Below are 72,089 nucleotides of genomic sequence, written 5' to 3'. Positions count from 1 at the left end.
TAGACGCCTGTCCGGGAGCACTTTACCCACCCTGATTGTGGTGGCGACTAATTGGGTTACATGATTGCTGAGAGCAGGCTTGCTCTCTTTCATATCCAAGGCCTGATACTAAAGTTTCTCTACGCTCATCAACTTTTCTCCATTGTGTGTCATGTTGATGTTGGCCATGTTGGGCCTTGGAATAAAGCATTGAAAACTCAATTGACGTCTGGACACTTGCTCTTTATTCACACTCACAGCTATCACCCCTAGACCAAGTCAAGAAGGTAACTTAAATAGGCCGATCCCAAACTAAACAGCGGCTCCTTCGGGGGTATATATATATATATATATATATATATATATATATATATACACACATACACCCCCACACACACACACACAGGGGTGGATTCAGAGTAATTTTTTTGCGGGTAATTTATCAGGAAAATGTCTGGTGTTGGCGCTTCAATCATCCTTGCACCATAGTTGGTATGGGGTCAGGATGATTGAAGTGCATTATTTCTATTATTACATTGTAATATAGAATGAAATGGTTCAACTCACCATAATGCAGAATCAGTGGGAGTCCTGGGCGTATCACTTGCCACAGTCGCCTGCCATCAGATGTGGATTGTCACTTGCCACGTCACCTGCCACATGTTGCGGATTGTCACTTGCCATGTTATCTGCCACACATTCTGGATTGTCACTTGCCTGCCACCAGATGCAGATTGTCACTTGCCACGTCACCTGCCACAAGTTGTGGATTGTTACTTGCCACATCGCCTGCCACAAGTTGCGGATTGTCACTTGCCACAATTTGCGAATTGTCACTTGCCACGTCACCTGCCACGAGTTGTGGATTGTCACTTGCCACGTCACCTGCCACACCTCGCGGATTTTCACTTGCCACGTCACCTGCCACACCTTGCGGATTGTCACTTGCCACGTCACCTGCCACACCTTGCGGATTGTCACTTGCCACGCCACCTGCTACACCTTGTGGATTGTCACTTGCCACACCTTACGGATTGTCACTTGCCTGCTAAAGTGGTGTTTTGCTTGTCTCTTGCTTTGTCCCACCCAGAGTCAGGCAGCAGAGAGATGATGTAATCTCTCTGCTGCCCCTGCTGCCTACACAATAAGGGCGGAAGCTACTGCAGGGATGCAGGGTGGGCACGGGGCGGTGAGAGATGATGTCATCTCTCTGTTTCCCTGCCCTCTGGCTCGCTGATTGGTCAGCCGCCTGCTCACACACCAAGCCACCAAGCTGACAGCCCGCTCTCTTACCCGCCGCAGAGCCGCCCTCCCGCTTGCACACAGAGCCACCCGGCAGCCCGGCCCACCCACGCTCTCACCTGCCCGCCCACTCGCTCACACACCAAACCGCCCGGCCTACCCGCTTTCTCACCCGCCTGCCCGCGGAGCTGCCCATTTGCAACTAATTTCTCATGGGGGCATTTGCCGTTACCCCCCCTGGATCCACCCCTGCACAAACACACCCACACATGCACTCTTATAAATAAATGTGAACAAACATTTTAACCACATACAGACTGGAAGATTTTCCCCCTTAATGACCAGGCAATTTTTTTGCTATACGGCACTGAGTCGCTTTAACTGACAATTGCGCGGTTGTGTGACGCTGTACCCAAACAAAATTGATGCCCTTTTTTCCCACAAATAGAGCTTTCTTTTGGTGGTATTTGATCACCTCTGCAGTTTTTTTTTGTTTTTTTTTTGCGCTATAAACAAAAAACTGTTAATTTTGAAAAAAAATATTTGTTTTCACTTTTTGCTATAATAAATATGACTGTGTGTACACTGTGCGTAAAGGAGAACTTTCATATAAGGGGATCTTTGGTCACCAGAGTCCCCAACATTCCCCCTTATATCAGGGTTCCCAGAGTCCCCACTTACATCAAAGTCCCCCTTTATATACACTGTAATGGGGAGCTCTGACACAAAGGGAATCTCTGCAGACTGTGATGTAAGGGGAGCATCTGATGTGAGGGGGTCGCTGGTTACCACAGAGTCAACTGAGATCTTACTTACATCAGAGTTCTTCTTTACTCCAGTCTACAGAGTTCCCCTTTTAAAACAAGTGTGCCAGACAATAAGTATTTCTAGAATGGTTGCACTGTGCGAGAGGACAATCTCCCTGCCTGCTGCAGTTCCGCACACACACACTGCCACTGCCAGAGTCTGTGCCCCCACTTCCCCCTTACCAGTGGGATCTCTGAGTCCAAAGTCCTGGCAGGTATCCCTCACCACAGTTTGGATTGGGCTGCAGGTTCTTTATTATCTGATCCCCCATAGAGGAGAGCGGAGATCTGACTGGTCGGTTCCTGCACAGTGTGCAGAGACAGACCTATCATGTGTCGGTTTAGCGGGGATCAACGGAGCGATCCCCGCTGAGCAAGCGGATGTTTAAAAACGGATCCTCACGGGATCCGCATGTGTGAATCCGCAAAACAGGAGCAGGACATAATTAACTGCATCCTACCTGTATGCACTCACAACTCAGCAGCGTTCCTCTTTAGATGATACTAAGCTTTGCAGCTAGTTAAAGCGGGGGTTCACCCTAAAAAAAAAAAATTCTTTATCTACCATCCAAACCAGCATACTAGCGTCAGCTACAGTATGCCTTTTTTTTTTTTTGTTGTGCTGTACTTACCGTTTAATCGTCCACTTTCGTTTCAGACTCTGTCGGGGAAATAGGCATTCCTATGAAGAGGGGAACATGATTGACGTCCGGCTATGGCGCGTCACGCGTTCCGAAAATAGCCGAAATAGGACTCGGATATATACGTCGTATATGCGTCGTATAGTGCCGTGAAGAGCCAAGTCCTACTCCGGCTATTTTCGTAATGCGTGACGCGCCATAGCCAGACATTAATTATGTTCCCCTCTTCATAGGAACGCCTACTCCCCGCGGGAGTCTGAAACGAAAGTGACGGATTAAACAGTAAGTACAGCACAAAAAAAGGCATACTGTAGCCGACGCTAGTATGCTGGTTTGGATGGTACATAGTTGTTTTTTAGGGTGAACCTCCGCTTTAAATGGAAGAAGCAGTTTGTATATTTATACATTTTACCGACTTATGAAAATTTCAGAGTGCAAATATATCCATGTGTTGTACTATTAATACCAGCATTTGTTGAGAATGGACTTTGTAACTCTGCAGAGCATTTTCCACTATCAGTAGGAAAGGTTTGCAATAAGGCTAAATAAATAGTAAACATCATACATAGCACAGCATTGTTGCACACAGCTGTTTACCGCAGAGTATCTCATTCCCCTCAAATGCACCTCATACCTATTCCCACACTGACACTCTCTATGACTACAGTTTGCCTAAGCTCTTTCACTTTTCCTTAGCATTGTCTCATTTCCCCATAGAGAGATCCTCCTAAATAAAGGTTAGATAATGAGCGCACAATCCTTCATACGTTTTATTTCCATGGAAATCATAAATATTACAAATGTTATTGAATCACAAGCATTTGTCTGAAAACATAATGGATAGTTTGAAGGGAATATGAAAAGAAGGATTTTGTCTCTGTAAATTGTAAAAGTTGGACTGACATGATCTGGAACTATCACCATGACAACCTTTTCAGGTAAGGCTCATTAGGCCTAATCCTCTAATTACTAACTACCTCGTCAATGGGGGTTGTAATTACTTCAGGGACACAGTTAACCTCTCATTAGAAATGCCTGGACGCTCTTATCCGCACACAAACACTGACAAGACTCACAATTTAGTCCTTCTTCAGCCAAGGCCCTCTCCTGCCTTTGCTCTCCAGGGCCTAGTCTGTTCGGCCATTAGCCCGAGAGACTGTCATAACAGTTTATCAGCGCTGCTTGTCATCAAAGTCAACGCCAGCTCTCCATGAAATAAAGTTAAAGAAAGTAAATGGGGAGAGTCATCTAGTGCTTTTGTGCAGTGAGATGTGTGGTGAACCTTACAATAAAATGATTTCATTTTAATGTGTTCCTTGAATTTGTCTTTGAACTCTGCTGGATGTTAGTATAGATTATTAAAACATCTGATATTCAATTAACCAGTATGTCAGTGTTCCAAATCAATGAAACACAATCCAATGCTTTTTTTTTAAATGTAGTCTTTATTTAGTTGAAATGGTGGGTACCAAATGGAAGTCTCCAGAAAACAAAAAGGTCCACAAAATAATACGAGGATAATAAGCTGAATACAATTTGCCATATAACACAAATAGGAGGAACTGAGTGCAGGGCAGCATAACAGAAAGAGGATCAAAGGTGAAGAAAAGGGTAAGGATGGAAGAATAAGAGATAAAAGAAAATGGTTGGCATTGTTAAAACCTATTCTGAAAATGGTTTCCTTTTATTTAATCCCATCAGACACAAATTTTCAATAATATGGTGAGATACAATGTTTCCTTGAATAGTAATTTAATATGTTCATAAAGTTTCGGTTTTACATTGAACCAGGGTGCCTGGTTTAGAAAAAGTTTAAAGGGTAGCCCCACATTTGTGACAAAAAATATAGCAAAAAATGAAAAAATAGCATATACAATTGCTACATACACTCTGCCCCTGATTCACGTAGATGCGCGTAACTTTGTGCGGGCGTATCCTATTTACGTTACACCTCCGCAACTTTTACGGGCAAGTGCCGTATTCTCAAAAGAAAGTTGCGGCGGTGTAGCGTAAATAGGCCGGCGTAAGCCCGCCTAAATCAATTTGTGAAGAGGTGGGCGTGTGTTATGTAAATTAACCATGACCCGACGTGATTGACGTTTTTAATGCGCGGAATATCCCAGTGTGCATTGCTCCAAAGTACGCCGCAAGGACGTATTGGTTTCGACGTGAACGTAAATGACGTCCAGCCCCATTCATGGACGACTTACGCAAGGAACGTAAGTTTTTCAAAATTCGACGTGGGAACGACGTCCATACTTAACATTGGTACGCCGCATGTACGCCACCATATAGCAGGGGTAACTTTACGCCGGGAAAAGCCTAACGTAAACGGCGTATCTGTACTGCATCGGCCGGGCGTACGTTTGTGAATTCGCGTATCTAGCTGATTTACATATTCTTAGGCGTAAATCAGCGTACACGCCCCTAGCGGCCAGCGTTAATATGCAGTTAAGATCCGACGGCGTAAGAGACTTACGCCAGTCGGATCTAATAGAAATCTATGCGTAACTGATTCTAAGAATCAGGCGCATAGATACAACCGCTCAGACTCAGAAATATGACGGCGTATCTGGAGATACGCCGTCGTGTCTCCTTTGAGAATCTGGGCCTCTGTATACATGTTGTAATTTAATGTTATTATAAATGACTTTTTTTAGTGGTATTTAACCAGTTATTTTGTTGTTTGAATTTTTTCCTATAATATATACTATGGGCCAGATTCACAAAGAGATACGACGGTGTATCTACAGATACACCATCGTATCTCTGATGTAAACTGGTCCTATCTATGCGCCTGATTCATAGAATCAGTTACGCATAGATAGGGCTAGATCCGACAGTGTTACAATGTGTTACACTGTCGGATCTTTTTTTCAATTTAAAAATGGCGCCGGGGGCGTTCCCGCTGATTTACGATAAATAATATGTAAATCAGCGAGATACGCAAATTCACGAACGTACGCGGACCCGTCGCAGTGTTCTTACGTCGTTTCCGTAGCGGTTTTCCGTCGTATACTTACCCCTTCTTTTATCAGGCGCAGCCAATGTTAAGTATAGCCGGCATTCCCGCGTCGAATTTGAATTTTCCTACGTCGTTTGCATACGCCGATTCACGAACACGCGCGTCGCAAGTCCCGCTCACGTCGCAACCACTGACGTCCTAGTGACGTCAGTGGGAGCAATGCACGCCGGGAAATTCCCCGGACGACGCATGCGCATTTAAATCGGCGCGGGAACGCGCCTGATTTAAATATGACACTCCCCTAGCCGCGGAATTTGAATTCCGCTGGGGGGTTTAGGATCCGCCGTCGCAAGTTTGGAGGTAAGTGGTTTGTGAATTAGCCACTTGCCTCCTAAACTTGCGGGAGCGGATCTTAATTCACGTAGATCGAGCGGATCTATAGATCCGCTGAGCTACGTGAATCTGGCCCACATGTGTATATATATATATATATATATACAAACACACTAACCAGGATTGATAGACCCCTTTCACACTGAGGCAGTTTCTAGGTGTTTAGCGCTAGAAAAGCACCTGAAACTGCCTACCATTCATTGCATTGGGTGCTTTGACATCTGGACGGTGTGCTTGCAGGACATTAGAAAAAAGTCCTGCAAGCAGCATCTTTGCGGTGGTTTGGGAGATCTGTATACAGAGCTCCCAAAACACCTCTGCCCATTGCACTGAATGGGAAGAGCTTCTGAACCGCCTGAAAAATTATTCGTAAGCGCCGCAACACGGGAGATTTTAACCCCGTCTTTGGGGTTTAAAGCGCCCTGCTAGCACCCGAAGTGCAGTGCAAAAAGTACAGCTTAAGCAGCGCTTTACAGCTAACGGCCATATCGACTTTCTCAAAATAAATCGTAACATGTTCCATTTACAGGGCCTCCACAGAGTAGATCTGGAAGTTGTTTCCCTGTACTGATGCATATAAATTTATATATAACTATAGTACTTTAGTATTTGATCTGGTTCACACCTATGCAGTTTACTTTGGATCCATTTCTGCAGTGCTTTTTGCGATGCGTTTTGCATTTTTGCACACAAGTTTTTACTTTTTTCGATGTGTTTTGTGTATTTTAATGCTTTTTTGGCCATATTGTTATTGGGCAGATTTAAAAAATGCAAAACTCATCAAATACGTATCAAAAATGCGTCAACGCACAAAAACATGCTTTTCTGTAGTGTCTCATTTGAAGTCTCTTAAATCAAAAACACAATTTTAAAAAGTTTGACCCTTTCCAAAAATTCAGCAGCTGAAAAAAGCATAGATGTGAACATGTCCTTAAAGGTGAGAGGGGCGGGGTGGATACATGACATGAACACTTTACAGTCACTGTAAGTTTATTGTGGATTTTCATTTACACTTGTTTTTGTGAATGTGGATGTGATTCTTAAAGCGGGGGTTCACCTGAAAAATATATATTTTTTAAAAACCAGCAGCTACAAATACAGAACCTGCTGACTTTTAAAATATTAACACTTACCTGTCCAAGTTCAAGTCGTGATGTCGGCAGCCGAAGCCGAGCGGTAGCTCGGCTCTCAGCTTCCCCCGCCGCCATCCTCGGTAAGGAAATCGGGAAGTGAGGCACTGCGGCTTCACTGCCCAGTTCCCTACTGCGCATGCGCGAGTCGCGCTGTGCAGTTCCCACTGGTCCCCGCTGTGTTCTGGGAGCCGAGTTTTTCCCAGAACACACCGGGGGGTGACGCGGAGGGGCCGGACTCCCACGGGAGTCTATACCCGGAAGTGGTGCAAATATCTGTTTTATACAGGTATCTGCACCCCCTCCCCCCTGAAAGATGTCAAATGTGACACCGGAGGGAAGGAGGGTTCCGAAAAGCAGAGGTTCACTTTTAGGTGAACCTCTGCTTTAATATTGTTGTTATAAATAAATGTATAGATGTATGGGGAAATGTCTTCTGGGTTTAATATTTGACTTGTAAGCAGTGTTAGTTAACCATTTAAGCCCCGGACCTTTTTGTTGCTAAAGGACCAGGCCCCTTTTTGCGATTCGGCACTGCATCGCTTTATCTGACAATTCCGCGGTCGTGCGACGTGGCTTCCAAGCAAAATGTATGTCCTTTTTTCCCACAAATAGAGCTTTCTTTTGGTGGTATTTGATCACCTCTGTTTAGGCCGATATGTATTCTTCTACATATGTTTGGTAATAAAAATCGCAATAAGCATTTATTGATTGTTTTGCGCAAAAGTTATAGCGTCTACAAATAGGGGATAGTTTTATGGCATTTTTATTAATATTTTTTTTTACTAGTAATGGCGGTGATCAGCGATTTTTATCGTGACTACAACATTATGGCAGACACATTGGACACTTTTGACACCATTTTGGTACCATTGTCATTTTTACAGGGACAGTGCTATAAAAATGCACTGATTACTGTGAAAATGACACTGGCAGTGAAGGAATTAACCTGTAGGGGGCGCTGAATGGGTTAAGTGTGCCCTAGTGAATGATTCTTACTGTGTGGGGGCGTGGCTTGGCGTGTGACGTCACTGATCGTCGTTCCCTATGACAGAAAACAGACGATCAGTGACACTCTCACTAGGAAGAATGGGGAAAGGTTTGTTTACACTTACTTCTCCCCGTTCTTCAGCTCTGTGACCCAATTGCGGGACACCGACAGTGATCGGGTCCGCGGGTACCGAGGGCGAGGTCACGGAGCTTAGGACCGGGTCGCGAGCGTGCTGCCGCCGCTGAGCACGCGACCCACAGCTAGGCTCTTAAAGGGGACGTTCTCTTTTACTCCGATGGCATTCCGTCGGAATTCCGATGTGATTTTGGCCGGTCAAAGGTCCGACTGTGTGTACGGGGCAAAATTCAACCATGGACAGTCAGAGGAAGCCTTTTATTTGTTGATTAGAATGGTGGAGATGCAATCAGGTTGACTTGATTTCGTTTTGGCACTAGATGGTAAGTTGCCCATACTGCTGCCCTAACACAGCGTCATATACTGTGTGTAGCCAATGCTCCAACAGTTTATTACGGCACACGCAGCGGACACTGTAAAGGAAATAATAGTGTAAAAACATGTCCACACAACAAAAATAGGATGAGAAATGTATCTATAGTGAAGTTAGCTCGCACCTCTATATAATGCACAATTAAAATAACATAAAACTTTACAGTTGTGCAGCACTACAATAATAACATGCAATACAGGTGGTTCTCAAAAAAATAGCATATTGTGATAAAGTTCATTATTTTCTGTAATGTACTGATAAACATTAGACTTTCATATATTTTAGATTCATTACACACAACTGAAGTAGTTCAAGCCTTTTTATTGTTTTAATATTGATGATTTTGGCATAAAGCTCATGAAAACCCAAAATTCCTATCTAAAAAAATTAGCATATTTCATCTGATAAATAAAAGAAAAGTGTTTTTAATAAAAAAAAAGTCAACCTTCAAATAATTATGTTTAGTTATGCACTCAATACTTGGTCGGGAATCCTTTTGCAGAAATGACTGCTTCAATGCGGCGTGGCATGGAGGCAATCAGCCTGTGGCACTGCTGAGGTGTTATGGAGGCCCAGGATGCTTCGGTAGCGGCCTTAAGCTCATCCAGAGTGTTGGGTCTTGCGTCTCTCAACTTTCTCTTCCCAATATCCCACAGATTCTCTATGGGGTTCAGGTCAGGAGAGTTGGCAGGCCAATTGATGTAATACCATGGTCAGTAAACCATTTACCAGTGGTTTTGGCACTGTGAGCAGGTGCCAGGTCGTGCTGAGAAATGAAATCTTCATCTCCATAAAGCTTTTCAGCAGATGGAAGCATGAAGTGCTCCAAAATCTCCTGATAGCTAGCTGCATTCACCCTGCCCTTGATAAAACACAGTGGACCAACACCAGCAGCTGACATGGCACCCCAGACCATCACTGACTGTGGGTACTTGACACTGGACTTCAGGCATTTTGGCATTTCCCTCTCCCCAGTCTTCCTCCAGACTCTGGCACCTTGATTACCGAATGACATGCAAAATTTGCTTTCATCCGAAAAAAGTACTTTGGACCACTGAGCAACAGTCCAGTGTTGCTTCACTGTAGCCCAGGTCAGGCGCTTCTGCCGCTGTTTCTGGTTCAAAAGTGGCTTGACCTGGGGAATGCGGCACCTGTAGCCCATTTCCTGCACACGCCTGTACACGGTGGCTCTGGATGTTTCTACTCCAGACTCAGTCCACTGCTTCCGCAGGTCCCCCAAGGTCTGGAATCGGTCCTTCTCCACAATCTTCCTAAGGGTCCGGTCACCTCTTCTCGTTGTGCAGCGTTTTCTGCCACACTTTTTCCTTCCCACAGACTTCCCACTGAGGTGCCTTGATACAGCACTCTGAGAACAGCCTATTCGTTCAGAAATTTCTTTCTGTGTCTTACCCTCTTGCTTGAGGGTGTCAATGATGGCCTTCTGGACAGCAGTCAGGTCGGCAGTCTTACCCATGATTGCGGTTTGGAGTAATGAACCAGGCTGGGAGTTTTTAAAAGCCTCAGGAATCTTTTGCAGGTGTTTAGAGTTAATTAGTTGATTCAGATGATTAGGTTAAGAGCTCGTTTAGAGAACCTTTTCATGATATGCTAATTTTTTGAGATAGGAATTTTGGGTTTTCATGAGCTTTATGCCAAAATCATCAATATTAAAACAATAAAAAGGCTTGAACTACTTCAGTTGTGTGTAATGAATCTAAAATATATGAAAGTCTAATGTTTATCAATACATTACAGAAAATAATGAACTTTATCACAATATGCTAATTTTTTGAGAACCACCTGTATTACTCAAAACGCTGTGTAAGAAATAAACTTGCAAAAGCCTTCATCAGCTCCCATCACAACTCAGCAAGGAATGCAATAATGCCCCTCAAAGCAATAAAACAAAATCTAATGCTCTCTGTTTATACACTCCTAAAATAGAAAGCGCTTTAATATACTCACATCAGTGTGGGTAAAATCCAGCATATAAAATAATCCAATCATCCCTCCCTCAGAAAACAGGATTATTACTATCAGCTAAGTTCTTGGCTGAAACTCTAAGCAAGACAATATGATGATGTCACTAGACTCCGCCATTTTATGCATTGTGTCCCGTGGGAGGGGACTTCTTTAGAAGGTGCTATTGGATGCTATATCCTCCATGGCGCGATGACACTTGGGTGGTCTCTGCTGCCATTTCCATGCAAATGTTCAGGTTTTCATGAAATATGCGGTATGATAAAAATAGTTTTGCTGTGGATACATTCCTTATCTTCCTCTTGAGCCATCATGACTGTAAGTCAAAAGAAAGCTAAAGTTGAAATATTGTAAAACAAGGGTAGTTTTGTATTTGAGAAATGTTTTGTTCAAAAATCATCACTGATAAAAAAATCATTCTTTGTCAAGCATCATTTGCTTAGGTGTGCGCATAGTGTGTGCTGAATGTGCCTGGGCACACCCTAATCACCTAGTGTGCATTAGCATTATCGCTTTGAGTGTCAGCAGGAAGATCAATATGCCAGGGATATATATATATATGTGTGTTTGAGTTTTGGGATGCACACAATGCTGTATCTTGGCCTTGGCCAACAAGGCCCAGGCCTAGGGCATCACTTGGCAGGGGGGCAGCACGAAAGGAGTCCCGCTGACTTTTAGTGTAGCGCCAGTCTTATGGGGCTGAGTGGGCTGGGAGACAAAAGGGTCTGGCGTCCCCATAAAGTAGCTGCACTGCATCAGGGGGGCGGCCTATACATATGTGGGGGGCCCAGGTGGTGGACCCCAACCAATGAGTTGTTGGGCGAGCAGCTGCATCTACTTTTGACTGTCCTATCATCACAGCGGACCTCTCATCTGAGTTCTCAGCTACAGAGAGACAGATGCCATGTCGAGAGGCTGAAAATGTCCAGAGGATAAAGTCAGCTGACGGGCGCGGGCCAGTAGAGTGAAGGGGGAGGAGCTCTCCACTGTGTGAGGAGACCCTATGTTGGGAGAGGTGCAGTGGAGACACATGAAGGAAGCCAGACAGGCTGTAAGGAAATGGATGAAAGAAAAACCACACCAGTTGAGTGGAAATTGCAGGACAACTATCTAGCTGCCACGGGGCTTCTAATCTAGGTAGTAGGCATAGTGCAGGTGCAAGGCAGACTGAGATGGTCATCTACATTTAGTAGGGAAGGTAGTAAGACTTTCCTGCAAACCTCCTCCACAGATGGAGGAGAGAACACGGAGCGGCTCTGCAAGGGGAGGTGGCGATGGATAGGGGGGGCGGCTCCCGGGCACCCTTAATGGATTGGCCGCCCTTGCTTAGAACCCCCAAACATTATATATATTTTTTAGCAGAGACCCCACAGAATAAAATGGCAATCGTTGCAATATTTTATGTCACACTGTATTTGCGCAGTGGTCTTTTAAACGCATTTTTTGGGAAAAAGTATACTTTGATCAATTAAAAAAAAAAATGAAACAGTAAAATTAGCCCATTTTTTTTTTTTTGTATAATGTGAAAGATGATATTACGCTGAGAATTGTGATCTTTCTAAGCAACAAATTTGTGATTCTCATTTTATCCAGAATCGTGCAGCTCTAGCACACATATGATCATTTGGTCTTTAATAGCATTGGCTTTTCACTGACTGGATTCGGTTACATTTTACCTAAAAAAGAAAGTTCCATAATTTATCTGAACATTTGAATAACAACTGTATATGTTAGCTCAGCCCTCAAGATTTCCACTCACCTACTAGCATTTGGCGAGTGGATTTAAGCTGGGGGCGAGTGATGACAGGGCTGCATGACCATTCTCCCTCCAATCTGTGCCTACACTTAGAGTCCCGATGAGATTGGCGGCCGAAGAGGAAAGGTGCATGCTCGGGAAAAGTAGTCTGGTGAGCCGCGCACAGGTGCTCTCCTTACAATTCTCATTAAGCCATGGGACCTAACAGTATGACCTCTCTGAGCCTGCCCCCCTCCCCCGGGCCCCCGACCAATGTAGCTGGAGAGCAGAAAGTAATGAGTGAGGTGGAGGATTGCAAAAATTACCACTCCGATGCAGCGCTCACTGAAAGTTGCCCTGACATGAGAGCGGCAGCCTTTTAGTTTGTGCAGTTTTCTTCTCCTTGTGCTCTATGTAAGTGTCCAACAGTTTAGTCTGAGCACTGTGAGCAGACTGGTCTCAATGTGTGCTGTGCGCTGTCAGTGTGCGCTGTGCTATGGTGTCAATGGCTGTGCAGTTGTGTGGATCTCAGCGCTGGATTGTACTCCCTCCCGCTGTGCTGCAGCTCCTCTCCTCTCTGCCAGCCTGAATAAAAGGAGGAAGTGGGGACATGCAAGCGTGGAGCCGCACACACAGGCTCCTGATGATGAGATGAATGGGAGAGAGAGAGAGGATGGATGGGAGTTGCAGAGGAGACAGCAAGAGAATGGGGAAGAGACCCAGTTCTAGTGCCCTGTCCCTCTGGTCTGCCCCCAGTGCCCTGTCCCTCTGGTCTGCCCCCAGTGCCCTGTCCCTCTGGTTTGCCCCCAGTGCCCTGTCCCTCTGGTTTGCCCCCAGTGCCCTGTCCCTCTGGTTTGCCCCCAGTGCCCTGTCCCTCTGGTTTTCCCCCAGTGCCCTGTCCCTCTGGTCTGCCCCCAGTGCCCTGTCCCATTTTGTTAAAGTTGTTTTTGGTAATATTTAATTTTGTAACTTGATTCTGCATAAAACATTGTCATTCCATGAGATAATCTACGAGGGCGTGTTTACGGGTGCAATTAGGCGCAGGGCAGTGTATGAATTAGGTGGGGCAACTGGTGGCGAGTAACTCTTGAGGCCTGGCTAGTAGCTCAGGACTTGAAATGTTGAGCCCTGTGTTAGCCCATAGCAAAAAGAATTAAGGAATATCACCGGTTAACAGAAATGTGTAACTTTAACCAATTTGAAACATTGTGCCCAGTATAGAAATATACATCAACTTCTGAAAAGTCCAAAGCAGTGGAATTACAAACAGGTGGTTGCAATGTTTTCATTTGTGAGTCCTTTTCCTGTCCATTGCTTCAAATGTTCCATTGTGACCTCCTGCAGCACAGTATAGTTATCTATTTGTTGTCAGGATTCAACTTCTTCAATGCAGCTGTGATATTCTCTTTCTGTAAAAACATTTGAAGCATGATTCTGCTGTGTTTTCAAAGCAAAGGAAAAGGTTTAGCTCTGGGTATTTAGGCCCGGAGTTGCGAGGGCAACATAAAGTAGGGGCTTGAGTTAGACTAAAATAATAGACATTGGGGACCCAGCCTAATCCATACAGGTCAGACGGAATAATCCTATAACCTTGAATGAGAAGATTGTAGCAGAACGCTTTTAAATGCTAAATAAATTATAGTGCTGACACATTTTAAAACTTAAAAAGGATTGTATTGCCATTATTCAGTCAGATTTCAAATATGTCGAAAATCATACATTTTGAATTTTTTTTCATGATTGCTACATTGCTGACGGGATATTTTTGTATGTTTTAGCAGTGTGCAAATAAGTTAGCATTTGAACAATGTGAAATATGACCAGATGACTTTTCAAAATTCAGTAATAGTAATTTCTGATCTCACAAAAAAAATATATTAAATGGATCACTGACCCTAATGCCGCAAACGATCTGATTTTCCATTAGGAAAACCATTGAATTCCTCTCAAGCTTGGCTTGCATACACACAGTCACACAAAAGTTCTCTGAACTTGCGTCCGTCAGCCCTGGTTCACACTGGGTACGATTTGGAACGATTTGAGATGCGATTTGACATGTCAAATCGCATCTCAAATCGGCAGCAATTGTCGGCAATGGCACTGTCCTAATCAGTGCGACGCCGCATCTACGATTTCAAAAAGTAGTTCCTGTACTACTTTTTGCGATTTCGGGCCGCGATTTACATTAAATTGCGGCCGAAATCTGGGCAAATCGCGGCAAAATCGCGGCCGCGAAATCGCGGTAAAATCGCGCATTTTACCGCGATTTTGAATTCGCAGCAGTGTGAACCTAGGCTCAAGAACGCGGTGACGTACAACACTACGACGAGCAGAGCAAATTAAGTTCAATGCTTATGAGCATTCGCCGAATTGTTTCCGAGCGTGCGTCAGAAGTTTGCACGCTGGAATTGCTACAGACGATCGGATTTTCCGATAGGAATTTTTTTTCGTCAGAAAATTTGAGAACCAGCTCTCAATCATTTGTTGGCGGAAATTCCGACAGCAAAAGCTCTGATGGAGCATACACAGGGTCGGAATTTACGTTCAAAAGCTCACATCGGACTTTTGCTGTCAGAATTTTCGATCATGTGTACGCAGCATTAGGCTTTCGAAAATCTATCTAAGAATTTTTGTTAAAATTTCGCACCATTAGTGGGCTGCAGCAACACCCGATTTTCGTCCGGCCATCGAATTTGAGTAACCTGGAATCAAATGGAAAAAGAAAATATGGACAGCCGCACTCCAAAAAACCTTGATGGTTGTCTTTATTTAAAAAAGTAAAAAAATGCACTACAAGTCACAGCACACTACACGGGAGTAAAACAGCTGATGCGTTTCGCACTATAAATTAGTGCTTAATCATAGCTGGGTAATCTGGCATGTTGGAAATTTTTTAAAAAACTAACGATTTTCTAATGAATGATGGAAGAATCGTGCGAGAAATGTAATAAAAAAAATGCGCATGTGCAAGAAAAGAAAATTCCTGGAAAGAAAAGAAAATTCCCAGCCACAAAAGTTATTTTCTGTAGCAATAGGAGGTGAAACTGAAGGTTTGGTTGGTCAAATTTTGAAATCAATGGTGGCACCATTTTAAAAGATTTTTTTTTTTTCGAAATTCGACCATGTATGCCTTACTGGCAAGTCACACTGACTGTAGAGCTGCATCTTTAGTTACATACAGCATTGTAGAAGACAACCATAAAATAGATCCCAAGCTCACACTCAAGGGGAAGAGTGTGTTTTCCTAAAAACACAGCTCTGGCATAAGAAAGGGTCATGCTAGTCCAAAAATTTGATATATAAAGAAATTTTATTTAAGAACCTGTTTATGTACTGTAAATCTAAAGATGTTGGAAAGAAGAACATAATAACAAGTCTCCTGTGCAGATCCTTTTCATGCAGCACAGTAAAGGTGTCCTGAAATCGCTGAAAGGGCCAACATTTGGCACAGGGTGTCAAAATACATTCATGGAATGAGGTCTTGTTGTTCTATTTGTCATCCCCAGACACAAATGAAATAATCTGAAAACACATGCAGTTACAGTATATGCAGGTAAGCACTTTACTAGTAATGTTAGTTAATCCACATTAACCACTTAACCCCCGACCATATTGCTGGTCAAAGAGCAGAGCACTTTTTGCGATTCGGCACTGCGTCGCTTTAACTGACAATTGCGCGGTCGTGCGACTTAGCTCCCAAACAAAATTGACGTCCTTTTTTTCCCACAAATAGAGCTTTCTTTTGGTGGTATTTGATCACCTCTGCGGTTTTTAGTTTTTGCGCTATATACAAAAATAGAGTGACAATTTTGAAAAAAATGAATATTTTTTACTTTTTGCTATAATAAATATCCCCCAAAAATGTATATATATATAAAAAAAAATGTCCTCAGTTTAGGCCGATACGTATTCTTCTACATATTTTTCGTAAAAAAAAATCACAATAAACATTTAATGATTGGTTTGCGCAAAAGATATATCATTTACAAAATAGGGGGTAGTTTTATGGCATTTTTATTAATAGTTTTTTTTTACTAGTAATGTCGGCGATCAACGTTTTTTTTTAGGTACTGCGGCATATGGCGGACACTTCGGACACTTTTGACACATTTTTGGGACCATTGACAGTAGGGGGCGGGGAAAGGGTTAAGTATGTTCCCTGGGTGTGTTCTAACTGTAGGGGGGGAGGACTGACATGGGGAAATGACTAATCGCTGTTCATACATTGTATAAACAGACGGTCAGGCATTTCTCCCCCTGACAGGACCGGGAGCTGTGTGTTTACACACACAGCTCCCGGTCCTCGCACGCGCCCCTAGTGGCCGCTTCGCGAGGTGATGTAGAACTACGTGCTCTCGCGCAGGGGAGCCGACCTGCCGCCGTATAACAGCGGCGGCTTGTCGGCAAGTAGTTAAAGTAGGTTTAAGTCCAGTTTCTGCCCGGGCCTATAATTAAATGATGGCTGGGTGGGACCATATGATGTCCTCCCTAAAACGCACCTCACGTGCGCCCCACAGGCCGCGCTGCGGCACGATCTGTCACCTGCTATGTTCACTGGACACAGCGGATGACAGATTAGTATACCGATTCGCTGCCGGTACCATGTGATTGCTATGACCAATCACTGCAGATCACATGACAATTGTACACAATGAATAGCTTCTATTCATTGTGTACTATTGTGCTGATCTCTGTAATTGTTCAGAGTGATCACATGGTACACTCAGGGCCAATCACCGCCCATCTTTACCATGTGATTAGCTGTGGCTAATCATAGCTAATCACAGTAGTAAATACTGAATAAATCAATTTCATTCAGTAAAAATGGTTGTTTATAACAGTGATATTCCCTGTTATAAGAAATCATAGTGTACAAAAATAAATACAAAATCTTGATCAGCTCCTACTATGGTAACAGAATGCAAAAATACATAAATAAATTGTTAAACATTTTAAAAAAAATGTATAAGAAAGAAAAATATATAAAAAATGGTTTTAAAAAATCTATTAACATTTTTTGCATACTGTCACCAGTCAGTGTTCCTGATCACTGTAACACCAGTGATATGATGATGCTGTATTGCAATGGTGACATCATGTAAAAAAAATATATATATATTTTTAAAAAATTTCCAAATTTTTTTCCAAAAATTGTGACAAAAAAATACAGCTTCAAAGAATTTGCCATGCCTATTACTAAATAGCTTGGACTGTCTACTTTCCAAAAATAAGTCATTTGGGGGGGGGGGGTATTTTGTACTGTCCTGCCCTCAATGAAATCAGTAAATTCATCAGAATTGATCGCTTTTGAGATATACTGTATATGCCATAATTTGTGGACTATAACTTTCCTACAGACTAAATAATATACACTGATTTGGGTTATTTTCACCAAAGAAATGTAGAAGCATTTGAAGAACGATTATTTATTTGCAAAATCTTATAAAAGAAACAAAGAAAAACACTTTTTTAGAAAACATTTTCAAAAAATGTTAGTTTGTTTTGCAAAAAATTAAAAACTTAACGATGATTAACTGCTTGAATACCAGACACTTTTACCCCCTTCCTGCCCAGGCCAGTTTTCAGCTTTCAGTGCTGTTGCACTCAAAATAACAATTTCATGCATGCAGTATGGAAATATTATTATTATCATAGAGGATTTATATAGCGTCAACAGTTTGCGCTGCGCTTTACAATGGGTTAGAGGAGCCCTGCTCCTGCGAGCTTACAATCTAAGAGAAGAGAGAAAATGGTCTGGTGTCACCCAAAAAGCACCTCCATTCCAATATATACAAAAAACACAAAAAGTCGCCCGGGAACTTTGAATGAGGTGAATGGGGTTAGTCAGTCACATGACAAATGCAATGCAAATGCAGTATCGAAATGTATTAAAAATTGTGTCATGTGACTGGCTAACAGCATTCACCTCATTCATAGTCCTGGGGTGACTTTTTGTGTTTTGTTGTATATATTGGAATGGAGGTGCTTTTCAGGTGACAGCAGACCATTTTGTCTCTTTTCTTATTGAACCCGGGTGGAAGACACTCATTTAGCCCAACCTTGGTCTGATGCCAGCACTAGCCATATTTAGGGCCGATTCTACGCGGTTGCACGGGGTGCAGTTCACCCAGGCGCCACAGAGGTGGGGGCGCTGAAGCGCCAGAGTGCTCCCCTCCATCCTCCTCCTCTCCTTGTTCGTGTAGAGAGGCGGCTCTCCCCGCCGCCGCTGCTGTTTTCCTAGCCTAAGCCCGTCCCCCTCCCTCCTCCTGTTAGAGGAGGAGAGTGAAGAAGCCAGAGATCGGATCGGCTGTCTCTGTGTGGAGAGAGACTAGCCGCTCATTGACGTCGCTAAGGGGGTGTCCGTGCCTGACACATGTTCTCCTCCTCTCTGTGTCTCAAAAAACTCCTGCCTGCTGTGATCTGTGCTCCACCCGGACGGCGCAGGCTGCACACTGTCCTCTCCTCTGCAGCTGCCACCTGGGTGTTTTTATGTACCGTAATGGAGGGGGGGTTTGTCCTGGGGGGGTCTGTAGTAATGAAGGGGAAGGGGGTTTGTCCTGGGGTCTGTACTAATGGGGGGTTTGTCCTGGGGTCTGTACTAATGGGGGGTTTGTCCTGGGGGGTCTGTACTAATTGGGGGTTTGTCCTGGGGTCTGTACTAATGGGGGGGTATGCACTAATGGAGGGTTTATTCTGGGTGGTCTGTACTAATGGGGGATTTGTCCTGGGGGGTCTGAACTAATGGGGGGTTTGTCCTGGTGAAGTCTGCACTGATGGGGGGTTTGTCCTGGGGGTCTGTACTAATGGGGGGTTTGTCCTGGTTGGGTCTGTACTAATGGAGGGGGTGGTTTGTCCTGGGGGTCTGTACTAATGGAGGGGGGTTGTCCTGGGGGGTCTGTACTACTGGAGGGGGGTGGTTTGTCCTAAGGGAGGTCTGTACTAATGGAGGGGTGTTTTTCCTAGGGGAGTCTGTATTAATGGGGGTTTGTCCTGGGGGGAGTCTGTACTAATGTGGGTGTTTTTCTGGAGAGGTCTGTACTAATGGAGGTTTTTTTCCTGGGGGGAGTCTGTACTAATAGGGGGGGGCTGTCCTGGGGGGTCTGTACTAATGGAGAGGTGAGGTTGATCTGGGGGGTCTGTATTAATGGAGACGGGGTTTGTCCTGGGGGGAGTCTGTATTAATGGAGGGGGATTTGTCCTGGGGGGAGTCTGTTCTAATGGGGGGTTTGTCCTGGGGGGTCTGTACTAATGGCCGGGCTATCCTGGGGGGTCTGTACTAATGGAGAAAAGGGTTTGTTCTGGGGGGTATGTACTAATGGAGGGGGGTTTGGCCTGGGGGAGTCTGTACTAATGGTGGGGTTTGTCCTAAGGGGAATCTGTACTAATGGAGAAAAGGGTTTGTTCTGGGGGGTATGTACTAATGGAGGGGGGTTTGGCCTGGGGGAGTCTGTACTAATGGTGGGGTTTGTCCTAAGGGGAATCTGTACTAATGGGGGCGTTTGTCCTGGGGGGAGTCTGTACTAATGGGGGGGTTTGTCCTGGGGGAATATGTATAATGGGGGGGTTGTCCTGAGGGGAGTCTGTACTAAGAGGGGGGTTTATCCTTGGGGGAGTCTGTACGAATGGGGGGGTTTGTCCTGGGGGGAATCTGTACTAATGGGGGGGTTTGTCCTGGGGGGAGTCTGTACTAATGGGGAGGTTTGTCCTGCGGGAATATGTACTAATGGGGGGTTTGTCCTGGGGGGAGTCTGTACTAAGAGGGGGGTTTATCCTTGGGGGAGTCTGTACTAATGGGGGGTTTGTCCTGGGGAGTCTGTACTAATGGAGGGGGATTAATTTGTCCTGGGGAGTCTGTACTAATGGAGTGGGGGTTGTTTTGGGACGTCTTTACTACTGGAGGGGGGGTCTGTACTAATGAAGGGGGTGGTTTGTCCTGGGGGGTCTGTACTAATGGAGAGGGGGGTTTGTCCTGGGGGTCTGTACAAATGGAGGGGGGGTGGTTTGTCCTGGGGGGTCTGTACTAATTGAGGGGTTGGTTCGTCCTGAGGGGGGTCTGTACTAATAGAGGAGGGTCTGTACTAATTGAGGGGGGTGGTTTGTCCTGGGGGGGTCTGTACTAATGGAGGGGGGTGGTTTGTCATGAGGGGGTCTGTACTAATGGAGAGGGGTGGTTTGTCCTGGGGGGTCTATACTGTTGGAGGGGGGTCTGTACTGAGGGAGGGTTTTATATTTAGTGGGGAGTCTGCACTGACGGAGGGGGTCTATACTTAGTAGAGGGGGTCTGTACTGAGAGGCGACTATAGGTGGTGGAAGGGGGGTGACACCATGTTTTACCGCACCAGGTGACACCAACCCTAGTGACGCCACACAGCCTAGTGCCATCCCTGGTCATTGCCAGGATACAGCGGAGTCGCCACAGGCAATTCAGAATGGCTATTAACTACTTACGTCCATAGGAACTGCAGTCTCTGACCATCTCCTGTATTATATCTGCAGTCTCTGACCATTACCTGTGTTATATCTCCAGTCTCTGACCGTCTCCTATAATATATCTCCTATAATATGTCTGCACTCTCTGACCATCTCCTGTACTATGATTGCAACTCTGACTATCTCTTGTATCATGTCTGCAGTTTCTGACCATCTCCTGTACTATATCTACTATATCTGCAGTCTCTGTGTGCATCAGAAAGGTTCCCCTCCAGGTCTCATTAGTATACGCTCTTCCAGTATTTTCTTTATTGTTAAAAGATCATGGGAGGATCCCAGGGTAACAAAGACTTCTTAGGGGAGCATCTCTGTGTTTAAGTGGTTCCCAACATTTGTAAAAGGGAGGAGTTGGTAAGATGACCATGCCCATGTGGGGCGCTAGAAATATTTCGGCAACCAGGCGTCTGTGACCCCAGGATCGGCCCTGGCCATATTACTCACAACATCTATCAGACTTTCAGCTGCTCTGTTTAACACTTTAGGAGCCACTTTTTCCATAGGCTGATTCAGGTTCCTGTTTCTGCTCCCTGCTGGTAGCATTGGTCATCCTCTGGTTTAGGAGCTATGATCTCCACAAGGGAGGTTTTCATACCTCCTGTTGTCAACCCCTGTCCAATTTGAATGGGTGGGGCCACCTACACATCGGCGCCATGTAACCATGCCCACCAAGAGACGTCTGCGGCTGCAGCGTTGGCTCGTTGATGCGTGCTTTGACAGCATGAGTGACCTGGGGTGATCAAGCATGCGCACCCCTATTTAGCGGAGAGCGTACTCTATGTTTGCGTGCCCTGTCACTCACACATGGCATTGGGGGCGGAGTTTGCTGGGCTCTTCTGGGGTTATATATTGGGGGTCAGTCATGGCTGGGATTTCTCTACTATTTCCATCTCATTCACATTTGACAGCTCACTAGCTCTAGGTGAGTTCAAATTCTTCCATTGATTGATGGTAATCAGGCATTTTTTCTTTTCCTCTCATTCAAGTACATACTCCCAGTATGGCGTGCTATACATCCTTTCACATTTTAATCGTACTTATGCATTTAGATCATCTCACTCTCCTCATCCCTGCTATCTACATTTTATACTGCTACATGTATAATGATACTGTTCTATATTGTATGTATCAGCTAATTGGCTTAGCAATTTCTCATGTTTTTCATACATGCATGACAATTTAAAAAAAAATATTGACACTGCATTTACTTGTGTCATGTGACTGGCTAATCGCATTCACCTCATTCAACGTCCCGGGATGACTTTTTGTGCTTTGTTACAATCTAAGAGGGAGGGGCTGGTGAAACAAAAGGTAGGGACTGTGAGGGATGAACTGTTGAGGGGAAGAGAAGATTTGGTTGTTAGCTAGAGGCAGGATAGGCCTCCCTGAAGAGATGAGTTTTAATGGGTTCGCCTAAAAGTGGACAGAGTGGGAGATAACTGGATAGATTGTGGTTGTGAGTTCCAGAGGATGGGAGGGGCTCTGGAGAAGCCCTGGAGATGAGCATGGGAGGAGGAGACAAGGGAGCTAGAGAGCAGAAGGTCTTGGGAGGAGCGGAGAGGACGGTATGGGTCATATTTGGAGATAAGATTGGTGTTGTAGCTTGGGGCAGAATTGTGAATGGCTTTGTATGTTTATGTTAGTGTTTTGAATTTTATTCGTTGGGCAATGGGAAGCCAGTGGAGGGATTGGCAGAGAGGTGTGGTAGAGAGGTAGGCCAATGAGGAGGGAGTTACAATAGTCAAGTCAAGAGATAACAAGGAAGTGAATAAGTTGCTTAGTGGTGTCAACAGTTAGAAAGAGGCATATTTTGGAGATGTTTCGGAGGTGAAGTCTGGATAAATTGGACAGTGATTGGATTTGGGGCTGAAAGAACAGGTTAGAGTCTAGGATTACACCTAGTATCTTGGCATGAGGGGAGGGACTGATGGTTGTATTATTGATCTTGAAAAGAAGAAGGAGAAGTCGGGGGGCACGGGTTGTAGGAAAAATTATGAGCTCAGTTTTAGAAAGATTGAGTTTGAGGAAGTGGTGTGATATCCATGTTGATATGTCAGTTAGTAAGTTAGTAATGCGAGAGGAGACTGAAGGAGTGAGATGAGGAGTAGAGAGATAGATTTGTGTGTCGTTAGCATAGAGGTGGTACTGGAAGCCATGGGAGTTTATTAACAGACCGAGGGAGGAGGTGTAAATGGAGAAGAGAAGGGGTCAGAGGACAGAACTTTGAGGTACCCCTACAGAAAGAGGAAGTGGAGAGGAGGAAACAGAGTTATAGGTCACACTGAAGGAGCGTTGTGATAGGTAGGAGGAGAGTCAGGAGGGTGCAGAGTCTTGAAGGCCAAGAGTGGAGTTTTTTGAGGAGGAGGGGTTGGCCAACAGTATCAAAGGCTGCAGAGAGGTCGAGTAGTATGAGTACGGAGTAGTGGCAATTGGTTTTAGCAGCTAGTAGTTCATTAGTGAGTTTCAGTAGGGCAGTTTCAGTGGAGTGTAGCGGGCGAAAAGTAGACTGTAAGGAGTCAAGAAGGTTGTTGTCAGTGAGGAAGGAGTTAAGACGGTTGTAGCCCTGTACACATGATCGGTTTGTCCGATGAAAATAGACCGATGGACTGTTTTCATCGGACAAACCGATTGTGTGTGAGCCCCATCGGTTTGTTTTCCATTGGTGAAAAAAAATAGAACATGTTTAAAAATGTTCCTATGGATAAAAAAAAACGATAGAAAAAAACGATTGTCTGTGTGGAAGTCCATCAGTCAAAAATCCACACATGCTCAGAATCAAGTCGACGCATGCTCGGAAGCATTGAACTTAATTTTTCTCAGCACGTCGTAGTGTTTCACGTCACCGCGTTTTGGCACGATCGGATTTTTGACTGATGGTGTGTAGGCAAGACTGATGAAAGTGAGCTTCATCGGATATCCGACGAAAAAATCCATCGGATTAAATTCCATCAGATATCCGATCGTGTGTACGAGGCTTAAGAGTTCTAAAAGTTTTGACACAAAGGGGAGCAAGGAGATGGGTCTTAAGTTGTTCAGGCTAGTTGGACCCAATGAGGGCTTTTTAAGTATGGGGGTTGTGACAGGAGTCACTTTGGGCGGGGGGGCCTGTGGAACCCAAAATCCCTTGGAGAGGTTGGGAAGACCTTGTTTCAGCTCTCCATGCACCGCCTATGTCTAAGTCACACTGGAATGTTACACACACACATATACATATATATATATATACAGTTTTTTTTTTAGCTGGAACTTGGTGGAACTGAGTTCCACCACTTCTGGCTCTCTGCCTACCACTATCATCTGTAAACACAGAAGTTATCTACAGTGGAGGTACTAGGGCTGCCTGGGTGCTTCAATACAGCAACAATAGTAAGATATGTGGACGATGGTGGAGCTTTTTTTGAGAAAAAAGCCATATATATATATATATTGTATTTTGTCTCATATTATGGTGTGCTCTGTGTTGGGTCATTTAGCGTGTGGCTGTATTCCATTGTTCTATTGTGTCTGTCTGCCTTGAGTATTATGGGATGTGTATGTAGATTAGCTGTGAGATGGTAGGTGATCAGGGTTTTTTAAGCGTCGCCTATAGAAAATATTGGGTACTGAAGTTTGTTGCCATTTCACACAAAATTAAGGTTTAATATGTTGGATCTATTTACTCGATGCAACCTCGTCTTTTATATATTACCAAAAATGTGGGTAGTTTATTGCGTTTGTTTGCCCTAAAAATCACTTTAGTGTGTTTTTTTTTACAGAAATGTTGCATTTCCTCGACCTTTGCGATAATAACATGTGACATAAAAAAAATGTTATTGTCTAGGGCAGAGCTTTTTTTCTCAGAAAATAGGTGCAGGAACTTAACCACGACCCTGTTCAGATTTCACAAACAGTAGAAGGGTCTTAAAGGGGCATTAAATACCAGGATTGCATTACATACAGAGTGCAGAGTTCAGGCGGGTTACACACAGAGTGCAGAGCTGTCACTTGTAAACACAGAAACCAGACTTCTGTGTATACAAGTGATTGTGGTGAGCAGGCACCAAGGGGTCTGAGCCAGAGGTGGTGGAACTGAGTTCCCCCAAGTTCCCCCTGAAAAAAGCCCTGGTCTAGGGTATCAGCTTTCAGGAAATATATAATGTTTGGAGGTTTTGTGTAATCTTCAGGTCTAAAATAATTTTTAAACATGTGTGCAAAAAACACAAAAACGGCTCTAGCAATGAGTGGCGGGTGGGAGAGTGGGACCTAGTCACTCCACCATGGGCCTCTGGGTTATACTTGCCCCAGGCCAAAAATTGACAATCAGCCCCTGCCAGGGGCTCTGGAGGGCCACATTGTACTCCCCCACCTTTGTGATCATGGAAAATCTTAGACTGTTTTCCCCGATCCATCACTTTTCCACCATCGGCTCTATGTGCCAATTGACTGGACTTGCCCCCCAGCCATACGGCTGCCAGCCCTCCCCTGTGTGAAAGTGACCGGTATTGAAGTGGTCAAAGGGAATAGCAGGTTCAATTTATTTTCACTCCACCCAAAACAATTTAAAAGGTTTCTTTCCTAAATGTAATTTTCTGTTTGAACTAAAATGTATGAGTACACCTTAACATTCATTCACGCTGCAATTAATTATAAGTGAAACTTGCCATTAAAATCTCAATTAGTACCTATTATAAAGAGGTATATGTTAATTACAGTTTTTTTTTTTTTTTTGCTTTTGCTAAAGCAGCACTTCCAAGCAAATCTAATTTCTCGGAACTTGTTTCACAGTATGCATCTGTCCGTAGAAGTTACATTGTAATTTTAGTGCCTAAGGTGTTATGGAAAAAAATGATTTGCCTGAGGTCACAGGCAGCCATCCTGGGATTCATAGCAGACTTCAGAGCCTCAGATGTCATGCCAAAGCCATGACAGGGTAGTTTCTACAGAATGACATAATTCCGTTATACATTTTTGGAAGAGAGGTGCCTACAAATGCACAGGCTTCCAATAGCTCTATATACATTAAAGTGGTATTAAATCCAAAAGCAAAAATGTATATATTGCAGCTTACCAATTTTTCGATGTGGTGGCTGCCTTCGTTTTGTAGATATGATGGAGGAACAACAGAGACACTCTTGGACGCCAGCATCATCAATCAGCATAGAGAATAGTATTAGATGTATCATTTGGATGGACTTGACTAATAAAACAAATTGGAATTCCAACAAACCCTTTTAAACATTTACAGTAAAAAAAAATCCTTTTGGAAAAAAGGTTTTTAGAATGTATATAAATGAATAACAGCAGACAATTGTAAGCAGCCCTATCCATTAAATGTTTTGTCCCAACCCCCCAACTGTCATTTTTGTTCGACAGCTTTGTCTGTTAAAAGAATAAAAAAACAGACTTAGTGGTTGGATCAGCAAAGAAAAAAGCCTAAAAAAGACCACCACATCTAAACATTAAACTTTTTTTTTTTCCTTTTACGCCCCGTACACACGACCGAACATGTCTGCTGAAACTGGTCCGCGGACCAGTTTCAGCAGACATGTTCGGTCGTGCGTAGGCCCGAGCGGACAGGATTCCAGCGTACATTTGCCCGCCGGGCCTTTTTCCAGCGGGCAAATATTTCCAAACTTGTTTAGAAACAGCCCGCTGGAATCCTGTCCGCTCTGACATGTTCGGTCGTCTGTACAGACCTACCGTACATGTCCGAGAGCCCGCCATCCCTCGCATGCGTCGAATGACTTTGACGCATGCGTGGAAGCATTGAACTGGCAGGGCCGCCCACGTCGCCGCGTCATCGTCGCGGCGACGGCGCGGCCACGCCCCGCATATTGTTTACGCGCGGATTTCTGTATGATGGTGAGTACAGCCATCATACAGAAATCCCCGGGCAGACATGTACGGTGAAAACGGTCCGGCGGACCGGTTTCATCGTACATGTTTGCTCGTCTGTACGCGGCCTTAGATTTACCTTCAGCTATGTAGTGCAAGGGCCTCTCTGATTGCATACAATTTTGAAAGTGTTTAGGCTTGACCTCATATTATATTGTTTTGGTAAATACAAGAAAATTGTATAATGTGTAGCTAGCTTAAGAATTGACAAGTTACAATATATAGCATACTCCATTATTCAAAATGAATTCAAACTTACACGCACTCGAAATTGAGTTAACATGCACGCACTTTGACCACGCGGTCTCTAAAAAGAGAGGCGAAAGACTAACGGGGCTGGTTGAGCGGGCTAGATCCTCTCACTCCCTTATAGGGAGTCCCTCTGCCCCGTTGGGCTTCAAAGCGGAGCAGGTAGGGTGGGCTGTGTGGGAGGACCCCCTCACACACCCGCCATTGCCACCCGGGGCATGGAGAAAGGTGGCAGATTGCCTCTGGAGGAGGCCTGCCTGCTCCCAACTCCTGCAGCCCGGCTCCTCTCTTGAGTACACGCACAAAATACACTAGGAAAAAAAAATGAATTCAAACTGAAAAGATACCAACAAAGTACTATTGTGTATTAAATATTGAGCATAAATTGTAGGCTATTGATATACAGTAACTATAGTTTAAAAATGTATTTCCCAATACTTACTATATAGAAAAGAAACAACATTGATAATTATTTTATTTAACTTTAAAGGGGTTGTAAAGGTTTGTTTTTTATTTTCTAAATAGGTTCCTTTAAGCTAGTGCATTGTTGGTTCCCTTACCTTTTCCTTCGATTTCCCTTCTAAATGTTTTTTTTCTTTGTTTAAATTTCTCACTTCCTGTTCCTCCTCAGTAAGCTTGCCCCCATCACCCGAGCTGTTCTGGCTGGGCTCAGTGTGCACGCCCCCTCCCTTGAGACTACATCCCTGCTCGGAGACGCTTCACAGGAAGTGAGAAATTCAGACAAAGAAAATAAATATTTAGAAGGAAAAGGTAAGTGAACCAACAATGCACTAGCTTAAAGGAACCTATTTAGAAAATAAAAACAAACCTTTACAACACCTTTAACCTAATGATAGCTTTCTCTGTTTATTGCAGTTTTGCCACATATATCAGCCAATAACTTTGTACTTTTTTTTTATACTACAGGGTATATTTGTTCACCCATTTTCACATAAGATTTGATTTTTTTGATTTTATTTAGCATAGTTGTTTTTACCTGTTTACATGAGATTTACCCTTCAAAAACTACATCAAACAAGATTTGCCAATGCAAACATTTCCCCAACCAAGATTCACTCAAACCCTTTCTTCAGTGGCAAAGTGCTTTATTGTTCTGTTAATCCTATCTGACATCATTCTGGAAGAGTGGTTGTCATGCAATTTTTTTTTTACATTTTAATTATGGTAGTTTAGAACCGTAACTAGTCTGGCTGTTTGGGTCTAAACAGACCCCTGATGTCTTACTTTTGAAACAGAGAAATAAACTGAGGACATCGATTCCCCAGTCCTTTCTCTGCTGCCTGCAGTAAACATATTTTTTTACTATACTTCAGTTAACAATTAAGACAGGATCACTCACTGTGTTCATTCAGCAAAGAAGGCTGGTTGGTGAAATATTTTCCAGCCCCTTTCCCGCTCCTGAGAAGAGAGAAGGGAAGCTGGCAGCTTTGCAGGCCCAGGCACACCCGACACACCCTTTTACGCACACCTATGCATACACTGTTTAATTTACGATCTCTAAGATTGTAAGCTCTAACGAGCAGGGTCCTCTGATTCCTGTTGTACCAAATTGAATTGTAACTGTAATGTCTGCCTTAATTTTGTAAAGCGCTGCACATACTGTTGGCGCTATGTAAATCCTCCCTTCTCTTTCTGTATGTGGATAATGACACTTTAATTATTTTACTGCCAGTCACAGGCTGTGTCATACTCCTCCAGCCTATGTCTTAGAATTACAGGGAGGTCCATTAAAATATTTACAAAGCTTTGGTAGTAATATCTCTTTACATTTTTTGTAATACATTACTGTAAAGCCATCTGGGCCTGGGCTTTTACCTGAGGCTGAGCTTGTTAATGCTAATTTGATCTCATTTTCCGTAATTGGCCTATCCATCCCCGCAGCTTCCGATTGGCTAATTTTTGAGAGTCTTGCTTCTTTTAAAAAGGTTGTGATCTTATTTTCTTTCTCGCCTATCTGCCAATTCTTTTGTTCTACTGAGTATAGTTTTTCGTAATATAATCTAAATGTTTCGGCGATTTCTTTTGTTGTATGGGAAACCCCTCCTTTTTCGTTTTTAATTTTGTCAATATAATTCCTTGATTTCTTTTTTTGCACCAGCCGAGCCAGATGTTTGCTTGTTTTATTTCCCCACCTATATCTTTCCCTTGCTATTGAGTTATATTCTTTTCTTGTTTCCTGGTCCATAAGATCTTTGAGTTTATTTCGCTTGTTGACTAGGGTCAGGTATACATCTCGTTGCTTTCCATCTTTTTTGTGTTTTTGTTCTAGGTTGAAAATCTCATCAATTAATTTAACTTTTTTACTAATCGCTTCCTTTTTCCTCCTTGCTCCTTCCGAGATCAAAACCCCTCTTATCACTGCCTTGTGTGCATCCCATAGGGTTGCTGCCGAGATTTCCTCTGTCTCATTTATCTTAAAATATTCTTCTAGTTCTTTTTTAACCCTTGTTATACTTTTCTCATCGATCAATAGTTCCTCGTTTAATCTCCAGTTTTGATAGGGCCTTTGGTTACCTAGGATTTTTATAGATATACTAATGGGCGCATGGTCCGAGATCGTCATGGGCCCTATTCTCGTCTCGACCACCCCCTCCAGCATTCTATGGTCGACGAATATGTGGTCGATCCGAGAATAGCTACCATGTACCTGGGAAAAAAAAGTGTAATCTTGCTGACTAGGGTTAAAAATCCTCCATGTATCCACTAACTGATTTCTATGTAAGCTTGACCTTGACCTTTGACCTTTCTTAATTGTGTATCTTGAGTTTCTGATGTCCGGTGTGATCTGTCAGCCTTTGGATCCATACAGAAATTTAGGTCTCCTCCTAGTATTATCTTTCCCCTGCTGTAGTCTTTTAATTTCCCCAGAATTCCCAATAAGTATTTCATCGGGGAAGTGTTAGGAGCGTATACGTTTGCAAGGGTATACTCTTCTTCCTCCAGTTTTCCTCTCAAAAAGAGGAATCTCCCTTCTGTGTCTGTTAGTCTATCTGTAAGCACAAACCTAGTCCCCTTTGCTATCCCAATTGCTACCCCTCTGGCCCTCTTGGAAATGGTATCTCCATAATACCAAGTAGGGAAGTCCGACGAGTATATCCTTATATTTGATCCTATTGTGAGATGGGTTTCTTGTAAGAAAGCGATATCTGCCCTATAATGTTTCAATTCCTTTAACACCTTGTGTCTCTTGGATGGGCTGTTTAGACCCTTTACATTATATGAGAGACATTTAATTACTGGCATCGTCGTTTTTTTTTTATTTTTTTCCTTTTTTCTTTCCCCCTAAGTCTATGTCTCCATTTTTTATGGTTTACGCTCTCTTCTAGTTGTCTAGGTGAGACAGGGTATCTTCCCTCCCTCCCCCCGTCCGTCCCCCCCCCTTCCCCCTCCCCTCCTCCCGCCCTCCCATTTGGTCTATTAAAGACCCCTGAACCCCAACCCTCCCTCCTCCCGTCCCACCCCCCCTCTCCTCCACCCTCCCAATTGGCCTATTAAAGACCTCTGAACCAATTACCCTTTGTTCAGTTCGCTCTGGGTGAGGTTTAGGATTTTTCTTCCACCCCCTCCTTTCTTTAAAAAGAGGGGGTGGAGGACTAGTTGCAATCATCCTCCCCCTATCACCCGGTGCCCCCCTCAACTCCCAGAACAGATGGAAAGAGGAAGAGAAAAAAAAAAAAAAAGAAAAAGGAAGGGGAGGTACGTCCTCATGGAGGACCCCAGAGAAGCGTATTGCAGCTTAAGTCGGGACCGCGTGAAAAGAGAGGGAGAGGGGAGAGGAATCTCGAAAAGGAAAGCCCCCTCCCTCTCTCTTGTTCCCCCCCCCCCTACACCCATCCCGGCAAGTCAGGGATCGGAATGTCCAATTTTCTGCAAAATTCACTTAAGTCCTCGGGGAATCTCAAGATCGCTGATCTTCCCTCTCTAGTCCCAATTAAACACGCAGGGAATCCCCAGTTGTATTTAATATTTAGATCAATCATCTGTTTTAGGAGTGGTTTTAACAACCATCTCCTCCCCAAGGTTTCTGGGGCCACGTCGGTGAAGATCCGGATTTCCACCCCTTCGAAAACTATCGGGGGTTGCCCCCTCAACTTCTTCCATATTTCTTCTTTATCTTCATAGAATCGAAACCTTATTATAACATCTCTTATTCGCTCGGATGGCGCTTTTTTTCGGATTTCCCACACAATGTACCCTTTCAATCATGATAGGATTGTCTGCTGTTCTTTTCAGTACAGGGTTAAATATCGTCTGCATTATTACCCTGAGATCCTCCCCCCTCTTCTCTGGTATTGATTTTATCCTCAGATTTTGTCTCCGGTTTCTGTTTTCCTGGTCTTCTAATTTATATAGGATATGCCTCTGTTGTGATTGAATCTGATCGATCTGAATTTTTAGTAAGTTTGATTCTTGGGCTTGTTTCTCAATTTGCTCCTCTGCTGATTCTATTCTGACGAGCATGTGACCCAGATCTGTCCGCAGGTTCTGTATTTCCCCCTTTATCGCGTTTTCCAACTTTAGCAACATCTCTGCCATTTCTCCCTTTGAGGGGGACTGTGCGTCAATCCTACTACTTTCCAGACCACTACTCATAGACACCTCCTCTCTTGATTCCAAGGAGGTTTCTCTGGAGGCTTCACTCTGGGGCTTCTTATTTTCATTCTTTTTTATTTTGTTACCTTGTTGTTGCTTTGTTGTCCCCTGAGCTCCGAGAGCCTGCGGGCTTTCTCCACTGGTCACGAAGGGCCTTATTGAGCTTGTTGCTGTTGTATTTCTTGGGGTAGTGGGGGGACCCCCCTTTGTTGATCTACTTATCATTTTACTCATGTTAGATTTTTCCTCCTGATTTTCTTCCCCAGCTTGACCCTTTGTTTCCCAAAAAAAAAAAAAAAGGAAGCCAGGACTTGGTGTTGATGTAATAACACGTGTAGCCTGCAGGGCGGGGTTGGGTGAAAGGTGTCTAAGTATAAATTTTTTTTAAACGTTTGAATTTCTTTTCTGGTTTTTTTTTAATGGACTTGGGAAGGGGTACAAATTAAGTAAGGAGGCCTCTGAAGCAATCATCACTGTTATCCCAAAAGAAGGCAAAGACATGGAAAGCTGCTTGGGCTACCGGCCAATATCCTTGCTCAATACAGATATAAAACTGTTCGCAAGGATATTGGCCGGGAGAGTTAAGCACGAAATGAACAAATTAGTACATACAGATCAGACGGGTTTCATTCAGGGGCGAGAGGGGAGAGACAACGGAGTAAGAACACTCTTGATAATTCGGAGAATGAGGGCAATGGGGTCCCCAGGTCTACTCCTGTCGATAGACGCAGAGAAAGCGTTCGACAGGGTAGACTGGGGACTTATGCTCTCTACCTTAAAGGAAATGGGGTTCGGTCAGAAGATGATGAATTGGGTTGCCGCCCTTTATCAGACCCCCATGGCTAAAATAAAAATAAACGGCAGTTTCTCGCAAACATTCCAAATGAAAAACGGAACGAGGCAGGGGTGCCCTTTGTCACCCCTGCTGTTTGTTTTATCAATGGAACCCCTGTTAGCCAAGATCCGCAACTGTCAAAAAATAAAAGGGATCAAAATAGGAGAGGAGGAACACAAACTCGCAGCTTTTGCAGACGACGTCCTCTTCTATTTAACTGAACCCAAAATATCAATCCCAAACCTATTAAACCTTTGTAATGAGTATGGAGAAATTTCAAACTTTAAATTAAATATCACCAAAACGGAGATCGTGAGTATAAACATAAGTAAGACAGAAGAAAAACTTCTGAAAGCGAACCATCGTTGCGCTTGGGTCAGCGAACTTAAATATCTTGGGATCTTGTTAGCAAAATCAATCAAAAAAACCTATGTGATCAATTTTATCCCACTGCTAAACGAAATTAAGAAAGAGACAAAAAGGGTGGAAAATAGAGCAATATCATGGATAGGACGAATCAATTACTGCAAAATGGTCATCATGCCTAAGATCCTATATAAATTCCAGATGATCCCTATAGCACTCCCAAGAACGTTGCTTTCAGCCCTTAACAAACTAATTATGAATTTTATATGGAAGAATAAGAAACATAGGATATCACTCCAAACACTAAGGCAATCAAAAAAAAAGGGAGGGCTGGCCGTCCCGGATGTTAGGGGATATTACGATGCGGTTATATTAACAAGAGTGGTGGAGTGGGCCAGAGTCAACAAAGAAAAAAGGTGGGTAAGATTAGAAAATTAACTATCACACGTAAGGTTAGATAAGATAATTTGGAATCCTCCCCAACTGTGGGTATGAAGTTGGGTGTATAGGATTTTACTGTGTTTTTTTATTTTGTTTTTTGTGGTTGAACTGGATGGACTTGTGTCTTTTTTCAACCTGACTAACTATGTAACTATGTAACTATGTAATTTAGGACACTGGACATAAACCTACACGAGATAACAAAAAATGCACTGAAAATATGGGACACAGTATATAGAAAAGTTGAGAAGGAATATAATTCACCCCTCATAGCACTGAAAAATAATGAATTTTTCGCACCTGGTATGACACAAGTGGGGGGGCATTGGATTAAAAAAGATACTGCACAATTAAGGGATATAATGAACGAGGGTCACATTAAAACACTGCAGGAGTTAAAACTTAATAAAAATTTAATGGAAATCAATGAGTGGAGGTACCAGCAGCTAAACCATTTTATTCAAGATCTCCCACACCCATTGAGGTCAGGAGATCAGTTGTCAGAATTGGAAAAAATTTGTACTACAGAAAGATCTAAAGGTACGATTTCAAAACTATATAAGATACTACTGAAGATAGGGGAGCTGAGCACACCTCCATTCATTGAAAAATGGGAAAGGGAATTGGGCACACAGAGGGATAGGGCCACAGTAGAGAGAATGTTGACTCTGACACACTCCTCCGCGGTAGACAGTCGCACGGCGGAAATGTGTTTTAAATGTATCTCCGGGTGGTATATGACACCGGATAAATTAAGAAAATTTGAAGAGGGGCAGACAGGGGACTGCTGGAGGGGCTGTAGATCACCATGAAATATGGCACACCTCTGGTGGGGATGCCCTAAAATAAAAAAGTACTGGGAAAATATACTGGGTTGCGTGGAAGAGATTACAAAGAAAAAGATAAAGATGGACCCGTGGGTCGTTCTATTCCACGGGGGAGAAGAAGGCATTAAAAGGTACAGGGAAACTCTCGTACCGCATCTCTTGAACGCTGCCAAGAGATTAATTCCCAGATGGTGGCAAGACCCAGCCCCCCCTATAATTTGGGAATGGATCGATGCGGTCGAAGAAACATATAAAATGGATGAACTGAAAGAGGGTTTAGAGGGCAACAATATCTTATTAAGCACAAAATGGGAGGATTGGAGGATTTTCAAGAAATCATGGAGTTACGCAGAAAAGTTAAGGGAAGAAACCTAACCGCTTTCTTAGAAGAAAATCAGAAAGAATTAGAGGACTTGAGAGAAGGTCTAGGGTGAGACGGGGAGGGGGGGGAGGGACGAGGGGGGGTAAAATTTGGAAGGGTCAACTTTTGATGCCTTTTTTTTTTTTTGTTCTATGCAAAGGAAGTAACATATGGGTCTATATGTGTTTAGATGTATGTGTGTATGATACAATAGCATATGTTAAAAAAAAAAAGAGAGAGAAAAAAGGAAAGGAAGTAGAACAAAAAAGAATGGGAAATAACAATATAAAGAAAAAAGAAAAAAAAAAAAAAAAGAAACCCACATAAAGAAAAGTGACACTAATGATGCGAAACCAAAATAGAGATGCAATGGGCTGGCACGCAGAACATGAGCATAAACAAGCACTCTATGAGGTAGAGTCTGAAGTGGGGCAAAGAAAAAAAAAAAAAAAGAATTACAGGGAGGTAAAGCCTCCATTAATCAAGATGTATTATGTCGTCCCCATTGTGTTCAACTAGTTAGTGAGCATGGAGTAGGAGGGAGGGAGGGTGCTGTCATTTACCACTGTGTATATACCCACATGTGTTAATCTATAGTCACATGGGCTCCTCAGGTATAATAGGCAGGACATGCTCAGCATAAAAACTCACTGTAAACTGAGCATGTGCACTAGCTGCCAATACTGTTCTGAAAAATCTCCAACTGCAGTGGGTACGTGGACTGTATTCTGCAAAACAGTTTTTTTTGCAGACTACAGAAAACAAATCCCAAGTAATGTGTGAGTATGAACAGCATACAATACAACATTTATTGGTGGTTTATAAAGATGTGGGTTAAATGACACTTTAATTTCATCTAATGTTGCCACATTGAAAAAAAAATGCTTTAAAATGATACTGTTTAAAACTGCCAATGTTTCTGTCTCTAGTCTGCTAGAAACGACAGATATTCTGAAGGACACTGTCAGAGGCTTAAGACGTTTCAAGATTTTGTCAAAGACTGCTCATCTGCAACAGGAGACTGTCAAAGACTGTGCACATATCAAAGGAGACTAACAAAGACCTTATACAATCTAAAGGAAACTACTATGGGCTGACATGATTATAGAAGATTATCAGAGATTGCTACAGATGACCAAAGACTGCCAAAATACAAAAACAATGAAAACAAAGAATGCAGACATCCTACATAAGACAGAGCCTTAAAACAATGTGATCAATGATAAAGAAAAATGATATAAATGTCAGGAAAAGGACAAATAACAGAACATATCTTGGGAGTTTGGATGTTCATGTGGTTTGTAGTATGGGAAATCACACTGTCCTATACATAGCATCTCATCATGATGCTGAAGTTGAAAGCTTAAAGCTTGAAAGCCTAAAGGTTGGGTGAACCTGAAGCTCCGATGACCAAGCACATCGGGCCAAATCCTCAAAAGGGATACGCAGGCGGAACTGCTGTTCAGCCTGCGTATCCCTGTGCCTATCTTTGGAACTGATCCTCAGAAGCAGTTTTCCAAAGATAGGCAGAAGATCTGACATCTGTAAGACACTTACACTGTCAGATCTTAGGATGCAGTACCGCATCCGCCGCTGGGGGCATTTCGCATTGAAATGCCGCTTTGCGTATGCAAATGAGGACTTACGGAGATCCACAAAGCTTTTCTGCGTAAGTTTACGTTTGCATACGTTAAATTAGGGCTGCTTTTACAAGGTGTAAACTGTTTACACCTTGTAAAAACAGACCTTATTTTCGATCGCCGCGATTTTTTTTAAATTTTGAATTTTATTTTTCGGCGCGTAACTTTTTTTTTACCCGACGCAACTTTATTGTCCCGTCGCAATCCACAAAGCCCGGCGTAACGTAATTTCGCGCGATGCACGTCGGGAAAATGACGTCACGAGCATGCGCAGTACGGCCGGAGCAGGAGCGCGCCTCATTTAAATTGTCATCGCCCCCTGGATAACAGGACCGCCTTGCGCCGGGAGAATTTAGGTTACACTGCGTGAAATTTCTAGGTAAGTGCTTTGTGGATCATGCACTTAGGTAGAACTTTCCCGCCAGTGTAACTTAAATGGGAAAAATTAAGTTAGGCTACGATTTTGAGGATTTGGCCCCCCGTTTCTAAATGTTTCCCTTCTCCTTCTCCTCTAGTATTCCACCAGGTGTCATCCTTCCTAATGCCCCAAAAGAAGTGATTTCAGGCTAATCAAACTACTCCAATATAAATATGACTTAATTTAGAAGCTAGGGTCTGTGGGCCAGATTCACATAGAAGTACGTTACTCCACGGCGGCGTAACGTATCACATTTACGTTACACCGCCGCAGGTTTACAGCGTAAGTGCCTGATTCTCAAAAATCTTACCTGTAAACTTGCGGCGGTGGAACGTAAATCCGTTTGGCGCAAGCCCGCCTAATTCAAATGGGGCGGGTACCATTTAAATTAGGCGCGTTCCCGCACCGAACGCACTGCGCATGCTCTGTCGGGAAAATTACCCGACGTGCATTGCGCTAAATGACGTCGCACGGACGTCATTTGTTTAGACGTTAACGTAAATGGCGTCCAGCGCCATTCACGGACGACTTACGCAAACAACGTGATTTTTTAAATTTCGACGCGGGAACGACGGCCATACTTAACATGGTTTAGAACACCTAGGGCTCAGCCCTAATTTTACGCGGCGTAACTCGACGGAAACTACGTAAAGTTAGATCGACGGGCAGCGCGGACGTTCGGGAATCACCGTAACTAGTCATTTGCATATTCTACGCCGACCGCAATGGCCTCGCCACCTAGCGGCTGGCATAGAATTGCATCCTTAAGATCCGACAGTGTAAGTCAATTACACCTGTCAGATCTTAGGGCTATCTATGCGTAACTGATTCTATGAATCAGCCGCATAGTTAGAAACAGAGATACGACGGCGTATCAGCGGATACGCCGTCGTATCTCGTTTGTGAATCTGGCCCATTGTTTCTAAATGTTTCCCTTCTCCTCTAGTATTCCACCAGGTGTCATCCTTCCTAATGCCCCAAAAAGTGTCCAGTGTCCTGGCTTTTTAGCTCTTTTAGCTCTCCAAATTAGAACAAGAAGTGATTTCAGGCTAATCAAACTGCTCCAATATAAACTTGACTTAATTTAGAAGCTAGGTAGGTGGATTCAGATAGACTATGCCTGAATCTGCGCCGCGCTAATTTAAGCGTATTCTGCTAACCAGATACGCTTAAATTAGGCTCAGATACGAGCGGCGTAAGTGTCTTACACCGTCGTATCCTAAAGTGTACTTTTTAGTCTGATCACTAGGTGGCGCTTCCATTGCAGTTGGCCTAGAATATGTAAATTAGTAGATACGCCGATTCACGAACGTACGCTTGCCCGACGCAGTAAAGATACGCCGTTTACGTAATGCACTTTGAGGCCTAAAGTTATTCCATCAAATAGCTGGAATAGTAATGTTAAGTATGGCCGTCGTTCCCATGTCGGAATTTGAAAATTTTACGGCGTTTGCGTAAGTCGTCCGTGAATAGGGCTGGACGTAACTTACGTCCACGTTGAAACCAATAGGACCGTGCGGCGTACTTTGCCGCAATGCACACTGGGATATGTACACGGACGGCGCATGCGCCGTTCGTAAAATACGTCAATCAAGTCAGGTCACCCTCCATTAGCATAAAACACACCCCCTCAGCTGAATTTTAATTATGCGCGCTTACGCCCGCCCGAATTACGCTACGCCGCCGTAACTTAGCAGGCAAGTACTTTGTGAATCATGTACTTGCCTCGCTAACTTACGGCGGCATAGTGTAAATGCCATACGCTACGCCGGCGCAACTCTGCGCCCGCCTACCTGAATCCACCTAAGGGTCTGTATTCCTGAGACTCTGGAACAAACACAGCATGCGAGGCAAGGGGAAATACAATGCAGTTACACAGCCCTGATACACTACTGCCCAATGATTGGCCCTGTGGCAGGAGTTTCTTCATCCTAACTATTGGCAAAATTGCAGTGAGCGTAGCCAGGTCGCTTTATCTGAACTCCTTTTGAATGTTCCTTGCTTAGTGATCAAACTCTCAAAATATATTGCACCCAATATAGCTACCACATTTATGTTATAAAGAACATAGACAGCAATGATTCCATTTATGCTCAGACCTTATATATCCTAATAGACTATTTAGAACACAAAATAGTCAAATTTAAACATATTCATATGACTGAATTTAATGTATTCACCCTCATTTAAAATGATGTAGTTGCCCTTTAGTGGGTACATGTTTTAAATGCTGGCATATGCAAATGATAGATTTAAGCAACTGTGTGATAAACAGAATAAAATTCATGGGTAATCATTGTTCTTCCATTTTGGAATAGTAAAATCCAGGGTTAGAGATGGGTGAACGGTTCGGGCCGAGCATGAGTTTGGGCCGAACATTGGCTGTTCGCCACGTTCAGGGAACACCAGAATTTGCAGGGTGTTTGGTGGGTGCTTGCCCTGCAGAAAGCCCTGCAATGCACTGCGGGCTGCACAGGGTGCAGCTGGTTGTTAGGGAATGGGTTATGGATTTTAAAGGAAATCCTACGCCAAAATGTAAAAAAAAATGTTGTGGGGTCACCCCCAAAATCCATACCAGACCCTTATCCGAGCATGCAGCCTGGCAGGTCAGGAAAGGGGGAGACAAGCAAGTGCCTCCCTCCTCCTGAACCATACCAGGCCACATGTCCTTAACATAGGGGGGTGGGTGGATTGGGGCGGGGGGGAGGCGCCCCCCCTGTGTGAATGAGTATTGGGTACATAGTACCCCCTACCCATTCACCAAAAAGTAATAAAAACACAGAGACAGTTTTTGTCAATTACTTTATTAAAAAACAATGTCCCCCAATGTAAATCAATCGCCTGCCAAATCCGGAAAAAAACAACGCTCTGCACTCATTAACGGCTGACCACTGAATGCCTCCTCTGCCGTTTGACAGCTCATATATAGGTGGCGACATCGCTTGATTGCCCTGCCCCCTTCTGATCTCACTGACCCAGCATGCACCAGACCGTGACGTCAAAAGGGGGGGGGGGGCGTTGCCACCAGGTAATGTCGCCAGTTGGCCCCACCCTTACTTATATAAGAACTTCCTTTTTCGGGTGTGGTGGGCAATGTGATTGACAATGGGTTTACATAGGGGACACTGTTGTTTTATTTTTTATTTTTTATTAAAGGAATTGTCAAAAACTGTCTCTGTGTTTTATTTTTTTTTAACATTTTTTTGGTGAATGGGTAGGGGTATCCATACTCATTTACATGGGGGGGCTGGAATCTGGGGGCCTCCTTCTTAAAGGGGGACTTTCAGATTCCGATAAGCCCCCCGCCCACAGACCCCCCACAACCACAGCCCAGGGTTGTGGGGAAGAGACACCCCCATCCCAAAATAAAGGTGCTTTTGGGGTGGGGGGCAGATATTTGTGTTTTTGAAGGCTGTAGAGGGGGGAGAGCTGCAGATAAACAGGCACAACTTATTTAGGAGGATTTGTTTAATCTCTGTGTATATCACCTTAGGCCAGTCAACTCCAGTGGGTATACAGTATGTGATAGTTTACAGCAGATACATTAATTTGATTATTTTGGAACAGATGTGTTAAAATATAACTGATAATGCTTTTTATTTAGGACTGCATACCAAATAGTGTTATGTCTTCTTTTGAGCAATGTTGTCACAAAACTAGCTTTGCCATGTGTCAAGTTTCCTCAATCAGCAGGTTGTCCAGAGTGCCAATCCTACTAGGCATCATGATACACATCCTCAGTGAGCTGTGGAGAAGATTCCAATATAGTATATGTTCTTTCTGTACTGTTTTTGATAAATTAGCTCATAGATTTGCTTTGGCTTCTGCAATTTTCAGTAATAAGATTATCATCAATAGTATCAGCATGATGCTGATACTTGATATCAGGGCTTTTTTTCTCAGAGAATAGGTGCAGGAACTCCTCCCTTCCAAGTCACCCTTGACTCCACCCCCTACCCACCTCTGAGCACCGTTCCTTGGTTCCACCCCTTACCCACCTCCCCAGTACCACCCATTTTAGAGAATGCAGAAACAAGTATTATTTTGTGGTGCTAAGTATTTTGTATATAATTTGTTAATGAAAACAAGAAGAAAGTAAAATAGATCTAGCAACAATGGACACCCCAGCGACAATAGATCAACCCCAGCAACAATGGACTCCCAACAGCCAGCATCAATAGACCCTCCAGCAGCCAGCATATGCCTCCCAGCAACGATTTACACCCTGCAACATAAGACCCACCCCCAGCAACAATATACCCCCCGTGCACAAATAGATCCCCTCCAGCAACAATAGCTCCCCCAGTAGCCAGCATTAATAGACCCTCCAGCAGCCAGCATATGCCTCCCAGCAACGATTTACACCCTGCAACATAAGACCCACCCCCAGCAACAATATACCCCCCTGCACAAATAGATCCCCTCCAGCAACAATAGCTCCCCCAGTAGCCAGCATTAATAGACCCTCCAGCAGCCAGTAGATCGTTCCCTGCAACATAAGACCCACCCACAGCAACAATAGATACCCCTCCTGCAACAATAGACCCCACTGCAATAATAGATCCCCTCCAGCAACAATAGATTCCCCAGTAGCCAGCATTAATAAACCCTTCAGCAACAAGCAACAAAACCCCTCTCTCAACAGTACATCCCTCCTAGCAATGACTGACCCCCCAGCAACAATAGATTCCTAGAGAGCAACAGAAGAACTCCCCAGTAACAATAGACCCCATTCCCTTGCAAAAGAGATCCCCTCCAGCAACGATAGATCCCCCAACAGCCAGCATCAATAGACAGATCATCCAGCACACGCCAGAACCTCTTTCCATTACATACATTCAGTACAGGAGGTGCCAGAACTGCGTTCCCCCGCGTTCCCGCTGAAAAAAAGCCCTGCTTGATATTCACCTGATATTTTTTCTGATAGTGTCAACAGTGACGAGATTATGAATGAATCTCAGATGTAAGGCTGAACTAAAAGGTTTGAGGGTATTATAAATTTGAATCATAAATAAAAAGAGGACTCTCTGCATCTGAGTGCCCCAGGAGCCCCCAAACTTAGAGAGCTGTAATTACAAATATCAACTCTTGCCAACAAATTTTAGCTTTGACCCACCTTATTTTGCCTCCAGTATCTCCCTATTGGCCCTTCAGTGTGATAGACAGTCTAATTTGGCGTGAACGACCCGTAATGTTCGTATTTCGACGAACTGTCGAACATACAATGTTCGAGTCAAAGTTCATCACTAATTAGGAGCTGATATCAGTATACAGTAATAGAATCAGTGCTAGAAATTCATATATCGATGATAGGCTATACTTACCTATACATACTCAAAATGTGGGTGCCTAAAAAGTGTATGCTGAAGTTTTGGTACCAAAATAACTACAGTATGTTGAATTTAAAAAGTAAATACTAGTTCAAATTGGAAGCTGAATGCGGCTCATAGAAACACATTAGGAATATCAGTACTTCCATATACTGTTTACACCAATATGCTTGCTTTCTTTCTGATAAGTGAATATAATAACCTTGCAGAATTTCGAGTGATCTGCTTTGCATTTAACATTCTTCCGCAAACGTAATTCACGCAGTACAAGTAGCATGGCAGAAAGAAACTACACTCAGGGGAGTCATTGGCTTGACATAAATCAAAAGACATGTGTTGTTATGGCCAGGGAGACAGTCTCATTTAATCATGGGTTTAATTGTACTTAGACTATATATTAAAGGGTGTCCTAGCGTTTGCCAAACTGACCTAATATAAATAAGTTTGAAGTGTTTCTAGCAGTAAATATTATTTTGATATTTTTTATTATGATTTCGCAAACAATGGAGTTTGACTATATTATTTTAGATAGCTAGTAGTGGTTAGTTATATTCAACTGGACTTGTTCTGTAAAGCATGCTGGGAACTGAAGAAGTTGCTTGGAGAAGCAAAACATCATCAACATTACAGAACAAGTTCAGTTGAATGTGACTAACTACTGCTAGATATACCATGACCTGAACAAAGGAGAGACATCCTTTTGTATATTGCTTACTTTTTGGTGAAATGTAAAGCCAATCTCTAGGCAGGTATGAACACAAATGTAATGTATTCTTTATTCAATTATACATCATTGATTGTATTTTTGAATGCAAGTAGTGTTCAGTACCTGAATTTGAGCTAATACGTATAAGTCTTTGCAGCAGAACTCAGACTTCTAAACGCAAAAGCTGCACAAAGAGCCCATCAGTTGTTCTGTAGTATTTATGTGTTTACAAGGAACATGCTGATAGAAAGAGAGAGTAGAGTGATGATAAGATGAGATGAACGGCATGCTGCTTTTCCTTTACTGCTCAGTCATAGGCTGGCAGAGCGATCGGAACTGTAAAGCCCTGTACACACAATCGGTTTGTCCGATGGACTGTTTTCATCGGACAAACCGATCTTGTGTGGGCCACATCGGTTTGTTTTCCATGGGTGAAAAAAAATAGAACATGTTTTAAATTTCTCCTATGGATAAAAAAACGATCGTCTGTGTGGAAGTCCATCGGACAAAAATCCATGCATGCTCAAAATCAAGTGGACGCATGCTCGGAAGCATTGAACTTAATTTTTTTTAGCCCGTCGTAGTGTTTTATACGTCACCGCATTTGGCACGGTTGTATTTTTGACTGATGGTGTGCAGGCAAGACTGATGAAAGTTGGCTTCATCTGATATCCGACAAAAAAATCCATGGGATTAGATTCCATCAGATATCTGATCGTGTGTACGAGGCCTCAGTGTTACTTATAGTGAAACGTCACTCTTTTTACTCAACATTGACTATATTTAACCATTTCAATACAGGCCACTTCCTGCCCGGACCAATTTTCAATACCAAGTCATGCAACATTGTACCCAAACCAAATTTTTATATTTTTTTCGCACAAATAGAGATTTCTTTTGGTGGTATTTAATCATTGCTGTTTTTTTTGTAATATAAGTTAAAAAAAGTGAAGATTTTTGAATTTCTATTATAAAATTTTTGTTCATAAATTTGGGCCAACATTTATTCTGCTACATATCTTTGGTAACAATGACCCAAATTAGTGGATATTATTTAGTCTGTGTGAAAGTTATAGTCTACACCAGGGATCCTCAAACTACGGCCCGCCAGCTGTTGTAGAACTACACATCCCATGAGGCATTGTAACACACTGGCATTCACAGATATGACTAGGCATGATGGGAATTGTAGTTCCTGAACAACTGGAGGGCCGTAGTTTGAAGACCCATGGTCTACACGCTATGGTGCCAATCATTGAAAATGTATCACATCTGATGCACTGACAGCCTATCCTTTTTGAAAAGTAGACAGTCAAAGGTATTTAGTAAGAAGCATGGTGAGTTTTTTTAAGTTGTCATTTTTTCCCACAGTTCTTGGGAAAATTAAGAAATTATTTATTTTTTATACAAAATTGTCATGATAACAAGTTATTTCTCACACAGCATATGCATACTTCCAATTACACCCCAAAATACATTCTGCTACTCCTCCTGAGTATGGCTATACCACGTGTGAGACTTTTCACAGCCTGGTCACATAGAAAGGCCCAACATGCAGGGAGCATCATCAGGCATTCTAGGAGCATAAATTACACATATCATTTCCTGATGACCTATCACTCTTTTGAAGGCTCTGGAGCAGTCGGACAGTGGAGTTACCCACAAAATGTTTCCCATTTTGGAAAGCAAACACCCCCAACGTAGATTATATGAGGCATAATGAGTCTTTTGAACCTGTCATTTTTTTCCCCACAAGTTTTTAGAATATGTGGAAAGAAAATTAAAACTTTTTTTTTTACACAAAGTTTACACAATTCATAAGATTTTTCTAACACATAACATGTACATAGCAAAAATTACACCCCAAACTACATTCTGCTACTCGGCCTGAGTATGGCAATACCACATGTGTGAGACTATTTCACAGCCTGGCCACATAGAAAGGCCCAACATGCAGGGAGCACCATCAGGTGTTCCAGGAGCATAAATAACACCCCAACGTATATTCTATGAGGCATGAGCCGCAGATAGGTACTCTGATGGGCTGCAGATAGGTACTCGGGTACTCTGATAGGCTGAAGACAGGTACTCGGAGGATCTGATGGGCTGCAGATAGGTATTCGGCTACTCAGCTATATTTAAACATGTTGGGCCAGATCCACAGTCAGCCGCGTAATTTTAGGCAGGTGTAGCATATCGTAGTTACACTACTCTGCCGCTACTTTGAGAGGCAAGTGCTGTATTCACAAAGCACTTGCCTCTAAAGTTACGGCGGTGTAGCGTAAATCTCCCGGCGTAAGGGCGCGTAATTCAAATGATGAACAGGGGGGCGTGTTTTATGTAAAATAAGCTTGACCCCACGTAAATTATGCTTTTTTCGTACGGCGCATGCGCGCGCATGCTCAGTATCACGTCGAATGTTCAAATTAAATTACGCCCGCTCAATGCCTAGACGACGTGAACGCAATTTACGCAAAGCCCTATTCGCGAAACGTTTTACGCAAGCGACGTACACGACGGAAAATTCTACGCTGGCCCGAAGTCCATACTTAACATTGCGTATGCCTCATAGAGCAGGGGTAACGCTACGCCGAAAAAAGCCTTACGTAAATTATGTAAAAAAATGCGCCGGGCGGACGTACGTTTGTGGATTGGCGTATCTAGCTCATTTGCATACTCAACGCGGAAATCAACGGAAACACCACCTAGCGGCCAGCGTAAATGTGCACCTTAGATCCGACAGCGTACTAAGACGTACGTCAGTCGGATCTAGCCCAGCTTCAGGCGTATCTTGTTTTGTGGATACAAAACAAAGATACGCCAGAGCATCCTAGAAGTTACGCAGCGTATCAATAGATATGCCGACGTAACTTCTTTGTGGATCTGGGCCGTTGCATTTATTTTATTTAGAAAATGTGAGTTTAGTGTCACTACTGGATAGTGTGCTGTGTAAGGTCCTCTTTCTGCTCCCTGCTTCACCAATCACATTTAAAGATCCAACACAGGCTTGGCTCCGATTGGTAACAGTGATAACTACTTAGGGCCAGATTCACGTAGAATCGTGGCGGCGTAACGTATCGTATATACGTTACACCGCCGCAAGTTTTCATCGCAAGTGCCTGATTCACCAAGCACTTGCGTGAAAACTTACGCCGGCGGCCTCCGGCATAAGCCCGTGTAATTCAAAGGGGCGTGTGCCATTTAAGTTAGGCGCGCTCCCGCACCAGACCTACTGCGCATGCTCCGTTTTGAAATTCCCGCCGTGCTTTGCGCGAAGTGACGTAATTTTTTCGAACGGCGACGTGCGTAGCGTACTTTCGTATTCCCGGACGTCTTACGCAAGAAAAAAAATTAGAAATTCGACGCGGGAACGACGGCCATACTTTAACATGGGCTGTGTAAAGTTAGGGCAGGTAAAACGACGACTAACTTTGCGACGGGAAACTAGACTAGCGATGACGTAACGAACGCGAAAGACCGTTGTGGATCGCCGTAAAACCTCATTTGCATACCCGACGCTGGAATACGACGCAAACTCCACCCAGCGGCGGCCGAGGTACTGCATCCTAAGATCCGACAGTGTCAGACAATTACACCTGTCGGATCTAAGGGCTATCTATGCGTAACTGATTCTATGAATCAGTCGCATAGATACTCTGAGAGATACGACGGCGTTTCAGAGAAACGCCGTCGTATCTCTTCTGTCCCACAGTTCTGACTTTTGTTTTATCAGGCTTTCTATGTGGATAACTTGGTAGGTGTTCTAGCATTACTAGCCTGCAGGGGCGGACTGAACATTCGGGCACTCGGGCACTGCCCAGGGGCCCCATGAGTTGTCAGTCCACCCCTGCTAGCATGTATGCTCCAGGAGCACTAGATTACAGATAAAACAGAGTAGGGAGGAGTGGGGCACAACGACAATGTGGGGACAAAAAAATTGAGCTATATACCAAGTTGGCCAAAATCCCTTTATGCATAAAAAGGTATCATTTTTAAATTTCACTAAAGTGTACATTTAACTTTCTACCCATGTGATTATACAGAAATAATTCCATCAAACAGTATTTTTGTATTTACAGAAACAAGAAAAACACATTTAGTTAGCACTTACTTAAATAGAAGTAAATCAATTCTCTGTTACTTTCAGCTCTTTACAGTTCAGTACAATAAAGATTTGGCTGTTTGTGCAGATACAGCGGGAGATTAAAAAAAATGCAACTCTAATCTAAACTATTTAAATGTGTGCGATTGTATGCATTGTGACAGAGTACATGATTCCAGGTATGTGAGTGTGAGATTGGAAAGGTCAGCTTTCCCTGTCTTAGAAAGGGTTAAGCCTGGCCCAACAGGTAAACCTCCTCTCTCTCCCTATTAATTAGCCTGCACCTGATAGAGTCTGAGGGAGGGAGAGCTCAGTGTGAGAACCAGGCTGTGCTGGATGGGCAGACTGAAGTCTGTCTGTGTATCTGAGGAACAAGGTCTGTCAGAACTTATTGTTTATATTGAACTATTATTTTTGTTTGTTTATACTGGAGGCCGGAATAGCCGCTCCAGTAACCCGTAGTGAGGGACACTACTGTTTAGTTAGCCTCCTAAGCTGGAGTAGGCCTTTTTGTTTGTATTATTATTTTTGATGCAATAAAGCCATATTTATTGCTATTTTGGTGACTTTGCTGCGCTGCATGTTTCACTATTTCTACTAACCCAAGCGACTTTGCCACAAGTGGTGTCAGAAGTGGGATGTTCGCTGTTGTACCGGTCACTTTACAGTTACAGTGGCCTTAAAGGTACAGGACCCAGAAAATGGAAGATATTGTAAAAGCCCTGTTACAAGCTACCTCTGTGCAGCAAGAGACTAATAGACAGGCCGCTGCCTTAGCTGCAGCGCAACAAGAGACTAATAGACAGGCCGCTGCAGTGCATCAAGAAACTAATAGACAGGTAGCTGCAGCAGCTGCAGTACAGCAGGAGACCAACAGGCTCCTGACTTTGCAGATTGAAGCTTTGACTAAAGCACAACAGTCAGACCATGCTGTTCTCAAAGCAACCCTGGATCAGATGACTACCCAAGGGTCTACTAACCCACCAGCAGGGGGGGTAAGCCAAATTCGTGCAAGCAGCTGTATGCAGAAAATGACCCCGGATGATGATGTGGAGACTTATCTACTGGCGTTCGAACGGACCGCCACCCGAGAAGGCTGGGCCCCAGGACAGTGGGCTGGAATCATTGCACCCTTCCTCCTGGGAGAAGCACAGAAAGCCTATTTTGATCTGGATGAGGTGGCTGCTGCAGACTATCCCAAACTGAAAGGAGAGATCCTGGCTCACTTAGGGGTGACTTCCACAGTGAGGGCCCAACGTTTCTACAACTGGAGGTTCAAAGAAGGAAAAGCGCCAAGATCCCAGATGTTTGACTTAATTCATCTGGCTCGGAAGTGGCTCAAACCAGAGACTCAAACCCCTGCACAGATTATAGAAGCGCTTGTACTGGACCGGTACGTGAGAGAGCTTCCAAGTGGCCTCCGAGAGTGGGTCACTCAGGGAAATCCCCTGGACTGTGATAGTATGGTCGCACAAGTGGAGCGGTACCTGTCTATCAAAAATTTGGACCGATCTCTCTCTAGGACGACCGGGAAAACACAGAGAACAGGAGACCGGAGGAGTGGAGTGGAAGCAGACTTCGGATCGGGAGCCCGTTTTTCCAAAACAGACTTTAGAGGTCAAAACCCTGGGAAAGAGGACCACCCTAGGAGAAACTCCATAACTTGTTTTGAGTGTGGCGCCAAAGGACATGTCAGGGCGAGATGCCCCAATCTTCCTGAGCCCATGCAGTGTGGTCTAGGGGAAGATTCCTATGATTTTTGTGGACTCATTTGTTTAGCAGGCCTGGTAGAAGGGGGACATACCTTCCGAGTACCTGTCCTGCTGGACAAACAAGAGACAGTGGCCCTGGTGGACTCTGGCAGTGCCCTGACTTTGGTAGCCAGTAAATTGGTAAAACCTTGTTGGATACAGAAGCATAGAACCATGGGGGTATTGTGTATTCATGGGTGTACTGTGCGGTATCCTACTGCCAACATAGAAGTGTTAGTACAGGGCAGTTTGGTAAGGATCGTAGCAGTGGTAGTTCCTCGTCTACCATATCCTTTGATAATAGGAAGGAATTTCCCTAATTTCCATGCTCTGTTACAGTCCCCTGTGATGGGAGAACAAGGGGAACCTGAAGTGGAGCAGAGAAATACAGGGGTCCATGAAGTATTTCCCTTTGCTCATCCTGACTTGTATATCTCTAATCCAAAAAGAGGTAAAACGAGACGGGAACGCAGGGAGAGCAAGCTAAGATTTAATAGGGCTGTCAAGGAAGTCCTGTTGAATCAGCGTGGGGAGCAGTCCAGGAGAGGCGGGGCCCCACGACAGACAGAAGATGAGGCAGAGGTTGGTCAACCGGAATCCCCCCCCAGAGACTACCAGTGAAGGGGACGAGGGGGATACAGATGTCCTGGATATTTCGGGTAGTGGCTTTGGCCGGGATCAGGCAGATGATCCCCTGTTGCAGGAAGCCAGGAGTAATGTTGTGGAGGTTAATGGGGTACCAGTGGAAGGGGTAACGGGAAAGGCCTATCCCTATTTTGTCCTTAAAAATGATCTCCTTTACAGAGTGACCTCCGATGAGGGACAAGAGCTTGAACAACTGGTTGTGCCTTCATCATACAACCGGAAAATCCTGGATTACTCTCACTCTCATCTTCTGGGGGGACATTTAGGGGTGGAGAAAACCCAAGAACGGGTGCTCAGGAGGTTCTTTTGGCCTGGGGTATATGAGGGGATTAAAAGATATTGTGCTTCTTGCCCGGAATGCCAGCTGGCATCTCCCAGACCGAAGTTGAGAGCCCCACTCATACCTCTCCCTATAGTTGATGTTCCGTTTGAGAGGATTGGCATGGACCTAGTGGGTCCCTTAGAGAAAACCGCTCGAGGGCACCAGTACATCCTTGTCATCCTCGATTATGCCACCAGATACCCAGAAGCCATTCCACTACGCAAGGCTAATGCTAAAAGTATTGCTAAAGAGCTGGTTCAGATGTTTACACGGGTGGGGATACCCAGGACATTGCTCACGGATCAGGGGACACCGTTTGTCTCCCGTATTATGAAAGAGCTATTTAATGTACAGACTCTGAGAACGTCAGTGTATCACCCCCAGACCGATGGGTTGGTAGAAAGGTTTAACCGGACCCTAAAGGGGATGTTGAGAAAAGTCGTTAGCAGGGATGGGAAGGATTGGGACTTGTTACTTCCTTACCTGTTATTTGCAGTTCGAGAGATTCCCCAAAGTTCTACGGGCTTCTCCCCATTTGAGCTTTTATATGGTAGGCATCCCCGGGGTATACTGGATATCCTAAAGGAAACCTGGGAAGAACAGGGGGTAACTGGGACCAATGTCCTCCAGTATGTTGAAGATATGCGGGTGCGTATGGCTCAGATTGCCCCTCTTGTTCGCCAGCATATGGAGCAGGGGCAGAGTAGGCAGAAGTCCTACTATGACCAGAGGGCCCTAGTGAGACAGTTTGAAAGGGGGGACAGAGTAATGGTTCTAGTACCCACCGCAGAAAACAAACTTCTAGCACAGTGGCAGGGACCCTATGAGGTCCTGGAAAAACTGAGCCCAGTAAATTATAAAATTAGTCAGCCAGGACGCCGGAAGAAGGAGGCCATCTTCCACATAAACCTCCTTAAGCCATGGAGGGCTAGAGAGGACTGCATGGCCACAGTGGGTGACAACCCGCCTGTTCCACAGGCACCTAGTTCTTCAGTGACAATCTCTCCAGAGCTGACACCTGAGCAAGTAGAGGAAGCTAGAGGCCTGGTTGAGAGGAATAGTGATGTCTTCTCCCCTGACCCTGGACAAACCCGAGAAATTACCCATGATATTATTACAGAACCAGGGGTTGTCATAAGAGTGAAATCTTACCGCATTCCGGAGTCCAAGAGGGAAGCTGTAAGGGCTGAAGTCAGGAAAATGCTTGAGCTTGAAGTGAAAGAGGAGTCTCACAGCCAGTGGTGCAGCCCCATTGTTCTAGTGCCTAAACCTGATGGGTCCATCAGGTTCTGTAATGACTTCAGGAAGTTAAACGAGGTGTCTAAGTTTGACGCCTACCCCATGCCTAGGGTGGATGAACTGGTAGAGCGATTAGCCAAAGATAGGTTCTTCACCACGTTGGACCTGACAAAGGGTTATTGGCAGATCCCGTTGACAAAGCATGCTCGAGAGAAGACAGCCTTTGCCACTCCTGATGGCCTGTTCCAGTACAGGATTATGCCTTTTGGCCTCCATGGAGCTCCAGCCACTTTCCAAAGGCTAATGGATAAGTTGCTCAGGCCCCATACCGAATATGCAGCCGCATACTTGGATGATGTGATCATTCATAGCCCGGACTGGGAAAGCCATCTGGACAAAGTGCAGGCAGTCTTGGACACTCTTAGAAGAGCGGGGTTGACAGCTAACCCCTCTAAATGTGCCTTGGGTCTAGCTGAGGCTAGATACTTGGGTTACCTGGTTGGCAGGGGACTTGTTAAACCGCAAATGAACAAGATAGGAGCTATACAGAACTGGCCCAGGCCGTTGAGGAAAAAACAAGTCAGAGCCTTTTTGGGGATCGTAGGCTACTATCGGAGGTTTATTCCTCACTTTGCTACAAGGGCTGCCCCGCTCACTGACCTTATTAAAGCCAGAAGTTCAGACACGGTAAAGTGGAACAGCAAGGCTGAGGAAGCCTTTGCTGGTCTTCGGGCAGCGCTTTGTGCCCAACCCGTGCTTGTGGCTCCCGACTTTGGGAAGGAGTTCTTTCTCCAGACTGATGCCTCAGAGGTGGGTTTGGGTGCAGTGTTGTCCCAATATGTGGATGGTGAGGAACACCCTGTCCTATATTTGAGTCGGAAGTTGTTACCCCCGAGAACAGCGCTACGCCACAGTCGAAAAAGAGTGTTTGGCGATTAAGTGGGCAGTAGAAACACTCCGCTACTACGTGTTGGGCAGACGGTTTACCCTGGTCACAGACCATGCTCCGTTAAAATGGATGCACACCAACAGGGACAAGAACGCTCGGGTTACGAGGTGGTTTTTGTCCCTACAGCCCTTTTCTTTTGTGGTACGACACAGGGCAGGTCTCCTCCACAGTAACGCAGATGCTCTGTCCCGAGTACATGGGTTTGCAGAGGTGGCCGCTTCCCACACAGGTGTTAAGCTGGGGGGGGAGGATATGTGACAGAGTACATGATTCCAGGTATGTCAGTGTGAGATTGGAAAGGTCAGCTTTCCCTGTCTTAGAAAGGGTTAAGCCTGGCCCAACAGGTAAACCTCCTCTCTCTCCCTATTAATTAGCCTGCACCTGATAGAGTCTGAGGGAGGGAGAGCTCAGTGTGAGAACCAGGCTGTGCTGGATGGGCAGACTGAAGTCTGTCTGTGTATCTGAGGAACAAGGTCTGTCAGAACTTATTGTTTATATTGAACTATTATTTTTGTTTGTTTATACTGGAGGCCGGAATAGCCGCTCCAGTAACCCGTAGTGAGGGACACTACTGTTTAGTTAGCCTCCTAAGCTGGAGTAGGCCTTTTTGTTTGTATTATTATTTTTGATGCAATAAAGCCATATTTATTGCTATTTTGGTGACTTTGCTGCGCTGCATGTTTCACTATTTCTACTAACCCAAGCGACTTAGCCACAGCATATTTTTAGCAGTTGTTCATAGGTTAACATTAAGTTATCTTTTCTAAATCTCCAGCTGGTGAAATGTTAAAAGGCCATGAGATACTTGCCTAAATAAACTATCAAAGCAGCATTTTGCAAAGGACAATTGCCTCACCGGTGTCTGGTAAATTAAAGGGAATCTATACGTTATTTCTTTGTTTTGTTGCACTTTAAAGTAGAACTTTATGCTGAGAAATGAAAATGGGTGAACAGGCAGGATAATTAATGCAGAGGAGAAATGCTACTTACCTGCCTGTCTGCCCCTGTACAGTGAGCATGTTCAGCAGCCCCCCTTAAACTTACCCGAGCCCCATTTCTGTCCAGCAATGTCTACAAGACTCTCCCTCCTGATTGACACAGTAGCGGCGCCATTGGCTCCCTCTGCTGTCAATCAAAGTCAGTCAGCCAATCAAGAGAGAGAGGGGGTGAGGCCGGGCTGCAGCTCCATGTTTGAATGGCTCAGGTGCCCCTATAGCAAGCTGCTTGCTGTGTGGGCACTCAACAGGAGGGAGGGGCCAGAAGAGCACAAGAAGGACCCGAGAAGAGAAGGATTTGGGCTGCTCTGTGCAAATCCACTGCAATAGAGCAGATAAGTATAACATGTTTGTTATTTTTATTGAAAAAAAAACAAGACTTTACAATTTCTTTAAACTCTTTCTCATATGACAGTCTGTACCTTCTGTTGAAAAAATATTTTGTTTACTAAGATCAGTAGCTCAAGGTACAGTAATATTTACACGATGATGTTAATGACTTATCATAGCGACTCTTTCCTTCTAAGATATCTCAGCCCTAATTTTTAGGTCACATTCACACCTGCATTTTTTGACCGACTGCATCCAGTGTCAATCACTCAAAAGTAATTGCTGCTTTCAATGGGGCTGCCCCCATGGCCAGGGTTACCCTCCAACCACCCCCCTCCCATCTGATTTTTCCGCATCTACATGCTGTTGGCCAAAGGCAGGTGTGAGTATACTTGTAATGAGAACTGTTCTGCCAGTTGGGAGACCATCACCGATGTGCTTCCATCTTAGCTAAACTACAGTTTTATGGAAATCCTTTGTCATGTATTAAGGATGTATTCACACCTTTGTGCATTATACGGCATGCATTTTAGAACATTGTGTTAACAAAATAAATAACATACTTGCACTATTTCTGGCAATGCAACACACTACAACACACAGAACATTTACAGCTGTGTACTGTGGTGTGCTAAAAATGCCGGTGTGTATATGCATGTTAAGATACCATTTAAAATGAATCGCAAAGACATTAACAGTGGCCCAGATTCAGCATAGCTTGCGCTATATTTGCAGGGGAGCAGGGCAACGATTTTGCCCAGCGCCCCCGCAAATATTTTGCGCTGCCCTCGATTCATGGAGCAGTAGCAAGTGGGGCGGGAATCATTTAAATTAGGCGCGCTCCCGCGCCGAGCGTACAGCGCATGCTCCGTCGGGAAACTTTCCCGACGTGCATTGCGGCAAATGACGTCGCAAGGACATCATTTGCTTCAAAGTGAACGTGAATGGTGTCCTGCGCCATTCACGAATCACTTACGCAAACGCCGTGAAATTCAAATTTCACGGCGCGGGAAGGCCGGCTATACTTTAGCATTGGCTGCCCCTACTATTAGAAGGGGCAACCTTGCGCTAAAGTTGCCGTACGGAAACGCCTTACCTGGCTTGCGCGGGGCCCGCGCAAGCTTGTGAATCAGTGGTAGTATGCAATTTGCATACTACACGCTGATCACAATGGGAGCGCCCCCTAGCGGCAAGCACAAGAATGCAGCCTAAAATCTGTGAGGCATAAGTGCCTTATGCCGCGCAGATTTTAGGCTGCAGTCGGTGTAACGAGGTTCCTGAATCAGGAGCACTCGTTACACCGGAGCAAGTAAGCAATTGCGCCGTGTAACTTATGGTTACACGGGCGCAATTGCTTCTTGAATCTGGGCCAGTGTGTTGATATGCATTGTGGTATTGCATGTTAAATCACAGGTTTTAGTGCATGTTTCAATAATTGATGTATATACAATGTAAATTTGTAAAATAATCATTTGATATATACCCAATAAATAAAACAGATAAAAAACTGTTTATAATGTATACACTAAAAGTAAAAAACAAAACAAAAAAAAGACACATATTTTTCCTTTAATTGGCACTAATATAAGTGCGTGTGGTATGGATTGACTGATGGGACAGTTTTTATGAACGTTTTTATTTATATATATATATATATATATATATATATATATATATATATATATATATGAATGAAATAAATCAATGCCATACAAAGAGTCTGACAAATTTACCAGTTTGAAACTTTATGCCCTATTTTACTTTTGTGTATGTTATTCACGTGAGAACCTCAGAGAACTATGTAAACATGGAAATAATTTCCAGACCACACATAAATAATGCCTGGTTGGAACCAATTAAGGATCCATCCTAAACTGAGATAATAATTTGGCAATGCCAACCCCTGACCTTTTTGTGAATGGCTACTATAGTTCTGAATTGTTCATCACTAATCTTCAACTGATGACATGTCACATTTTCAGTTCACACACAGTTTCAGTTAATAAATACTTTGTTAATGGAATGCTTACAGCACATCACTTGACTGACAGATTCCGCTCAAGATCTTTCCGTTTTAACATTCCATTGTCATTGGTCACACAGTCAAGACTGGCAGCAGTCCCATGAAGTATCATGGGGCAAAGAGTTAATTTCCCTGACATACAGGTCAATGGCTCAGTTGTCTGCCTTTTTTTTTTCACACCTGCCACTTCTGCTTCCCAGAATGCTCATCACCATGCAAGCTTATCTGCCATGCACCGTCAGCTCTTCAAACACCTGGAACATTATACTAAATTATCCACATACACCCAGCCAGACGAAGAGGCTTCTTATAGAGATATTCTTTCATCCTAATCAAGCTGAAACCAATTCGCCTTCACCTGCTCCGGCATCTATAAGCCTCTGAAGGAGAAGAAAATAAACACTAATCACAATTTCATAGGCTTTCTTCAAGCTGCATGTATATTTTTATTAGCATTCAGCTGAACATGTGCGCAGTAATTTAGAGAGTCTTTACAACGCACCGCTGGTTTGCACCAACATATCTAAAATTGCATATTTTTACAGAAGATGAAAAACTGGAGTGTGCCCGTGTAGCCTAAAACGTTATTCAAATGAAAACACGAAATGGGAATATTTGTAAAAAAAAAAGGATATTTTCTTTATTATAATGGGTCAGAGTATGATATTATCATTATCATCATCAATAATAATAATAATAATAATAATAATAAAACAATATTATTATTGTAGTTGGTGTTTTCAGATATGAGTACAATTTTGGCAAATTGGTAGCATCCCCATGGATGCAGTAAAATGTGGGTGATTTATATTGTGTTTCATCAATAACCACAAATATAAATTTAAAGTATACATTTTTGGGCAGAATTGGGAAAGAATGTCAGTGTTTTTTTTTATTACATTTTTTTTGTGGTCTATGCCTCTGTTGTGGGAATTTGTTCTAACTTAAAGCGGAGGTTCACCCTGAAAAACAACTACAGTATATGCCATTACATCCAGCATACTGCTGATATCTGCAATATGCTGTTTTTTTTGTTGCTGTACTTACCGTCTTATCGTTGTTTTTACCTGGCTTCCGGGTTCTCGAAAATATCCGAGCTAGGACTCGGCTCTTTACGGCGCTATACAGCGCCTGCGCCTGCCGTGTAGAGCTGACTACGCAGGCGCCGTAAAGTGCCGAGTCCCAGCTCGGATATTTTCGGAAGGCGTGACGCGCTTAACCCGCACGTCAATCATCTATGCCTCGTCTTAGGAACGCCTACTCCCCGGGGGAGCGAGAACCCGGAAGCCAGGTGAAAACAACGATAAGACGGTAAGTACAGCGGGAAAAAAAAATCCAGCATACTGTCAATGTCAGCAGTATGCTGGATGTAACGGTATATAGATGTTTTAGGGTAAACCCCCGCTTTAATTTTAGGACAGGAAGTGATAGAAAAAGTCAGTGGGGACTTTTTTTTCTGAAAAATTTGAGAAGGGTTAAGCCTTCTATCTGGTTATTCATGCAGTCTGTCTTCCCAGTGACAGCTGTTCCTCTTACATCTTATTAGGAAGTAAAGTAAAATCTTCCCAGTGGGGTCACACAGCAATAACAACTTGAGAGATGTGATTACTCTTCCAAAAATCGAACTAAAAAAAGTATATAATGCAGAAACCTTGACATTTTTGTGTCCCTTATCATAAAGATCATTTGTAGCACACTAATAAATGAAAGCACATTTTTTGAAAGCATGTTTAACACATTTAGGAAACTCATATTAAAGTGTTACTAAACCCAGGACCCCGCATTCACTATATCTGATCTCCCACAGTACACAGAACATGGAAATACAATTATTTTTTATAAATATAAACTGCTAAATACCTTTTCTCATCAGCAATATATAGCAGTCTTATGACTTCTATTAGTGTCAGGTTAAAGCTTGTAGACGGAGGTTTCATTCTACTCTGACTGTCCTATGAGGATGCATGACCCCTGACCCTCTGTCTCGACAGTGTTGATTGGCGCTGTGACGATCACATGCACCCTCCCAAGAAAGAAAAAACTCTCTAGCAATACACACTAAACTGTTAGGCCTCGTACACACGATCGGTTAACCAGAGGACAGCGGTCTGAAGGACCATTTTCATCGGTCAAAACCGATCGTGTGTGGGCCCCATAGGTTATTTAACCATTGGTTAAAAAAAAGCCAACGTGCTTTAAAATTTAACCGATGGATTGCTACCCGATAGGTCAAAACCGATCGTTAGTACGCACAACCATCGGTTAAAAATCCACGCATGCTCAGACTAAATTAAGGGACGGGAGCGCTCGTTCTTGTAAAACTCGTGTTCGTTTTGGAGATGGCACATTCTACATTTTTTAAATTAGTGCCTCGTTTATTGCAGCGCATTTTTATCTTCGTTCTTTTGCTAGAATAAACACGTTGTTTTGCTGATGCTATTTAGACAGAGTTCTGCTATACTGACTTCTTTTATTTTTTGCTTGTGATCTCATGAATATTTTAAAACATTTTTTCTAAAGCCAGATCTCCAAAATAATTTGTTGTACTCCACCTTTTTTTTTTGGTTACATTTTTTTTTTTACAACATTCCCCCCCCCCCAAGGAGGTTGTGTCCTTTGTTAATTACACATTGTATTTCGAAAATGTTTGATGGCTATTCACCAGAAAAACACAATAGACAAGTATTTAACTTAAAGCGGGGTTCCAACCACACTTAGCATTTTTTAAATGTATGTCCTTTCATCGTGCGTTTTTATAATATAAATCCGGTCACTTACTATTTTACAATCCGCCACCGCTCCGCATAGTTATTCAAAAAAGATAGTTTATAAAACTATGTCCACACCGTTGTCATTTTGCTTGTGGGCATTGTGAAGCCCACAGGCACTTAGGGCCAAATCCTCAGAAACGGAGCGTAACTTAACTTTTCAGAGTTAAGTTACACTGCCGCAATTCTCCGAAGTTAGGTGCCGATCCTCAAAGTACCTGGAAAATTGCGGCAGTGCAACTTAACTCCGTCCGTCGCAAGGCGTTCCTAATTCAAATGGGCGATTCCCATTTAAATTAGGCGCGCTCCCGCGCCGGACGTACTGCGCATGCGTGTGACGTCATTTTTCCCGACGGGCAGCGCGCGAAATTACGTTACGTCGGGCTTTGTGGATTGCGACGGGACAATAAAGTTGCGTCGGGTAAAAAAAAAGTTACGCGCCGGGAAAAAAAATGCAAAATTTTAAAAAAATCGCGGCGATCGAAAAAAAGGTCTGTTTTTACAAGGTGTTACTAGTTTACACTTTGTAAAAGCAGAACTAATTTTACGTATGCAAAACGTAACTTACGCAGAAAACACAAAGCTAAAAAGCTTTGTGGATCTGCCTAAGTACTCATTTGCATACGTAAAGCGGCATTTCGACTCGAAATGCCCCCAGCGGCGGATGCGGTACTGCATCTTAAGATCTGACAGTGTAAGGCCCCATACACACCATAGAATCTATCCGCAGATAAATCCCATCAAATGGGTTTCTGCGGATAGATCCTATGGTGTGTACACTCCGTCGGATATTTATCCGCAGATAAATCTCCCCTGGGATGGATTTCCAGCAGATGGATATTTGCTGACATGCTCAACAAATCCATCTGCTGGAATCCATTCCAACGGATGGATCCGCTCGTCTGTACAGACTTACCGGATCCATCCGCCCAAAGGGATTCCCCGCACGCATCGTAATGATTTGACGCATGCGTGGAATTCCTTATATGACAGCGTCGCGCCCGTCGCCGAGTCATAATAGCGGCGACGGCGCGACACGTCATCGGCAGAGGATTTCAGCGCGGATTTCAATGCGATGGTGTGTACACGCCATCGCATAGAAATCTTCTGAAATCCTCGAGAGGATTTATCCGCGGATACGGTCCGCTGGACCGTATCTGCGGATAAATCCTCTCGTGTGTATGGGGCCTTAGTGTCTTACAGATGTCAGATCTTCTGCCTATCTTTGGAAAAATCCTTTTGAGGATCAGATCCAAAGATAGGCACAGGGATACGCAGGCTGAACAGCAGTTCCGCCTGCGTATCTCCTTTGAGGATTTGGCACTTACTTCCTGGGAGTCTTGGATGGGGAGTAATAATTGGGTAGTGCACTGCATCCTGGGAAATGATGACACACATTTCCCAGGAGCATTAGAGGGAGATGATGTCAGAATCCTAGGTGATTTTTTTTTTTTGGGGGGATCTAATGAGCACAATAATGAAAAAAAAATGTTTGGGATGGAAACTCCACTTTAAATTAAATCTCCATTTATTCTGGATAAAAAAACAATGTTTTTTTTTTGGCTTCATCAAATACACACATTTTAAAGCTCATGACTGTTGCATTTTTTTGGTTTTATTTTTGGTAAATTGGGCAGACTCTCATTCTGAGCCCTGCAGTTGGCATCCCTGTCACTATATTTTCTGCCCACGACTTTTGTTTGGGTTTTCAAGCTTTCATTTTGGTTCCAAAAACATCTCGTTCAGCCTAAAATTATAGAAATCTGTTGTAAACTACTATACCTGACTGTAGATGTGCAGATCTGGCTCCTTAATCTCAGCCTGCTCCTTGGCACCCTCTGCAGGGGTGGGGGGGAAACAGTGGAAGGAACACTGGAGGGAACGGTGGAGGGAAGGGTGGAAGGATCTGATCATCCAGAAAACTGAGGTGTTTATAGTACCACAGCTTGGGCTCCTGTACTTCATCTGCTGCTGATCCTGACCTCCGAGAAGCACGGACCTGTATCACACGCTTCTTGTAAGCATTCCTCAAGTTATTGATTTTATTACTTATCATGGTGGAAGTTAGCTCTGGTATCCAGGTCTGCATATAAGTGACCAAGTGGGCAATTGTTGCCCTTCAAACATTCTTGTTAGAATAGGATGGATTTATGATTTCCCACAGGTTTTTTAAAGTGCAATATTTGTTAATGAATCGCATCATATTCTCGGGCAAACAAATCCTCTGCCAGGGCCCGTCGTCGCTCATCCTTTTTTTGCAGCTGGTCAGCAAGGTAGGTGCTGTAGTCCTCAACAGGGTTAAGGGGGCCCTCATGTTTTCAGCTGCCTCCCTAATGTCCTGCAGACACTCTTCCTCCAGCTGGGACATGCGCCTCTGTCTTTTTTGATTTTTGGTTTAAAAGAAATATGGTCTGGCATAGCAATGGCCCCCCTACCAGTGAAGTACTCAACGTATATATCATGGGCATCTCGAGCAGTTCGGTGGGGGAATCCAGTACAGCCAGTGTCCACGCCAGTCAGGTTCTCAGATGATTGTGTGGCCTCAGGCCCAAAGGTAGGTCTCTGAATGCCTGCACAAAAAAATCTGAAAAATGCAGCAGGAAAAGTGACAGTGTTCAGTTTATAGTCCGCCATGTGGATGGCTGTCTGGAACAGGCGGAATCATCTGGCCATTATGAAGGCATTCTCGACAACCCTCCGGGCTCTGGGCAGCCGGTAATTCAAAACTCTCCTCTCCGGGGTGAGAGTCCTCTGGGGGAAACGGCCTCATAAGGTGTTGTCCAAGCCCGATAGCTTTGTCTGCAACAAAAAGGGAGTCCCTCCACATTGTCTTCATCCCGTGGCAGGACCAGGCCACCAGTCTGGAGACGGTGGGCAAACTCCATCTGCGCAAAGACTCCAGCGTCGGACATCCGGCCGTTCTTCCCCACATCCACATACAAAAACTCGTACTGTGCCAACACCATCCACACAATACTATGAAAACCTTTGTAGTTGAAATTGTATGACCCCGAACGGGGTGGGGGCACTATGCGGACGTGTTGCCCATCTCTTGCCCCTCTGCAGTTAGAGAAGTCCTACCGCTGGGCCAATTGGGAAGCCACAGTCTGACATTCCTGTGGCGTGAAAGGAAACTGTGGAGTCAAACAAAAATAAAAATTAGTCCTTGGGCACATAAACATTGCAATCACAGAGCAAAAGACATCCTTGTCCAACATCAGTATAACATTTATTAGTGGAGTGCTAATTACATGCCAGAACTGAAATTGGCCCAATTATCAGACTCCTCACCGCTCTGATGGGCCATTAAACATTTTAAGGGGGGGGGGGGGTGTGAACTACAATGGAGCAGACAAAAAAAAAGATGTAAACAGACTAGGCTAGGTGTGTTTGGGCCTAGGATAGCATGCTGGACAGGTTAGTAAAGGGAAATATGCATGTAGACCAAAAAAGAAACATTGAAAGATTAGAACATGCATGGGGACAAAGGGGACATTTACAGCATATTACAATCATGGTAATTAGGGAATGATGCAAGAAATACAAGACATTAGCATACATTAAAGACATATAAAGATTGTGATGTGAAAGGAGACAACTTACCCTAATATAGACCTTCTGTATCACTTGTATGATGGCAGAACACTTAAAACAGAAAGCACCCAAGTACAGCAAGGCCTGTAAAGAACGCACTGAAAAACAGAAATCGAGCGGACAGAAACGCTCTGCAAAACAGATACGACCTGACTGCAAGCACTGAAAAACAAATACGAACCCACAAGCACAAACTGAACCCGAGAAAACGATCTGCAAAGCACGGAGACTGAAAAGCGCAAATCGGCTCGAACCAAACTTTTACTAACATGCGGTAACACGGAATCAGCAAGAGCAGCCCCAAGGATATGGATATGACCTTCCTTTTATAGTGCCGTCGTACGTGGTTTACGTGACCGCGTTCTGACCCGATCGGTTATTTAACAGATGGTGTGTGGGCGCGACGGACCATCAGTCAGCTTCATCAGTTAACCTATGACAATTGTCCTTCAGACTGTTCTCATCGGATGGACTGATCATGTGTATGTGGCTTCAGGCCATCTTTACTGATTTTCCCTCAGGTAATTAAGTTCAGCCACTTCAATTCAGAAAAAAGCAATAAAGTTTAATAAACCAATATATAATTAAAACATTGCACTTAGTTATAACAGATATCGGACTGCTGCACCTTAAAAAACCCTGAATACTGGAACTAAAAAATTATTACAAAAATAAAAAAGTGGGCTGTCTCTTTAAATATCCCTCAAATCATAAATGGTCATAATAGACAATTCATAAATCCGTGATAAAAAATAAAAATAAACAATAAACTATTTTTCGTATCTTGTACAAAATCACAATAATGTGCAAAGTAGCAAATGGGAAAATATAAATTAAAAAACATTAAAAAACATTGGGTTTCTCTGTATTAGGGGCCCTCTGGGATTGGAGGCCAGAGGACGCCTTATACAGGGAAACGCATTGAAAGCTAGTTCTGTGACATTATCACGCAGAAGCACTCTAGATGGTACCGTAGCCGTGCTGTGGGGTTTATTACCACTTTTAACTTTTTATTCGTGTAATTGCATTGACTTTTTAATAGAGACAATTTTAACATTATAGCACTACGAGGCTTCTCCCTTTTTGTAATTGATACAAATCTTGCTGGAGCATGTTCGTGGAGTAGAGGCTGAGACACCGCTGGTAAATCTGGATGAGGGGGTTACAGAGCTGTTTGGAATATTGGCTCTCCATTGTGAGACCAACAAAGAACAATTGATCACTTGTATCTGAGATGAATCCTGTCCACTAAGAGGCCTCACTGTCTGAGAAGCACTTTTAGCACTGGAGCACTTTTCGACATTTGAGTACTGGGCACTTTACAAAAAACATGGATGGACTTTATATAATTGATAATGAACTTTTATTTAACACTTAAAGCGGAATTAAACCCATCCATACAAAATGTAACACTCCCATTGGCTGTGTTCTCAATTAAACTGCCAAACCATCCAATGGTTGGTGTCATAACTGATCACATGTGCAGCATCATGGCAGTTGTAGATTAAACAGAAGCCAAGATGGCAGCTTCCTTGGCTGAAAGCAATATGGGGGTTTACTTACACTTTAATAGTAGTTTATAGATTGATGTTTTTTCATTTGTACATTAACTATGTCTGGTACTTTGCACATTACTGTGATTATGCACAAGATATGAAATATTGTTTATTTATTTTTAAACCGAATCAATGAATTGTCTATTATGAGCATTTATGATGTGAGGGATATTTAATAGAGTTGAACTATTATATTGGAAGAAGGATATGTGTGTGTGAAGTAAACAGTTTTCAGTTACGTTGGCTGGTTCATGCTTGGCTAGTTGCAAATTATATTGGGCAATACTTAGCACTGCTGTATTTCAATGGCAGTAAAAACAATCAATATCACATTTATTTGGTACAGGAAGCTAAATTTGCCTATATGCAAGGTTATAGGTTTTGAGCACAATTCTTCACACAGACTTATACATTGTACACATGATTGTACGCAATTATGTTTGTTGGCCTGAGTAGGAGATTGTAGCAAATTTAGCTTTCACAGCAAAAGCAAAATTCTCTACACAGGGCATTGTGTAGGGGTGCTATCCCTCAGAACTGATTTTTAACATTCAGCTTGCATTGAGTTCAATGGGGATTAGATTTAGCACCCAACTTTACTAATGTTCACCGAATCCTGCTTGAACTGAACCCAGGGATGCTTGGCTCATCACTTGTCATTTGGTATTTAAGGAACAGTAGAGAATTGTTCATTTTGTACTGGGTAATCAGTTCCTTCTCCCAATTTTATTGGGTTTAATAATATTTTTGTTTTTATGGGAGCAACTACTGTGCTTATCTGAAAATTAGGGTACTATGCAATCATTATAGGGTGATACGAATGATATGTAAACAGTGCTTGAATCAAAATACAAAGAATTATAGTTTCATTGATGCAACAACGTTAAGGATTATCTTGTGTCACAATCCGCTAATGTAAATGGAAATACAAAAAACATCTTATGCCTCGTACACACGACCGGTTTTCCCGACGGGAAAACTGAAATGTTTGCTTTTGGTCGGGAAAACCGGCCATGTGTATGCTCCATAGCAGTTTTCCCGAACTTGTTCTCTTTTTTCCCGATTCTCATCGTTTTTTTGCTCGGCAGTTTTCCTATGGGAAACACTGCAGTGGAGCATACACACGGATGGTTTTCCCGACCAAAGCTGTCATGGCAGTTTTCCTGTCAGGAAAACCAGCCGTGTGTACACGGTTTTTCCCTTGGTTTTCTACTTGGTAGGAGATTAAAAAGAGTAAAAGACCAGGATCTGGGCAAACTAAGGTGAATTTTTTTTTAAATATAAATATTTAGTTCTGTTGATACTATTAAATTCTGCACTTATGTGGCATACGCATTCCCAGCAAAAGTTATTATTCCTTAAAATGCATTTTGACTGAACTAATTTTTACAAGCTCTTATTACATTTTTTAATAATTGTAACCTATAGAAAAGTTAACCCCCTGTGGTGGCGCTCTGCCTGCGCTTCAAGGGTTAATTGTTTGTTTAGGTCTGGGGAAGCAATACAAGAAGATTTGCTTCTCAGATTCTCAGCTTCTCAGATTCTCAGCTTCTCACCACTGCTAGACGAGTCCCTGCAGCATCTTCTCCCCCATTTTTCAGCAGTCTAGGATCCTGATGTCATGAAGATCAAAGCAGGGTCCATAGGCTTGCATGTCAAGGGCCAGTCAACCACTGGAGCGTGGGGAGCGCCATCTGCTGGGAGATCTCTCCCCTAGACAAAATGAGCAATTTACCCTTGCAGTGCGAGTGCAGCCTCACCGTAATGTATAATTTAAATTTTTTTGGGAGCAGCGATTTAACATTCATTGAAGTGTGATACCAGCCAGAATAAGTAGAGAATGTTTCAGTGGAGTTACTTAAGGAGAAGAGAATATTCACGTGGCAAAGAAAATTGTAGCTTACTGGTTATTGAATTAAACAAAGTAGTATTCACTTCAGTCATTCAATCCTGTGCAAGGTATAATCCTGTACAAGATGGAGTATTCTAAAGGCTCCATAGATGGCTTGCATTTTGGCTAATTGGTACTGGCCCTGCAAGCACCAAAGCATCTGAATTACTATCCACGTATGGGCAGGCTGGTTGTACAGATGTCATTCCTGTTGCAGAATTTCCACACGATCAGCACCGCTGGCTGTAGCCGGCATCAACGATCATTATATTTTCATACATTTGAGGCAGATGGGGGGAATCAGGTAATTGTTTTCCGCTGTTTAGACCCACTGTTTGAATTTAAAAAAAAATAACTACTGTATGGGCTGACTAAGCCATGAAGGAGCTGCATTTGCCTGAATATAGTGAAGATTCCTCTGTCCACACTGTTTGTTATAGATGGAGGGTGATTTTCTCTCTCTCTCATGAGCTGAGCATCTGAAATTTGAGCTGTCTATGCCCAGCTAAATGAAAACATATTCACTATATTCCTTTTGCTAATGAGACAGGCCTAAAAACTAAGCCACCTCATTTTATTTTCATTTTTAAAAGGAGCAGGGAAGGACAGGGGAATTCTGTAAATCAATGAATAGAGTCTGCGTTACCCCTAAATACCCTATGTATCCTAGTGTCTTAAATTCTTCTCAGTCAAGCTAAAAAATAAATGTAAGCATATTCTTTTTTCAATTGCAAATATACATGTAATCCAGTATTTCATGGTGCCTACATGTAGGCAAGTGCAGTCTACTTTTCCCACTGCAGGTGGCATTCTTCCACAGCGACGTTGCAGTTAGAGAGGATTGGGAGTCAAGAGAAAAATTATTCTTCTATGGTTTCCTGTGTCATTGGGGAAGCTATCCATTTGGATGCTGCTGCAACATGTGGCTCTAGCAGCCATCTTAGGTCAGGCAGAGCCTATTTAAGAAGAGAGGGGCAGGAAGGGGAATGAGGGAATTTTGGAACTTTGAGTGAAGCACATTACTAGAACAAAATGAATCAATAAGTATGTGTTATTTAATGGTGCACATGGATGCATGTGGGATAATAAATACATATGTACAATATATAACATAAAATAAATACATATATATATATTGTGACAGGAAGTCAGGTAAATCTAGGGGTGTTGTCACAGACGGGAGATACATTTCTGCCTTGTTTAGAAGATTCACCAATTACTATCAGGTGTCGGCTGCAGAGGTAGCCAGAAAGGTTTAAGGACGTTGGATAGCTTCAGCTGTTCAGAATGAGGAAATTAAGGCTTCTATAAGTTGTCCAGAGGATTACTGCTCAATGCTTCATCCTGAGGCTTGTTGAGTTAAGGAGAGCCGTGAGCTGAGGAAGACTTCTGAAGGTGAAGTGGTTGTTGATATTTTTGCTGTGTGATAAGAAAATCAAAAAGACTATTGTTTTCTGCTGGAAGACCAGCAGTGTCTGCCCAGCACTAGGCTGTGCCAGACTCCATAGGTAGGTTCCTGTGTTGTGAAGGTAGACGGCCCAAGTGGCCAGGGTTTATTTTATGTTTTGTTTTGTTTATGCTGTTTGGATGCTTGCACTTGTTTCCAGCAATATGGAAGAATAAACCATAACCCTTGTTTTTTCAACCACCCACGGCTGCCTCTCTGTATAATTCAGTGTGTAGTGAACCCACTCAGGAGGTCACACCCCCCCCCGCTACCGCGCTAACCCCTTACAATATATATACCAGTATATATATATATATATATATATACACACACACATATAAGTATTCCTACATAGTACATGGTAAATGCTGTGGATCTTCCCATGGTATGTGAAGCTAAAACTGCCTAGTTCCTGCCACCCCTTGTGCTCTAAGTATATAAGTATATAAGTATTCCTATATAGTACATGGTATATATTAAAATATGTTAAATTTAACCCAAACTTGCATATATCTGCCTGTCCTCACAAAGCCCCAAGCCTGATGGCGTTGAAGATGGGATCCCGAAAAGCCTGTTCTCCCCATCCAGTGTACCTTTACTGCTACATAAGTGAGCTCTAGGCTAGGTTTACACTTGTGCAGGTGGTTGCGGGAAATGCACCTGTTCTCGCACCCATAGACAAAACATGCTGCCCTTTTACAGATGTGCGGGACTGCCATTCATTTAAAAATGCAGTGCATTTGAGGGTGCTGGAAATCGCATGGTGTAAAAGTGTAGTTGCAGTTTTAAAAAGGTGCAGGGACTTTTTTCCTACATGGGTTGCTGTGCCCATGCAAACGCGGGTCCGCACCGAATGTGTAGGTATGAACCAAGGCTTTGGAGACCTCAATCTGACTGCCCCAAAGATGCTGCTTGTAGGACTTTTTCTAACGTCCCCGGGCTTTCACATTGGGGAAGCATGGGAGGCAGTTTTTGTGCGCTTTACAGGAGCTATTTCTAGCCCTAAAATACCTGAAAACTTCCTCCAGTGTGAAAGGGGTCTAAAGGAGAATCGTACAAAAAAATTATTGGTTAAACCCACAAGTGCTATTTACCACTACTATTTCTTTATATTGATCTTTGGAATTTACAAATGGAACGATTTAAAGTTGGATGAAAGGTTTAGTCCCGTAAAACACGTTTTGATAGATAAGTAATGCATTAATATACAGCTATATAGATTAGACCAAAATGAGGGACAAATAAGAAGGAAAAAGGAACTGAGGGACTTTGTTTCAAATGAGATACAGTCCCTCAAAGTCAGGGACAGTGGCTACAAACCAGAATTCCAGGCTTGTTCAAGGCATCTACTTGCTGCAAACATTTTATTTCAGTGCTGGCTAGCTAGAATGAGTCTTGGCAAAAACTTTGTGTTTTTCACTTACTCTTTACTTTTATACTTTTAAAATGAATCTGTAATAAACAGATTTGAAGAGCTGCCACTTTCCAGTGTTGTTGAAGCAGACACACTGGGGTCTTCAACTGTCTTGTATCAGTATGAATGTTTGGTGCATTTCTGGAATGGCGCTACCTGCAATGTAAACCTAAACTTGATGTATTCATTATTATGTCCCAGTTTGGGTGCCTCACAATTTGCAGAGGTGATTTGCCACAATGGTGTGGCTTCAAAATGTACTTGTAAATGTATGCAGTAAACCTTTCTTAATAAAAATCAGTTTGTTTTCTGTGCCAGTTTTACCAGTGTTTGGGAATTTTTTTGGAAGATACCAAAATACAAAGAGCTTTGAAGAAAGCTGAACACTGAATAAATGCTTTATGAATTTTTTCTGCATCCCTCTGTAAGTACCAAAGACCTGGTTGCATTGGCACAACTATTTAGCTATAATGAAATGCTCTTATTTAGCATTAAGCAGTTATTTAAGCTTCTAGCCACGCCCATCACCAATGAAAGAGAACATTCAGACAAAAGGCAAACCCTCTGGCAACTAAATGGTTTGCGATACTCTAGATATTAATTGCATGTAAATTGTATTGCATTTGACTTTACAGTAAGAGGTGAAAGGTTCTGCATAGACCCACATTTTTCTGTTCTTCAATTAGGCAGCTGTGTTTAATGGACACGTCAAGCTTGAATCAGAATTGATAAATGCTCATTTTCTGCAAAGTGGCTTTTTTTTGCCTAGAAAAACACTATTTTGAAACCCAATTAAAAGAAGAAAAAAAATGCAGAATATTCGGATGCTTTTAAAGGCAGAATATAAAACTAGATGGAAATTAGAGTCAGTGCTAATTATTATAATCAGTCTAATTATAGTGTATAACAAGAACGCACAGGACTCTTCCCACCTGTTATCAGCTTGTATTATCTGCAGTGCAAAGCACTTCTTACTTTAGTTGGCCTGGCAGTCCTGGGTGGCAGTGGCGATGCATCTTGCATCCTGCCATTGGTAAACAGGCTTGTCTCCGTAATTCTGATAAACTGGGTTAATGAGCGCATGACGTTAGTTACAGTTGTCTGCAAAAAACGCTATTACCTTCCAAAGCCGGTTAAGACAAATATGGACAAATGGCTAGTGAGCTTTAGGTTCCAACATGCCCAGTGGTTCTTTCCCATTGTAGGATGGCCTTTCCTGGTATGTTCATAAAGAAATTAGCTGACTCAAAAGAATTGACTATACTAACGAAACTGGAAGGCAACTGCCTAATTTGTGGCTTTAAAAATGAGTGGCCATGACTGTGTCTGCCCTTTTAAGGGCATAAACTTTTGTAGAATATTGTAAAGTATTTATTGTCTTGACCATCACCAAGCTATTACACATTTTGCAGAAAAATGGTAAGCCCTAAATCTGATCGGCTCCATCAAACCCAGATTAAGTCATAACTATTCTTGATAAAACTCATCCAATTATATTTCCAAGGTTCTGCACTGTTTTACCATAATAGGGACAGAGCAGTGATGCACCCGTATAATGCTATTTATTCCATTATATACCTACTCAGGCTTACCAGTATACAGGTAAAACACTCGGGGCCAGATTCACAGTGAGAGTACGCCGGCGTATCTAATGATACACCGGCGTACTTTCAAATTTGCCGCGTCGTATCTTTAACTCAAACCAAGATACGACGGCTTCTGGCTTCGATCCGACAGGCGTAAGGCTTCATACGCCTTCGGATCGTAGGTGCAATACTTCGACGCCCGCTGGGTGGAGTTCGCGTTGTTTTCCGCGTCGGGTATGCTAATTAGCTTTTTCCTTCGATCCACGAAGGTACGCGCGGCCGTTGCATTCTCTTACGTCGTCGCTAGTCGGCTTTTCCCGGCGTATAGTTAAAGCTGCTATTTCATGGTGTATAGATAGACTTGCCATGTTAAAGTATGGCCGTTGTTCCCGCGTCGAATTTTGAATTTTTTTTTTTTGCGTAAGTCGTCCGTGAATAGGAAAGGATGTAACTCACGTCTACGTTCAAAAAATGACGTCGGTGCAAGTCTACAGCATGAAAATTCAGTCACAGTGACCCCTGTGGTGGGATGACTATTGCACAACATAACTGAATCACAACTTGCAGAGAAATATTTGCAAAGAAAGTTGATCTAGAGTCATGCAATGTGGACTTGCTGCAATTGTGCAACACACTTGTGAAGCCTGGCAAGTCTAACAATAGCTTAGCAAGTAATTTCAAACTTGCAGTCCAATTGCTTGCTATCTGTGTTCTTTATATATATATATATGTTCTTCAACTTACTGATGACTCTTAGGCCCCGTACACACGAGGAGACATGTCCGATGAAAACGATCCGCGGACCAATTTCATCGGACATGTCTCCTGGGAGCTTTTGGTCTGATGTGTGTACACACCATCAGACCAAAATCCCTGCGGACAGAGAACGCGGTGACGTAGAAGACACCGACGTTCTCAAACACGGAAGTGCAATGCTTCCACGCATGCGTCGAATCAATTCGACGCATTCGCAGGATTTCGGGACGCTGGTTACACGTCATAACCAGCGGACATGTCCGATTAGGTGTACTAACCATCGGACATGTCCAACGGACATGTTTCCAGCGGACAAGTTTCTTAGCTTGCTAAGAAACCTTTGTCCACTGGAAACCTGTCCGCTAGGCCGTACACACGGTCGGACATGTCCGCGGAAACTGGCCCGCGGACCAGTTTCAGTGGACATGTTCGACCGTGTGTACGCGGCCTTATGCGATATACAAATTTTTAGTAGGGGATCCTCCCAGACCTAAAAAAATTATTTGAAGTGTACTTTAAGGGTAAAAATATTAAGAAAGGCTACACAATGTACACATAGAAAACAGAACAAACACAGACATGGGGACAAGATTTCCAAACGTCAAAATAATTTTTTACAGTGTGCTTTTCTCCAAATCTGCACATCTAGAAGAGAACTCCAAATTGGAGCTATCATTGAGAGGCACTCAGTATACAACTATTTTATTGCCAGGTTCATGATGGGCATGGTGTGAAGCATATATTTTTCAGTGGTTCACAGTTCCACGGTCCTGGGTACAAATGTGGAAGTGCTTTGCTCTGCTGCAGTTGACTATTTCTTGTGCAGAATGTCACAGACTTTCCCAGAGAGTGATAACCAATGGCTAGCCAAGGATAGATTTCTAACTATATAAATGCACACACAGTCTAACATTATTAAAATGTGTTTTCTTTTTCCATTACTTCTTAGAATATCCTGTTAGAACATGCAGTGTGACAGACTTAAAAAAAAAAGCAGTCTAGCGTTATTTTCTATCAAAGGGTAACAAATTACCTTTTAAACCTAGTGTCCCCAAGCTAAGAGAGTTTGCTTTAGATAGTCTGACACATTTCTATCTAAAAGCATATTTTTCTTCTCCCCAACGGGAACCACTCTCAGCTGTGGCAAGCCTGTGCGTTCGGAGCAGCTATATAAATTATGTAAATAGTAGCGGATGAGGTATTAGGCAGAGCTCGACTTGAAGAGATATTCAGGGGCTTGTAGGCAGCTGTGATTTTATGAGCCTCATAAGATTTTTTATTTTTTTTTGCTTTTGTGTGGGATACTAAGATGAGAATATAAAAATTAAGGAAAAAAAAAAGATAATTTTTTTGTGTTCTGTTAACTGACAGTTGGTGTTTGATTTTTCATGCATGACTTGGAGCATGAATCTGACAAATGTGTGTTTTAGTTTAAAAGAAAAAAAATGCATTTTTATTTCATTCCATTCTTTCTCACTGGCAAGTAGTCCTACTCCAGCTTGTCACCCTCAATCACAGCTTATTTATAAAATGTTCCACATTACTTATCAGCTATCTAATTCCAGTATATGCCATACAATATGTGCACATGGCTGTTTTATTAAAGGGAATAGGGCAAATGCTAAGGCAAGGGGCCCAAATCTTTGTTTTCAAAATATAGGTTTCATTTTCACAATAAGAACATAGGGCCAGATCCACAAAAACCTGACGTAACTTAAAAAATCCAATTTAAGTTACACTGCCTTAAAGTTTCTACCTAAGTGCCTGATCCACAAAGCACTTATCTAGAAATTTCAGGCTGTGTAACTAAAATTCCGCCGGCGCAAGGCGTTCCTATTCAAATGGGGCGAGTCCCATTTAAATGAGGCGCGCTCCCGCGCCGGCCGTACTGCGCATGCGTGCCGGCCGTACTGCGCATGCGCGAAGTTACGTTACGCCGAGTTTTGAGGATCGCGACGGCTTAAAGTTGCGTCGGGGATAAAAAAAATGACAGCAGCATGCATTCCTGAGGGAGAACTCCATGCCCATTTTCAAAGAAAAAAACGGCATGGGTTCCCCCCCCCAGGAGCATACCAGGCCCTTAGGTCTGTTATGGGTTGTAAGGAGACTCCCCCACGCCGAAAAATTGACGTAGGGGGTCCCCCTACAATCCATACCAGACCCGTATCCAAAGCACGCTACCCGGCCGGCCAGGAAGGGAGTG

This window comes from Rana temporaria, chromosome 1 (genome assembly GCF_905171775.1).
Source record: "Rana temporaria chromosome 1, aRanTem1.1, whole genome shotgun sequence".
Classification (NCBI taxonomy): Eukaryota; Metazoa; Chordata; class Amphibia; order Anura; family Ranidae; genus Rana; species Rana temporaria.
This window is presented reverse-complemented; position numbering follows the sequence as displayed.